Source organism: Ruditapes philippinarum, unplaced genomic scaffold (genome assembly GCF_026571515.1).
Source record: "Ruditapes philippinarum isolate M1 unplaced genomic scaffold, ASM2657151v2 ctg1067_1_1_1_1, whole genome shotgun sequence".
Lineage (NCBI taxonomy): Eukaryota > Metazoa > Mollusca > Bivalvia > Venerida > Veneridae > Ruditapes > Ruditapes philippinarum.
Window position 1 is genome coordinate 61803 of NW_026867088.1, and position 72089 is coordinate 133891.

General features: G+C 32.0%; 4 protein-coding genes across 9 annotated transcripts in view; 1 reads left to right on the top strand and 3 right to left on the bottom strand.

Annotated features, from left to right (window-relative positions):
- Nucleotides 1-3660: 3660 nt before the first annotated feature.
- Nucleotides 3661-15659, bottom strand: LOC132734796 (nose resistant to fluoxetine protein 6-like). The gene is made up of 15 exons (XM_060721650.1): nucleotides 15530-15659; nucleotides 14647-14840; nucleotides 14079-14166; nucleotides 13649-13740; nucleotides 11505-11586; nucleotides 11010-11177; nucleotides 9982-10078; nucleotides 8827-8925; nucleotides 8015-8180; nucleotides 7141-7220; nucleotides 6545-6652; nucleotides 5355-5478; nucleotides 4920-5109; nucleotides 4398-4540; nucleotides 3661-3896 (listed from the first exon to the last, which is right to left on the bottom strand). Exons 1-15 carry the CDS (start codon nucleotides 15657-15659, stop codon nucleotides 3774-3776), a joined length of 1884 nt encoding a protein of 627 aa, XP_060577633.1. The 3' UTR covers nucleotides 3661-3773.
- Nucleotides 15660-18498: 2839 nt separating this feature from the next.
- Nucleotides 18499-28374, bottom strand: LOC132734802 (uncharacterized). The gene is made up of 10 exons (XM_060721655.1): nucleotides 28276-28374; nucleotides 25438-26048; nucleotides 24933-25112; nucleotides 24183-24300; nucleotides 23430-23591; nucleotides 22430-22621; nucleotides 21753-21905; nucleotides 21256-21355; nucleotides 20520-20641; nucleotides 18499-20008 (listed from the first exon to the last, which is right to left on the bottom strand). Exons 2-10 carry the CDS (start codon nucleotides 26025-26027, stop codon nucleotides 19712-19714), a joined length of 1914 nt encoding a protein of 637 aa, XP_060577638.1. The 5' UTR covers nucleotides 26028-26048; nucleotides 28276-28374; the 3' UTR covers nucleotides 18499-19711.
- Nucleotides 28375-32805: 4431 nt separating this feature from the next.
- On the top strand, nucleotides 32806-53752 carry LOC132734797 (forkhead box protein J3-like). Its single transcript, XM_060721651.1, has 10 exons — nucleotides 32806-33027; nucleotides 34804-34878; nucleotides 35660-35737; nucleotides 36453-36557; nucleotides 38389-38503; nucleotides 40961-40999; nucleotides 43552-43674; nucleotides 45359-45517; nucleotides 47785-47879; nucleotides 48377-53752. Exons 1-10 carry the CDS (start codon nucleotides 32806-32808, stop codon nucleotides 48500-48502), a joined length of 1137 nt encoding a protein of 378 aa, XP_060577634.1. The 3' UTR covers nucleotides 48503-53752.
- Nucleotides 53753-62249: 8497 nt separating this feature from the next.
- Nucleotides 62250-72089, bottom strand: part of LOC132734792 (arginine-glutamic acid dipeptide repeats protein-like) — a 158638-nt gene continuing 148798 nt past the window's right edge. For 4 of the 6 annotated variants that reach the window (XM_060721645.1, XM_060721642.1, XM_060721647.1 and 1 more), the window contains 7 exons: nucleotides 71956-72089; nucleotides 70697-70790; nucleotides 68211-68338; nucleotides 67752-67937; nucleotides 66390-66755; nucleotides 64377-64546; nucleotides 62250-63001 (listed from right to left, as the gene is read on the bottom strand). The exon at nucleotides 71956-72089 is cut by the window's right edge and continues 59 nt beyond it. In XM_060721645.1, coding sequence (XP_060577628.1) covers nucleotides 62921-63001; nucleotides 64377-64546; nucleotides 66390-66755; nucleotides 67752-67937; nucleotides 68211-68338; nucleotides 70697-70790; nucleotides 71956-72089 — 1159 coding nt within the window. In that variant the 3' untranslated portion in view covers nucleotides 62250-62920. Of the gene's footprint in view, nucleotides 63002-64376; nucleotides 64547-66085; nucleotides 66320-66389; nucleotides 66756-67751; nucleotides 67938-68210; nucleotides 68339-70696; nucleotides 70791-71955 lie in introns of all 6 variants that reach the window. The other 2 variants (XM_060721643.1, XM_060721644.1) reach the window with 2 other exon arrangements.

A 72089-nucleotide genomic window follows, 5' to 3' on the forward strand; every position in this document is an offset into this window, starting at 1 on the left:
AATCAATTCAAAACTTTTGAAACTGTTATGTGTCATAAAGATATACAGTTCTCAATAAATTATTAAGTTTGTTCCCTGAAATTATACAAAGAGTGCCACCAGTAAAGCTGAAAAGTTGCCATATGAGCTAATTTAATGTGTTTATTTGTGTGAAAAAACAAAGAATCAAGTCTCTCTTCATGGCAAGTTAAAATTTTGGTGTACAAAGAAATAAGATTTAATGAGAGAAAAGATTTTTTTCCTCATTAAAAAGATTTATTTCTCTAGGTTTTAAACTTGTTAAAAGTTGATAGTTTTCTTTCTTGGTTGTTCGAATACTAAGAAGTATTGACATGATATTCTACCATTTCCGTGGTGTTCTTTGAATTATTTACATCACAGATTTATATTACATACTATTTGTAATTAAGATCCATGTTTACATTTAAGACACAAGTGATTATGAAATATTGTGTATATAGACATATTTTATTCACATAATCTAATTCATAATCTCATATGTTTGTTTATAACATATTTAACCCATTACTTCATGAGCATTTTGTGAAAAATGGCTGTTTTCATTGAAAAGTCTCCCGTTACAAGTTCAAATTGCTATAATACTATAAAAACTGCTTCAACACTAATCAAACTTGGCACAAATGATGACTGGACCATTGCCCTTGCAACAACATGCTCAGGCTTAAATTTTCTGTTATCATGGCAACGAGGGGACATCTCAAAATTGCCAAAAACCACTATTTTGCGATGATTTTCCCCATCAAAACTGAGTTCTCAATGGATTGAGATAGAGTCAAAGGCTTTTCAGCGTTGGTTACACGTTACCTTATGATCAATCTGGGGTCATTTACAGCCTCTCACAAGTCCAAAATTTTCTTGGCGATGAGGGGGACTCCGCCCCCTTCAAACCCCCCCCCCCAAACAGAAGGGGGCACATCCCCCTTCTGGCAACCCCCTGATGTATCTTTTGGTTGGGGGGCCGCGCCGAAAAAGAGGTCACTTTTTTTAACAACATTTCTTAAACAAAAACAAGTGTTTGGGGCCTAAAAAAGGCATTTTTTCATCATTTGAGACAACAAAAAGGGGGGGGGGCTGAAAAAGCCGTTAAAAGGCGTGTATATGAAGTAATGGGTTAAATCAGAATAGGAGGGCTCTGTCAAGTAACTATAGACTTAAAGTTTCATAATATGTACTGTACATGGTATTTTATACTTGAATATTTGAACTAGAGACATGCATATTTCAGTAATTTTTGATGCCATTGGTTGTACGTCAGTCAATCAAAACCAGTATGTTTAGTGTTACATTTAGTTATTCAAATCATTTTGCAGTTCATTGATTAATTTATAGTTGTATTTTAAGCAAGAAAAGTGCTATGCTGACAATATCCAGTTCTCGAAGACAACTAGAAGCCTCATAAAAATCTGGATTAAGTGTGATCCCTCAGAAGCATTCAAAATTACATGAAAATTGCAGACTCTGTTTGATTGGGTCTGCACATAAGGGATAATAAAAGTGCAACATCCCTTTGAATGCTGGGAAAATTGTCGTCTGCTGAAATATCGTCTGCTTAACTTTTGAATATTTACTCAATTTTACTCAAGTCACCCATAAAAAGGATGACTGTCAAAAAAGTTTGTTACCTGGCTAGACTCTGAGGTGCAGCGTAAGATCCAGTACCAAGGATTCTATAAAGGCCACTGTGGTCTCTTTAAGCAGGTGATGGGTTAAAATCCCAAGTTATGCCAGATTGCACTGCTAAGAATGTCAATATCGTATAAAATTATTATGCTAAATGCATAACCGCATCCTTTTTTTTCGCATTTCAATCATTAGAACTCAGTTATACTAACATAATATACATTATTCATTATATAATATACATTATTTATTAATTGACAAGACTAAATTTTAGTTCCTATGAGTATGTAAAATTAATTAATTAATTATGTTGTTAGTTGATATATGTTTCATGCCATTTTGTATGTTGTTGTTTGTTTTTTTTTGGATTTTCCCACAAATCCGGGTAATGAAATACTGGTTATAATGCTATATATTACTGGCTCTGCCTTAAAGCCTGAGAGCAATATTTTTACAACACAATACACATGTATATAAGTTGACATGGTTATGCTGTTATGCTAACATTTTGCATGTTTTACACAATGTTTGTGTGATGCAAATAATGTCACGTCAAAAACTGGCTGTGCAATTTCATATTTACTAATGCACAAAAGCCACACGGGTATGTTATAAATTTAGATGTTAAACAAGAGGATGTCAAAACTCAATAAACTGTATTTCACTCTGTTAAATCTCTCTCTAAAATATCTTAAAATCCATTAATGGAACACTGTCAAGAACTGGTTACAATAACATGAAATAAACTCTCAGTCTGTCAAAACTCAATATCTTGAAATTATTTATTTGAACAAAGCACTGCCAAAGTCCAATATATTTAAATATATTTATAATGAATTGTTTTTTAAATAGAAATCTGTCAATATATGTAACTTTAACACTGTGAAAACTTATTATATAGAAACCTTGATACAATGATATGTTTTCTTGGGTTGAAAAAAAAAGACTTACATTAGTCTATGTGTTCAACAACTATCTGTAAATTTACTTGTATATACGTAGATGTTTTATTGTTGCATTTAACTCTTAACCTGCTGGAGCCGGAAGTGTTTAGTCTTTGCTACCAGTATAGAGCCAGGCCAGCCTGCACGCCCGCTGGTGGTGGTTGTGGTGGTGGTAGTTTACCCTCCGGACCAAGGCAGTAAGCCGCTTTGATTTTACAAGAGCACAGTTCAGCCACCGTACCGTTTACTTGGCAAGCTGTCAAGGACTTTTACCAGTACTAGTTACCAGTACTAGTTGCCTTCAAAGTCTTTCACATGGAACTGATAATTATAACTTCTGTACATACCAGAGCAGAGGTGCAGTGCAATGATTGTAGACAGGAATTTTTACGGCCTTGCAGTCTGGCCAGGCTTTATACTGTTGGTAGCTTAATTCTATCATTTTGATATCAAAATCCTTTAAACTTAGAATGGACTGTTCCAAAATCAAAGATGGGCAAATCCATTATACAAATTTAGCAGGTTAAGGGTTCGTTCATTTTTTTTGGCATTTAGTGCTCGACTTTTTGTGTCATAAGTTTATGATATTACTTTATTTTTCTTTCCTTTTTATTACTGTTATTTTTTTTCATTTACCTCTTTATTTTTTGTGAAATACTGGTAGCTTATAAGTCACATATTTATTATTGGTAGTTAAAAAAAACTTTTTTCTGTATATAAATTGTTGCAAAGTTATAGACAAATAAAAAAACGTTTCTTTTGTTTTAAGAGGTGTGTTGTTTTTGTTTTTCCATTTAATTAATTGCGTTTATTAGCATGACAATATTGTCACGATTATTCTACATAATGGGTATAACATGTACTACTTTCAATATGAAATTATGCCTGTTTCAAGATCTGAATAAAATCTTTAAATCACATTACATCCAGTGTAGTTAGTTCAAGTACAAGATTATCAGCCTCCGTGTTCAAATAGAAAGTCCATGGTGAACTGACAGGGACTTTAAGATTCTTTGGGGGCATCCGTGTACGATAGACACAATTATCCAGACAAAACACAACAGTCATTTCCTCTTATACTTTTATTGCAGAATACAGAGTAGTTCCATTTGTTTGGACAATGTTGTAAACGATCCATTTCATAGATGCATTATGTGTAAATATTATTATAATAAAGTGCGTGAGGATCTAATTGTTTTTCTTCCGACCAAGCAAACATTTCTCGAGTCCAATCATCGGAGACTCAAATGCCAGAGATATCACAAATGCGGATACATACGTAATACACATGTGACCAATGAATCTATAAATCTGCAAATAAAACAATTCAAAATTTTCACCTCGTTTTACATTTAACATGAATTAAAACTGGAATCAAAAATAGACTTGTGTTCGAACTGTATATGAACAGTTGAGATTTATGAGATTGTTGTTTTTCTTCAACCATATATTACCTACATTGGCGTTACAAGTATTCAACCGTTAGAGCCGATTTGTTGGAATGATACATGTATAGGATGGAAATTGACACACGATTCAGGAAAAAATGAGACTATTTTATAAAACAACGAAATAGTTGGTAAAGATATCAATTAAGATAAATACCCAAAGCATTTCTTGACCAATAATTAAAATGATAGATAATTAATAAGTCTCCATTCTATCCGATAAGAGAATGGTTTATCAGAGACCCACATTTCACAGCCATACTCTAAAATACCACTCATATCCTATCTACGAGTATTTACCTTAATTTAAACTGACAACTGCATGGGAACTAGATTAAAAGTCACAAAAATCAAAGGTACGTACCAGTTCTATGTCAGACCAGTGCTCTAAGGTTCGTCTGCTATACACTTGTAATGAGATGACGATCGGATGTAACAAATAAGCGCAGTATGTCAGACGACTGAGAGGGACAAAACCTTTCCATGAGAGGAAAGCATCTACAGGTCCTGTGAAATGAGAATTGACTGAGATTTAATACATGTATTCTTTTTTACGACTGCTGGGAAAATATAAGTGTATCGCAAATGAAAGCTGAATGATAATGGTAAAGATGTAATATTTTTATAATATTTGTTTATTCAAGCGCTAAAACACATTCGAGAGCCATTGAATGGCTCTATAGGTGCCAAAGATCAATATTTTATCTAGCTTGTTTACGGAAGGTCGTTATCAATGGTTTTACTCCGGTGCATGCTCGTGCCAAAATTTATTCAGAGCCAAAACTATGACCTTTATAGTGCAACCAATATAAAAGAAAATAACATATTCCGAGTCACGTGTGTGAAAGTCCACAGGCAGGAAAATGCAAAATATATATAACTTTACCACCATATCCAGTCGCACACGAGAGTATCACCCAAGCAACGGAAAATGACCATGCTATTCTTGCAGTGGCATTGTACAGGGCGGACATGTCAACATTTAATTTATCCGTTGAACCGTCCGGTGTGTACAGTCCATATACCACGGCTATAGCGACACATGTAGCCAACATCCATCCAACACAGTTTATCAACTGCAATCAGTGAAAAAAAATGTTTTTTAGTTATAAATTGAAAAATAAACTTGTTACGAGGGTATTTGTTCAAACCACATTTATTTTTTTATTCGCCATTTATTTGCATTAACTGAGTCACTCTATGGAATAATAATTATAAACGGCAATCTGTGGACTAAACATTTTGAAATGGAAAAGGCGTGACCACATTCCTTGATCAAATTTACTTTTTAAAGACGTTCAAATATTATAAGTGCACCGACCTTTGAGAATTTTATTTTACACTCTGTTTTGTACAATAAATATCCTGCATATATTCCTACAACATAAGGTCCTATCCTTGACCAAGGTTTGAAGTATATTTCAAATATATCATCCATATCTGTGCTGAAATATAAGTTATAATTTAACTATCATTTAATTCACACTTAAACAAATGCTGGCAGTAACTGCTCCATCAGCAAGCGCCATCACATCATGATGAAAATAAACTGTCCAAACCCATATAAACTATGAAAGTGGTAACGTGTTACAATTCGAATAAAATATAGGTTTGAATTAATTCTAACCCTTATGAAAATAGACCAAAAAATGTATGTGTAACTCGTATGAATTTGTCAAAATTCTTCGTTTTCGTATTGAAGTCTAGCATTTAGTTAACCAGATGTTTCTTTGCTGCTTCTTAATTGATCTTTGAGACGACAACTTGACATTAACCAACATTTCACCTTTTCAATTTTAATCTGGAAGAGTTATTTTGAAGAGAAGCCAAGTTTCAAAGTCTAAAAATTAAATGAGCCGCGTCATGACAAAACCAACATAATGGGTTTGCGACCAGCATGGATCCAGACCAGCCTGCGCATCCGCGCAGTCTGATCAGGATCCATGCTGTTCGCTATCAGTTTCTCTACTTGTTATACTCTGGGTTTGTAAGCGAACAGCATGGGTCCTGATCAGACTGCGAGGATGCGCTGGCTTGTCTGGTCTGGATCCATGCTGGTCGCAAACGCATTATGTTGGTTTTGTCATGACACGGCTCAAATAATGCTGACGAGTACGATCAAATTGCTGAAAAATTGTATGTTATATACATAATTATATATTCAATATTTCATCGCATTTAAGAGACTCCGCTGAGTATATTTTTCCTAGATTTTTGTGACATTTCATTTAGATCTGGACCAAGAACTTGTCAACTTATCACTAAAATTTCAGTTAATACGCTAATTCCGTTTCTCTTATTGTGCAAGAAAACCCAAAAAGAAAAGCATTTTTTTTATTAAACAAATCATGATAAAATCGTAAAAAAAATAACCGATCTTAAATTTAAATACAAGTATATTTCCTTATTATTTCTATTAATATTTTTCCGTTTTATGTGCTTTCGTTTATCTGTAAGAATTCTAATTTTCTTAGACCTCACTGAATCTCCTTTAAGATATATATTATGTACCTGAACAGCAGGTTGGCATTAAACTCATAATGTTTAGATATCAGACCACGTGACACAACACTGACCATGATGAACGCAAGGCACGACAAGCTTCCAAGAATTGGTGAACTGAAAAAACATTTGATACATGATTTAAAGTCTGAAAAATTCAAAATTGAGCTTTTTTGTATACACTAAGAATAAGTAGATAAAAAGATGATCTTAAAGATACAAACAGGTTCGCTTTGTAGGGTATTGTATCTTAATGTCGAATACGATACTATACATGTAGTTTATTTATCGAATGTGATACTGTAGTTTTTGATATATCTAATATAATATTGTAGTTAAATATCTAATATCGTGCTGTAGTTTAATAATGAATATAAAACAGTGTATGTAGTTCAATATCGAATATGATATTGTAGTTGAAAATCTAATACTGTATATTGTTATAGTTCAATATCAAATAAGCGCTATTTTAGATATATTTCCTAAATCTGTAGGTTCTAGAATTCTAGACAACTACTTTCGGTAATAAGTCTCTATTTTCTAAGTGCTTTACCCAAAAAGTTAAGATTTTTAAAGTATGCTTATAAAAATAAAAATGGTTTTACTAGAAGAGGGGAACCAGCATACATGGGCTAATAACATAAAATTGCATATCATTGGCCAGGTACCAGCTCCATCCCATACACTGAAAATATAGATTGTTCTTGGTATAATTTTAGAATACATGTATAAGGCAAATTCTTTTAAAAAAATGTAAGGCATTTGACGTTTTCCCAACTAAAATAATACATAGAAATCTGGGGAGACGAATAAGCAATACTGAATCAGAAATGTACATACATCTTGAAAATCAAACTTATAGGAAATCAGCTTTGAATTACCTGGGATTACTTTTATAGAATATCACCGTATCTTACTCAAGCACGGACATGTATTGAGGAGTTTAAAATTGTGTTGGGAGTCATACTAATGCAGCCAGCGATTCGCTTTTAAGGATAAATGTAAAACCTTCTTAGTACATGTATATTCATGTTAGTTTAGTTTGTTTAAAAATAGTTATTTTAGATCGATTGCAAAACAAGTTCTTGTAATTAATTTCGACTACGTCCAAATCGCCTTGCTGTAAACTAACCAGTACTGATGTCATATGAGGAAATATGATCATGACCCAAGACAGACATCTGAACCACTAGGCCATCGCTTCCCTCATTATATCATATTCATGTATAATACATGCGTACACGTATTTATATGTATAATAGACTAAGATAGGTTCGTGAGGCTCTGGGTGGTAACTTTTGATACATGATAGAATATCGAGCGTTAGTGAACAAGAATTGCTCTGGCTGAAACACAGGAAACATACATTATTATTGTTATTGTTATTATTTCTATTATTATTTATTATTTATTATTAATATTATTATTATTATCATTATTATTGCAGTATAAATGGGCCAAACTTAATATACAACGCACCGCTTCGTTCTCATGAACAATGTTGTTAATGTATAGCAGATTGGTCCACCATGTTGACTTGCAATCGTTTTTGTCCAAACCCTGCTGAAGCCATATCGGTCCGTCACCCCAATATTTAAACGTCGTTACATACAGCATGAAGATTAGCATGTACGGGGGAGTAAGTCTACAACACAAAATAACTACATGTATTTCAGACAAAATACATACATGTACGTGTATAAGAACTCTTTATTACTTTAAAAATGCGTTCCCGAATTGTATTGGGTATCTCTGTATTTAAAACGTTTTGTTAACTCTTAGGAAATGTTGGGAACAGTTTATGGCCTGCATGCTTCAAAACCTCTGATTTTCTTTCAAAATACCATTTTATTAAAATTCATCCATTGTGTTCCAGTTAAAGACATACACATTCATTTACTCCGGGAAAATTCGAAGCACAAAAGTGTCAGATAAAGAGTTTCGAAACTTTCCTGTGGAAGTTACTGAATTTAAAATAAACAATGTTCATTTTATTTTTAAATGCCGAGTTCTGCTGAAGACGGTGCTAGTGAGCGTGGAGTAAGATTACATTTACCCGCCGCCGTCAATGAAAGGGCACAATTTATTTCAGACAAAATATGAATGAAATATATATGCCAACTCTGCAATATTTTCAGTTCAGACTTGCTGCACGACCCCCAAACAATTTCTCGTATTACAAAACAGTCTTTTAAAAGATACTGACTAAAACTGTAAAGTGTTTGGTCTTTTGAAGCAATTTTCTTTATTCTATATACCTTAGAAGTAATTGTAGAATAAACACACATTACCTCCAGAATCTATGGAAGTAGAACAAGAACCAGTTAAACTTCTTTGGTCCTCCAACTTTCTTCATTTCACGAAGAGAGAGATAGGCTACGAGCATACCGCTATACAATAATGTCAAAAATAAAACTAAATGGCAGTTTAACGCCCAGTCATATATACATGTATATGTACATGTATATTTTTCAACACTGTTTGTATTATGCTTAAATATTGAATATATTCATATTGTACAATTTGAAATAAATTTTGTTTAAACTAACAAGGGCAAACATATGTAACTACATATGCGGGTTGGTGTCGCTTTTTTTTGTTCAAAACAAGAGAAAATGAACATTATCATAGAATGCAGACAGTACTAATGTGCGCACGCGATAGATGTTGCGTGTGGACGCCATAGTATAACGTGGTCACGCCATAGCTGTTTCATGCGCACACGATAGCTATTACGTGGTAATCAATTGGTATTATGTGGCCACGCGTTATGTACTACGTGTACAAGCAGAAGTATGGTGTAGCCACGCGATAGGTATAACGTACGCGTGTGGACGTAAATCATCACGTGGCAACTCAATGGCTTTCGCGTGCGTTATAGCTAGTGATAGCTTTCGCATGACCAAATAATACTGTCGTGTGCACACGTTATGCATAAGCTATAGGAAATGATATTATGCTTAGCTCAATAATTGTTGAAAATTTAAAGAGTTCCCGTTTTACATTCTGACTCATTTTATTAATACATTTGTAATTTAAAAAATGTTTTAATAACAAAATATTTAAACCTTTATCATTAAAATACAATTATTGTTTTTACTTTTGATTGGTGCAAATTTTAATGCAATTGAATTAAAATACCAGTAGACATTTTAGTAACACTAGTTTCTGTCTAAGTACAAGACCTTGGACTATACCCCAACCCTATTATCTTATCCAATTAGTCCAATTAGCTGAATTTAGTAAATAGTAAAGTCCAGTTTCTATTTTTTTTGGAAGTGTTCATTATCAATTTTAGGGATATCAAGATTAAATTTAAAGATGACCATCCATGAGTATAGAGCCTGGACGGTGTGCGGGCTGGCTTGGCTCTATACTTCTGTCAAAGGCTGATTAACATCGGGTCCCAGTATGGTATGGTCAAGAAAAGAAAAATATTTTTCTACCTGAGAATAAAGAATGTATCCACAGAAACGAATGCATTCATAACAGCTTGGAATGTAAATCTTTTCAACATTTTTGGTAAAAATGTGGCTGCATTTCCTGTAAAAATTGGGGACATCAATTAAGTTTATTTTCACGAAACCATCATGTGCTCCATCGTCGTCCACAGTTTATTTTGATATTATCATAAATATTGTAGTATGTACGAATATATACCGTGGGTAACCGACGATGTGATAAGTGAAACATATATGATTTAATCTGTTATGTTTTTAAAGCTACGACTATGACAGTCTTTTGTTAATGTTATAGTTGGCATGCAACATGAACCTCTATCATATAATATTAAACACTTAATGATTCAGTTTGTAAATTGCTCAAATACTAACAAAAGCAATAACTGCCTATGAAACTCAGAAACTCATGTATGCATGTGTACGACATAACCAGCGTACGACATAACCGATTAAATAAAAAGATAATAACTATTTTATCAACCCAATTGAATTAGAATAAATATTCCACTACAATAAACACATTGTAAACTGTAGCACTCTGATCCCGATATTATGGATTTAAGTTCTACTGGACCAGGCCCATTTAGCATTATACATGTACTGCATGTTGGATAAAAAAATCGTTATTTCAAAACATTACCCAGAACCTGGGACATAATATGATTATTTTATTATTTCCGAACAGGATCTGGTGAACCAAATAAGATTTGAAATGAAAATTATTGAAATAACATAAGTTTAAGCATATTTATTTTAGCTCGATAACTTATATTATATATATCACTTTCGAGTCCGCTTCCTGGAACTCACTAATACTGGTGTCATATGAAGAAGCATGATCGTGATCCGAGTAGGACTTGAACTAATGATCAATGGGTTAAGAGACTAACACTTTTACCACTAGGTATAGGGCACCGTACCTTGCACCATCACTTCACGACATAATGTAAACCGACATAGTAAGTACAATCTATTAAACTACGATTTGATTAATAAATTTAGGCTCATCTTACCTAGAACAGGTAGCCCCATCATGTATGTGTGACACAGTAACACCCATGATGTACTTATGAAGCGTATACCGTTCACGCACGTGAGCGTTCCTGTCGTCTGCTTCGTGTTCAGAAGTTTTGGTACGTTTCTATGTAAGGAAAATGACAGAAGAAGTCTGCCGAATATTCCTAAAAAGCATTAAAATAGCAATTTTAAATAAGGTGTAAACAAGAAATAAACGTCAAAACTACATGTGTAAAAGGCAAATACTTGTAAAATTATTAATTAAACTATCAAATTATAGCTGTTTACTTTATAATTATCAAAAATTTAGATTGGTCATTTAATATGTACACAACAAGTTGAATTTTGAAGCAGTACGTGATGAAAATATTTAAAAAAAATTGTTATTAAATTTTAGATCCTGTGAATTACCAAGATAACGAACTTGTTATTAGTATTATTTTAGTAGGAGGAACTACTATATCAAATTGAATACTTATCATGAAGAGTACCTGTTCTCTTCAAATTTTTGTTTTCAACATGTGAACTTGTGCCGTCTTTTACTTCTTTTCTTTTCACATTTTCAGATGATATCTGTTATAGATATGAAGGTTACGTTGTTTCATTTACAAAGTGAAAAATATAATTCATAAAAGACGCTAACTGATTCATGCAGCATGGCTCCAGATTAATGCTAATTTTCATGAACATTTTTGAAAGTGTATTTAAAAGTAAAATCATTTATTGTAAGAAAAAATGAAAGTTATTGACATATTCCACAACGGCACTCACAATACCTTAAATTACCAAAAAGTGGTCAAAATATGTAAAAAAAAAAAATAGCCATTACTGCGTTAGGAACACATTAGAAATAAGAGGATAAATACTGAAAATTCAGTCATTAATCGAATCTTGAATCTTAAATATCATTACTTTTCTCAAAATTTTAGTACATTTTCCCAAGTTTGATTTTCTTGAAATTTTTGGTCTCATCTGGAGGTAAGCAGCTTTAAATTGTACAAATTTTTTAGTAAAAATTTAATAAAAATATCAATTTAAGAGGCAATTGTCGCTACAGTAGGCTTTCTTTACATATTTTCATATTGTATACAATTGAATAGGTGCGGTGTACCTTTTACAAAGTATTTGTCTTGTGACGCTTTTCAAGTACAAAAATAAAAATACATGTACTATAAAAAAGTCCATTTGACCTGAAGATTCCCTGCAAGTTCGTCTGTTGATGCCACATTCTGAATAATGACGTCATATAACGTCGCGGCGAAAATCACGGCAGAAAATATTGAGCACACAACTCTGTATTGTAATAAAACAAAGCTCTCATATTTATATTTAAATGTATTATAAATTAAATTATAAAGTATAAGACTATTAGATTGTAAGAATAATGTAATTATCTAAGGCCTCGGAGTTATGATGATCGCCTAATTTCCCAACTTGTTCTATAAGACGGTAAAATATTCCAATGACTAAAAGAACGCCAAATGGATTTGTCATATAATTTATCTAAGATCAGGTGACTGAAATTTTTATTTCATGCTTTCCAGTGTTTTATTGTAATATATCAGATGATTATATTCTGATAAACCACTAGTGAAATTTATAAAATATAATTTTCACTGTAGCCGGACTATATCTGAATGCGGATGAGCAGATAATCATAACTAGATGGAATAACAGGCAGAAATAAATGCCGTCATACGTAAATTTTGCTTCTTTAGGAAAAGAAAGTCCATGTCATCATACATCATGTTAGAAATTTAACAAAATTAGAGAAATTTAACGGAACTAGATTTCAAAACTGATGATGTGACGTCATGATATTATGACGTCACAAAGGAGATGCGAGACGTTACGCGGCAAAATCAGTAAAAAATAGCTTAAAATCACTTAAAAAGCATAAAATAAAAAGAAAATTTATTTGTTTTACATATAAGATTGAAATATATTTCATTCGTGAACACCAGCTATTATATTTTCACTCGTGGCTACGCCACTCGTGAAAATATTGCATCTGGTGTTCACTCAGTGAAATTATATTTCAATCTTACATGCAAAACAAACAAATATCCTCTATTTATTTCACATTTTATAAAGACCAAAAACCATATCAAACGATATCGTACCCCAATAAACATGATATAGCCTCGTTTACATTTTCGGAGTTTCAAAAAAGCTATATAATTAAATTAAATGCATATCACTTTCAAACAACCTCGTTTTCATTTTCAGAGTTTAAATTTCCATATCTAATACTTGTATCAAAATGTCAAAATTGGTGGTGTGGAATACGGAGGTCATTATACATTGTTAAGAATAATTCTGATTCTACAGGACCCGTGCACAGCAGCAAAATCTATGCCAGGCTCGTTTAGCGCCTCGGGGAGCCAACAGAATGCAGTTTTACTCAACAATATAAAAAAAACATCATTATAATACTCTCATTATTTGAATATCCAAAACATATGCATGAAAAGATAAAAACGAAAACATACAACAGAAACGTGCATTTTTCATATAAAAGGTTAAGACACACAAGATATACCGGTAGGTTTAAATAAAAGAACCTTCATATGACCTTACTGATATTAATTTTCAGAAAAGACACAACATAAATTTGAAATAAAGCTCACATTACAGCAATGGCAGCATCCGTTAACAGCATGGTATTTTCCTGACACACAACACTTGCAGGTGGTACTGTCATATTTGTTGGTAGTATACTAGAAACTGAAAATCAAACATTTAGTTTCTATCTCAACCTTCGGAAATGATGAAAAATTATCTCAATGGTAATCAAGTTTAAATTTTGACATGTTTAGAAACAATAATGAGAGTAGATCTAGTTTTAAAATGAAAAAAAAACATAGCAGAATTGTTCCGAAGCTTGCATCAAAATTCTCCGCTTGGTTCAAAATCACTTGCCCCTCACCGCGGCTGACGATCGAACATGCATGCAATTAATGCCCGCAGAATAGTTTCAATTTGTTTATACTATATAGTATAAATTATAAAGAAGGTCAAAATGCTGGTTAATATGATATTTACAATATCAGTTAATAACTTACAACTGGTAACAAGACCTTTGACGTCATCGGCGCTGCAAGTATTGGGTAAGCACGTCCCCAACGAAAACATCAACTGCCCGGTCAAGCTCTGTAAACACACGTTTTTATGTTAACTTTCTGGCTTTAAGCATTAGATATCTTAGTTTAATTATAAGAAGAAAGACGTGCAGCTTATTCGACCCCTGAAGCCTCTTTCACGTCTTGAGCTACCGAGTAATGGTGCCCATTTGAGGAAACATGGTCATGACTCTGGTAGGGTTCAAACTCACGGCCCATGGGTTGAAAGGTAGTCATATTGATCCTTTTCATAAAATGTATGCTATACATAACAAATCAAACTATTGAACTACATGTATTTAAAAGATTCACAATGTTTAACTTGTTTTACAATAACTTTGTCTATGCAATCAGGTCAGCCAGCATTTCCGTGTAGTTTGACCAGATTATATAATATTGTCAGCTGCTCAATGCTGATACATCTTAACAAAAAAACTATCTTATAGCTACATGTCAATAGATGAGCCAAATATTCCAAGAAAATTAAACTTGAATAAAAGGAGTAGCTTACATTGATTTCATCACTGATAGGCACTGATAACAAACAGTACTTTCCTATAAACGAAGAGTTCTGTCTGACGCCATCTTTTAAATTCATTTTATCTGGGGATTCCATGTTTATAGAGACACACTCATCAAAATTTCCCAGCCATGTGATATGTCCTTCTAATATGCCGCTTGCTGGTTTACCATAGGCATCCAACACTTCATGAAATAGTAAACATTGTTCCTTTTAATATACATGTAATTACACAAAATGACAAGTGTAAAACGAAGAGACAACATTGTAACAACTTATAAAAAGAGAAAGACATGTAAGTTGACATTATGCTCATTTTTTTAATGTCAATTTGAACCAAAATACTTCTTGACTATTCTAATGGTCATTGACCAAATATTTGATAATGACGAACATTTATGATAAATATTAAGACTATTTTTATATTGTCTCTGGTGATTCTCTTGTTATATTATTTCCATTTACGTTTTTGTAAACAATAAGATAAGTAAAAATAACGCCGGCCTATGGAAATGTATAAAATAAAAAATGAGCAATAATTCACATTTTCAATGGAATTGAAAGGAGCGAAGTCTTCATTTTATTTATGCATGTTACCATGACGAAGCCATCTTTCTTCGCTTACGATTGTAGAAGAGGAGACAAGCTATCAAGTTATGTTCTATCGAAAATGACCCTTGTTGTTGCCACGCTTCCCGCAATAGTCACATAAGGTCAAAGCCAAATCATTTCTGGTACTTCGGAATCCTGACTTGACCTTGACCTGCCATGCGCATTGCTCGCGATGAGCACAACTCTGACAGGAATTGAAGTGAAAGTTAGGACATGTCCAAATACCTATTACATGTATGATTATTAAAACAGCAAAACTTACTTCGCAACGCCCAATCGTCCCGGCGTAAAACAGCTTGCAAGAACGCCTCTAAATCGTCCAGACAGCTGCTGCTAATGTTCCGACCCATTGAGTCAAGTATTGATGGCAAAATCTCACTTGCTTCAGTCATTATAATATTCTGAACATTTCCAAAATTTAAATTTTCTACCTGCACACCTGAGCTACTTTGAAATTGTAAAGCAACTTCTAAGGCTTGTTGAATAACATTTCCGTAATTGTTATCGATTTGGCACGAGTTAATTTGCAAAATTCCAAAAATTAACAATGTCCGAAAAATATTCATTTCCCAAAGTAGGTACAAAAGCTAAAAGTATGTTGACAGAGTTAACAAGACTAAGAGATGCTCATATAAATTTATCAGCTTCAGTTTTTAAAGTACATGCATGGCAGATACGGGTATATTTTGAAATCATGTTCCTATTTTTCATCAACAGTTATAAACTTCTTTCTTTACCTTTAAGCGTAAAAATAATTTACTTAAAATGTTGATCAGATATTAGTTGACCTTTTATTAAAGTACTTATCAAAGTTGATAACAACAAAGAAAATTCTTTTTACTCCTAGGGATGGAAAAATTTCATTTAACTAAAACGCGTTTAATGCGTAACTATTTAACATAAGACATACTTACAATACATTATAGGAGCTTTCAACTTTGTTACATGTAACATGTACTATCGAAACAACAATTACAAATAAAAAAACCCCCAAAAAAAACAAACAAACAAGCAAATACATTCTGCCTCAGTCTCCATCAGGACAAAACACTTTAAGGCCAATTAAGCCCCCAAAATGTTATTACTTTTATTTCACAAAATCATTTCATTTTAGGTATCCTAATACAGTACCCGAAGTTAGTTTGTGATCATAAAGTTGAACCGTCGTTCGCTTTTTTTTTGCTTTAGGAATTAGGTATACTTATAGTGATTTAGTATTTTGTATGGAAGTCAAATACCACTTTGTTTACGTTTGGCTGCTTTTTTGACACATACTGTCATATTCAGCCGTGCTTCCTTCAAGTGATAATCGCCATTTATTCTCTTAATCCATTGTTTGCCTTTTCTAAAAAAAGAAAGTTTGTGCTCATTTCTAAGAGCTAATATGCCGTTATATCTTTGCCGAAATGCAGTATGCATTGCTACCGTAGCATAGATATAATATAGACGTTGTTCCAGTATTCGTACATAACTCTAACCAGATAGAAATCCCACGACTTTCCTGTAAATATTTGTAATAGAACCGTGGTTTACATATTATTTGTGCGCTCATTCATTCAATTTGATTTACTATGAAATATAAATATGGTGTGAAGTTTATTCATGAGCAAGGTAACGAGTGTTATCACAATGGAGTATTTCATTTTATACCTATTGCTGGATCATTTCAGAGATGTAGATAACATGTTATCTATGTCTCTCATTATTTATGTCCCTTCTGTCGTGGGAATACCTTATTAGGCAAATGGATTAACATAAAATACATTTTTCTGAAATACATGTACATATTTTCATTTCAAACATGAAATTTGTTCATAAAAGTTATTGCAGCATAATATACTACAGGTATACAAGTATATAACATAGACTTTTTTTATTGATTCATATTATTATTTTATTTCACCTATTAAACATTGAAATTCAACACTTCTTAACATCTTTTAAACATAACATACATGTAAAAATATAAATAATGTTAAATAATACATATTTTGATTTCATAATTCATAAAACATAATTTAAGAAGTTTATTTAGCAAAACATACTGGTAAACAAGTATATATTATAGACTTTTTTTATTGATTCAAAGTTTATTTTTATTTCACCTGTTAGAGCTGCATGCCTCCAGATGAGTCAAAATATTTCAAGGAAATTAAACTTGGAAAAATGTACTAAGAGTTTAAGAAAAGTAAAAATATCAAAGATTCAAGTGATAATTTATATCTTGTGTGCAATTAATGACTGATTTTTGCAGTATTTATCACCATATTTCTACTGCCTTACTAACCCTGAAGGGGCTATTTTTGCCATATTTTGACCTCTTTTTGGTAATTAACATGGATTATATAAGCCGATTGCAATGTGTCAAGTACTTTCTTTGTTCACTTTACAATATTTTACTTAGTGACATTTTGCCTATCCAAGGATAGATAGCAATTAACAGGTGAAGGTCAAAATATGTTTTTTATTTTGTCATAATTTAATAATTCACTTAGCATAAAACAATAAATAATGCAAGGGTCCAAGCAAAATTTCTGTAAATATCAATTAAAATTAACTGTCACATTCAGATTATAAAAAGAGTGGGGCAGTCTTTTTTATTCTTTTGGCAGATTTAAATTTGATCCTGAACATTTTTCAATATCAACTGTTGATCAAACAACCATTTTTACATCAACTGTTGATCAAACAGTCAAACTTTTAAAATATAAAGACAATTCAGCTGAACAAGACAATAAAAATATGAACATAATGTCACTTTAAAATTTTCATGAAAATTAGTATGCATGTGGAGGGGTGCTGCTTTAAGCCTTCTTAACATCTGTTAAACACAACAAACATGTAAAAATATAAATTATTTTAAATAGACACAAAACATTTATAGTAATGCTGAAACAAAAATCACAGAAAATTATTTTATATTGTGGTCAAATACTTAAAATTGTTTAAAAAAATATAACATTATGCATATAACATCAACAAAAAATAATACACTTTTACCAAAAATATTTAGTTAAAGTTTAAATAATTGTGTAAAAATACAGTGGAATGGTATATAGAAAAGTAAAGTAAAAACAGTGAACACAGTTTTCAAGTTGTACTCTCGCTGAATAGCACAATCTTTCCTGATTAACTCATAGATAATGTAATATATATATATATAAATATATATATATATATATATATATATATATATATATATATATATATATATATATATATATATAAAATAGATTTTTGAAGAATAAAATTATTTAGACATGCTCTTAATCTAATGTACAATGCCTTTTCCAATCTCCTACGCAGTTATCTCCCCTTATCAGTACAGAGATACCTGCCATCACAAACATTTTTATAAATATTTTGATATTTTATATTTTTATAGCTTTTTAATTTATTTTTCATTATTTTGTATACTTTTACGTAGGTATGAAAAGTTAAAAATAAAACAGAAAGAGGAAAATGATGTTACAATTTTTATGTAATGGTATATACTTTACATTTGAATTTCAACCTTACGTCATGTGACTTTCATCATCATGCGATGTCTGTGAAGGCAGTGATACAATTCTGCCAAGGGAGGCCCAAGGGAGGTTATCACAGTGAGGAGTTTGTGCCTATTCATCCTCATTCAACTCCCATCTTCATATTTGAGCCGCGTCATGACAAGACCAACATAGTGGATTTGCAACCGGCATGGTTCCAGACCAGCCTGCGCATCTGCACAGTCTGATCAGGATCCATGCTGTTCGCTATCAGTTTCTCTACTTGTTATATGGTTTGTAAGCGAACAGCATGGATCCTGATCAAACTGCACGGATGCGCAGGCTGGTCTGGATCCATGCTGGTCGCAAACACATTATGTTGGTTTTGTCATGACATGACTCATATTGAATTTGCTTCATTTTTAACAATAAAACTGATACAGATTTTCTTTTTTTGGAAATGATGCAAAATATCATAAAAAGTAAACTTTGAAGTCATAGTGTATAAAGCTATATTATATATATCTGATGCCTGAGGTTTAAAAAATGTTTGATTAAATTTTCAAAAGAATAATTCTAAAATATTTGAATGAGAAACATATATTATTTACATACTAAAGAATGAATGACAAATGCATGAAATCAATGCTAATTGGTTAAAACTCTATTTCAAACAGCAATATTTCATTCAGGAACATCTTATTCTGTTTACATACACTTATCATGTATATGAAATAAAAAGAGACATTATGTGTTACAAGTATTTCAAGAATCGACCATTATATGGACAAAATTTGGATTAAATGGTCCTCAGCTCTTAGGCTAGTAAGGTTATGTAAAGAACAATAAATTACAAAATTTTATCATTAATAAATAATTTTAAATTTCACTAAAATATTTCATAAGATAAAGCTATATACCCTTTAAGACTTGATAACAATAATATTACTTAAAAAACTTTAATATTTAATACTAATATTATCATACTGGGTCAAGGCAAGCAGCGACACTCCATATGTGTACGAGTCACATGACCAAAATGGGAAATACCCTCCAGCCTCGCTGTTATATCCATCAAAGGTCATTGGGGTCATTCTCCCAAAATGAGGCTGCTTCAACATGGTGTCGTATTCAGCTTTAGTAACAACTCCTTTCATTCCAAGGATGTTTTTTGGGGTTGCCGGAAATTTTGTGTCGGGGAATGTGGTCCCATTAAAATATTCCCTCCTATTAGCTGGATAGAAGAATGGCATACTCTGAAATGGATAAGAAAGAAAGAATATTCAGATGCCATATTTGCAAAGGAAGTAATGAAATGTAAGGTCTATTTAGAATTTAACAGAAGAAACTAGGAACCATTATAGTTGCTTAACTTAGATAATTATATTATGAGACAATGACGGCACCAAGAGGCAGACTAGCGTAGCTGGCTCTCTGGTGGTGGCATTTGTCTACTATCGTTTAACCATATTATATGCATTAAAGATTTGTGCAAGGAAAAGGAATGATGTGTGGCAGCATGGCCGAGTGGTTAATGTGTCGGACTAGTAAACTAAGGATTGCTGTAAACATTTCAAATCACGTCAGGGGTAAGCTGTTGTTTCCATGAGCAAAAAAACTTTACACTCATTGCTTATTACTGGTTGGTTCCAGGAACAGATTGAAGAGTGTTTAAATAAGCTTATAGCTCCCAACACATGAATACTAATACCTTAAGTCCATGAAATATAAGATTATTTACATTGTGTCGAAGGACAGAAAAAATACCTCAAGACTTTTGCCAGAACCAGAGAAGAAACTGTTCCATGGTTTGTAATTGCCAGATAATACATTCTTTTCCAACCACATTACCAACTTCTTTACTGTGTCTTTAACATAGCTGGGAGTATCTATAAATGATATACAAATATGATCCTTGGTTTGCACAACTTGCAAATTAGTTAAAATGACATACTATTGTTGTTGTTTTTCAATGTGTATCATTATTTGTTACAAATCAAAGATATATAACAAGTAAAGTATCTCTTTCTCTTCTCATGCTTAAAGGGACTCCACTAAGGTTGTTTGACATGGTGGGCCTTAAAATATTTTCTAAAGATTTTGTACTAATTGGTGGAGGTGTGAACCAATAACTTATGTGAAAATTATCAGGTCATTCACTTACCCCTTTTTTTCACGAATATTCATTTTATTGTGCAAAATGGCCCCAAAATAAAATGCATTGCAACTCTTTTTACTCAGTTCGTCTAGGAATCGTACAAAATATCCATTTACAATATATCTCTGAGTATATTTCTTTGTTTGCCATAGCAGAGTTTGCCATTTTTCAGTGCTTCACTTGATGTTTGTATGATTTTCAAATTTAATGCTTTTAGGCCTAATACCTAAGTGGAGTTCCTTTAATCTCTAATTGAGTATTTATATGACCTCAAATGCTGCAGACAAATGAACAATGGTTAACTGAAGTTAAAGAACTCTTTAAGATAATGAAAAACTGTCTCACCATTTTCCCAAACAAGTTGTTTATTTTGAGTCAATGTCCATGTATTAATTAAAGCATTCAAGGAAACAGCAGTTGAAAATATACGATCTTCAGCTCGGTTCTGAAACATATGTTATAATCTACCATTCAGTCTTACAATAAAATATAAAAAAACAACAAACATGGCAATGCCATAAAAAAAGATTTTTTTCCAAACTGGAAACCATTTTTCTATTTCTAGTAACTGTGACCTTGACCCTAGGGAGCCAAAAATCAATCTCAAGCAAGGTACAATGTATCTATGTAAGCTTTCAATATACAAAGTTTAACTGGAATATCTTGTTCCTAAATCTAGTTATCAACTGGAAACCACCTGTTGACACCTGCCTGAATGCCAGGATTGAAATGAAACGATTCCACATTGGTTTATGCTTTATACAGCTTAAATATATGTGTAAAAGAGGCTGTTTCTTACAGAACATATCATTAAATGTTAGGGAAAAAATTCATTTATTTACCACAGATTTATTAAAAAGATTAATGTCATCATCTCCAAGGAAATCATCGATGTACATTGAACCGTCTACGTCAGTTTTAGTTGATCGAGCTATATCTTCTGACATCTCCGTCCATAACACAGGTCCTAGAACTTTCAATGCATATTTCAACATCTGGAATGATGATTAAATCATAAATGATAATTTTATATTTACACATTTTTCTTTATCATAATAACAATCTACAATAGTCAACACATGTATTTCCACATCTGAAATGTAGACTAAATCTTATTGTTTTTTTATTGAATGTTTTCAATTATTTTTTTACTGAAATAACAATAATAACTATTTATTACTACTTGATTTCCTTTTATTAAATATAGAATCCCCATTAAATAAACATTCTCACTTAATAAATTATGTAATTTAAAAAAATTGAACAAAAACATTTCTTCATTTACCAAAACAAGATACACATATGAGCCGCACAACAACAAAACCATCACAGTGCGTTTGCAACAAGCATGAATCCAGACCAGCTTGCACATCAGTGCAGTCTGATCAGGGTCCATGATGTTCGCTATCGTTTTCTCTACTTGTAATAGGGTTTGTAAGCTATGTTGGTTTTGTCATGGTGCGGCTCATATCATGTTTATGTGGTCATAAGAATTTAGGTCTAACAAATCTGAATGTACCTGATCAAGACTTGGTGATGTAACAAATCTCCTATCAGTAGACAGCCTTCTGTTCAGCAGAGAGTATGACCTTGACACGAACCAGTAGAACTCAAACTTAGACGGGTAGTATGTTAACGCCAGATCTGGACGAGACGACAGATTTGTGGACATCTCATGTGCTATCAGGGACGTTGTGTTCATAAATATTTGCTTTTAAAAAAAACAAAGATAAGAAATTTACAGAAATAAAGTAAACTTATCTGCTCAGAAATGTGGCATAATTTTATGAACAATTTCCATGACTTACAAATATCAGAAATAGTTATTGACTTAAATCAAAGCAACGGTATATCTTATTAAATTGGGGCTTGCAAAGGTAATACATTTTTACTAGATTAGGAATGAGACAAATAGATCCATATTGTTTTTAATTTATAATTTAGTAACATCTAGAGTCTAGCATTGTATCAGAAATCATGTGGGATTTGTTATCAGTCATTTGCAAAGAAAATGGAAATAACTGATAAGTTGCGTTCTGTAGTCGTATCCTAAGTGTATCCTAAATCCTGGGACTTCTGATAAACTATAGGACTAACTCAAGACCATTTTAATAAATATTTTCATTTTTAGTCAAACTTTTAGATTTTTCTCAGAAAAGTTAGAAATACAATGAACACACTTCAATCCACAATGTGTAAATGTTCATCTTCCATGGCTATTCAGAAATTGAAGAATCTTAACATAAGAGTCATAAGTAAGGACATATTTTAGACCAAGGACTTTCCCTGAAACGCAACCAAGGGAATACATGTTTGATTGACCAACCAAGGGCAAAAAAAGTGTTGAAATCAGTGTAAAAATACAAGACAGACAAACAGACTATTAAACAATATTTTTTTAAAGTGAGCTGAAAACTTCAAGAAGTTCAGTCTGACACTTTCACACATGAGAAAATGTACATGATATGTGCATGTGTCTCAAGGTCAAAGACTGCAAATGATTTAGTAATACCCAGTACCTGTATACCATCATCTATATGTTCTAAACACAGCCCTGTGATTGTACATGTGACTACCCCAAATATAAAGTTGGCAGACACGGTCACGTCCACGTTGTTCACGTTAAACGGCATTACAACACCTTTATCAAACAATGATTTCACTTCTTCTGTGTCCTGCAGCTATAACACAAAATAAATCTGTATTAAATTAGTACAGTCATGCCCTTGAAAGGTTAATTTTGAAGCACAAAGTGCTGATAATTTACCTCCATGCAAACTCCACTGAGTATTAGCCAAAGTTATGAATTTTGAGCCAAAAGTTGGTCACTGTATAGCGGCCAATGTGAACATAAATGTCAATAACCTGAGACGATATGAAAAGGACGCGGTAGCCTTTAAAAAGGGCTGTTATGCCAGAAAAGTAATTGCAGACAGGCCTAATTGCTCTTTTATGTTGGTAAATTCTGATTAAAATCAGCACCTAAATAATGCCATGCATTAGGATCTGACAATCACCAATGGGTTGTAAGAAATAAGTAGATCTGAACTTTAGTCAGACTGATATTGGTAGTAATTCATTAACAAAACTGACATTGTCTTTTTGCTTTTTTCTTTAATTGTGGACATACCAGTACATGTAACAAGCTTCCATATTGATCGAAAATAAGAGAAATTTTCAATTAAAACAATAGATCAAAATAGCTTTGTAAACAAATGGCTCTGAATAGAATTCCATATTAAATGTTTGCAATGAAAACATGATTAATTTACCCATGTAGTCACTAGAGCAACATCTTCGTTGTTGGAATCAGCTTTCTCTAGAAATGATCTCAAATACATGTATGTCCTTGGATCTATTGTGGTCTGTATGGCTGTTTTAGAAAATGGTCTGTGAAAAATAGAAACAACATAAATGGTCTGTGAAAAATAGAAACAACAGAAATGGTCTGTGAAAAATAGAAACAACAGAAATGGTCTGTGAAAAATAGAAACAACATAAATGGTCTGTGAAATAAAAACAACAGAAATGGTCTGTGAAATAAAAACAACAGAAATCAATGACCATATACACCGAGTTTAAAATAATGCAACATTATATAGGAATAAAGCATAGGAACATATAAAAATATTATATATTTTTACCAATTATTACTATGTTATTTTACTGAAATCATAGTGAACAAAAAGTGCGGCGTCTGTGGCCAAGTGGTTAAGGTTGTTGACATCAAACTGCTGTAGGTTCAATCCACATCAGCATCACCGAATTCTACATGTAAGAAAAGCTATCCAGCTAGCTTACAGAACATCAGTGGTTCTACTCAAGTGCCCGTTTGTGCCTGACAAAATGTACAGACTGGCACCTGAGGTCTTAATCCACCAGCAAAGCTGCAAAGTCGCCATATGACGTATACTGTGTTGATGCAATGTAAAACCCAATTAAAAAAAGAAAAGAATAAACGGTATTTTATAGGCATTTTTTATTACAGTAATTTTATTTCTTGGAAATTTAACAACCATTACCTGTAAGCGTATTTTTTCACTTTTTCAAAGACTGATGATAAATTACTATTTTGCTTTGCCCAGGTCTGAAATCCATCCGGAAAATCTTCTCTAAACAGTGATAAAAGACTGCCGAGTCCTATATTAACAAATGTATCGTCAAAGTCCGGAGGTATGCGAAACGCTAGAGTAAACATATCCCTGGAATATATGTAATTAAAAATATAATTATCATATTCAGTACAACCTCTGCAAAGTGGTCATCTATACAGCAATCACCTCTTTACAACAACAGTATCATTATTCCAAAAAAAGACTATATTTAACCTCTGTTGAGCAACCACTTCCTCACAATATTTTATGTCTGGCCTAGAGAGATATTTTTTTTCAAGGAATAAGTTTTTAATTATTAAAATATTCTAAATTGTAATTCCGATGAAAGTCAAATTGATATATTGATATTGCGAAATTTCAGTGACAGCAGTGCTATGTTAATACAATACATGTATATGGAAAATAAACTTACTTTGAACGAAACAACTCCTCGAGTACTTTTTCAAGATCTTTAAGCCCCAATGCTCCAAGTATTTCTTCTATCAGTTTCTGAGGTAGGTAATCTGGAAGTGCTAAAACTTCAAACAAATTATGAGGCGAGCTTTGATAAGTCAACACGGTTTTATTAAACTCTTGCTGCCAAAATGTCATTTCTGAGTTTTGATATGGTGCATTTTGATTCCTAAACAGATTAACAGCATTTAAAGCAAGGTCGACTTGGCTGTCCGTCGGTTTAGGGCCATTTCCATAAATGTACGCCTCTATTAAACATGATGTTACCCAGGCAGGTGTAAACATGTTATTATCTGGCACTTTAAAGTTGTCTCTAAAAAGGTAATACTGTTCGTTTCCATGGAAATTTAGTTTCACTTCATTTGGATACATTCCTTTCTTCATTTCCCATGATGGCGGAAATATACTAAAGTCTGTGTCTTTTAATACTTGAGCATTCTTGATTTTGTTGAACAGTTTCTCAATGATTGTTTCGGTGTTTGCTAAAGATAACATGCCACATAAAATCAAGCAGGCAGTACATGCCATATTTCTTGTGAGGGTCAGCATGATTTATATAGCTTAGTTGATCTGAAATAAAAGATAAATTTTAGCTACCATTAATCCTACTCACATTACAGTCAAAACTGTCTTAGGTGACCTTCCATAGGACTTTTTTTTAGAAGGTCACATAAGACAGGGAGTCTCTTAATACAGGTTTACTGTCAAACATCCAAACATTTGTGCTATTTTGTGGTTGGGCAATGTCTCCACTCTTGAAGTGAGATTCTGACCCAGAAAAAAAAACATCTCAGAATTTAAGCTTTGGCATGTCAAAATATTTTGACTTTTCTAAGTTCATCACATAATCTAAACCAAGAGGCCCATAATGATCCTTTAATCCCTCACCTGAGTGAAGACCATAATTTATACATGTAACTACCTTTGACCTCATGTAAAGAAAATTGTGAGCATTTATTACATGCTTTTCAGATATACATGTAGATTCTAATTCAAATATAATTTCACAGTGAAAGTATCAAATATAATTTTCACCATTGCCAGAGTACAACAAGTATTTCGGAATGCGGATTAAATAAATATAATTATCTTAAATATAAAATGAAAATATCTTTAGAAATACACCCCGTCATGAGTAAAATGTGCTTGATTATGAGAAGCACAAGATATCTGCACATTTCATTTAAAATTGTAACATTATTTATAAAATTTTACAGACTTATTTTTCAACACAAAGAATGTGACATCATGTTTTGGTGATGTCATTCATGAGAGCTCATGTTATGACTCATTACACAGCAAAATCAGTAAAAACGTACAACAATTTTGAAAATACATGTATTAATTACATCTGTGTTCACTCTGTGAAATATACATGTTTTCCAATCATACATCTGGACCCATAACTATATACGTGTTATTTTTTGTCAAACAAAACAATTATTAGTATCCTCTACTCATTCTGTGATGAAAAGAAATTAAGATGTCCCCATGATTTATGCCACTGACAACCCTGTATATTCTGATTATTTCATATTTGAGTGGTCTCCAAAGTGTTAAATAAATTTGTTTGATCTGGTGAGTGACGAGTACTTCACAGGCCAAATTTCAAACATTTGACATACAACATATTTTGATGTTCCAAGATCCAAATTGAATGTAAACTGTGACATTCAAAAAGTTATAAAAGATTTCCTGTGATCTAGTTCAACTATAATTTCGTTGTCATGGTGACGACTAAAAACGGAAAATTACTGATTGGAATGTTGTACATAATGTAGCTCAACCATGACAACTCCATGCAAGAAATTTTGAAGAAGTGCTCATGACAATTTTGCTAATTTGAGTGTTTTCAACCCACCCCCTTGTCTCAATATTTCGACTGCAAGACCAACCGATTCTACAATCTGATATTACAAAGATGTCTGTCTTTACGATGTTTGTGAAGGGCAACCATTGTATATATAATAAAAAGCCCTAAAGTGCACAATTTGTTGGGCTACCCACGTACCCACCATCTTATTTCTTTAATCTCGCTCCTCAGAGCTAATTTTAATTTTAACTTCCTTTTTCTCGACTTTTGCTTGACGGGATCGCAGGGTGAATACACACTTATTAGCCGGGTCACAGGGTGGAGTTTTATTTCATAAACTTTGCCCCGCTTTCCTGCTAATTTGCGTGTTTCTACTCCGCATCCCCGCCATTTATCTTGTTAATTCTTGACTTTCGCTTGGTTGGGCTGGTGGCAAAGACACGCTTTTTAGCAGGGTCGCAGGGCGAAGTTTTCGTCTCGCACTCCAGCTATATTATAAGTGTGTTTTCGTCCCGCCCCCTGCCGTTTTATTTCTTAAATTTCTCCCTGCATTTCTGCTTCTTAGTGTGTTTTCGCTCCGCGCCACAGCCATTTAACATTTTAATTCTCGACTTTTCCCTTGATGGTGTCACAGGGCGAAATTATGAATGACACAAATCTGCCACCATATTGATCTCATCATGACCCTTGATTGGAAATAAAAGTTATTCTATTCTTTTCTACAGTATTCTATTCTATTAGATATTCTATTCTATTCCATTACATTTATTACATCTATTTAAAGATAAGCTTTTTGCACATTAGTCCAGCTGGAAATAAAACATCTTGTTACTCAAGCTTGAAATCGACTTGAAAATCAAAAAATGTTACCTGTAATATTTTGCTTTAATTTCCTACTTTCATTTTGTCAATGTTTATAAAAGCAGCAAGTTGATTGGTTAAAAAAAATGCCTAAATACATGACTAAAAGCCGTGTCAACGTACCAAAATAAAATTTTGAGTCACTCGTCCCATAGTCGGCTCGGTACCATTTTGATCAACTCGTCCCGTAGTAAATTCGAAGCCTGTTTCGTTTATATATAAAAAATAATATATTATCATAAATTTTTGTTTTAGTATAAGTAAAGATGTAGGTTACGAAGAAATTCCCAAACTTGACACCCAATCGGGTTATTTAAAGTTTCTTAATTTTGTCTATCATTATTGCAAGGTTAGTTGTCCTACAATATTAAAACCCGCACAAGAGATATTCATAAAAAAGAAATAATATACGGTCCGTTTTTGGTCAGACTTTTTTATGCTTATCCAATAAAACATTGTGGCTGATTAAATTGTCACATGCTTCATAAAAATTAAAGTAAAGAAGTATTTAGACTTTTTTTTATTATGTTACTAAACAGAATGGACAAAACTATCTTTGGGCAATCTGCCGTTACTTTTATTTGGAAAAAGTCACTTTGTTCTTGATTGAATGTAAGCAAACTAAATATAAGTATTTGCAATATTGATACAGTATTTATCAAAGCTATGCATGTGCGTTTAATGGTCAACAGTTACAAAGCATGTCACCTAAATATGTAAAATTAATAAGAAATGCAAAGTCTTTACTATACAATTTAATATTACAAACATTTAAATTTTCATTATATTTAACCAATGTCAATATAATAATGCATATTTTATTTTTCAGTTGCCAATAACATTTTAACATAAAACATCTACTTACATAAAACTCAATTTTAAATCATTTCATTCCGACTAATTTAAATATTTGATAGTGCCACAAAGAGGACGAGTTGGCCAAAAAGGGCAACGAGTTCATTCGTCCAGGACGAGTTCACCATAAGAAGGGGACGATTAACAAAAAAAAAAAACAAACAAAAAAACGACGAGTTGACCTGTTATCCCTGTTATCCCAAAATAAAAAGACAAATAATTCAAGTCGCATTCAAGGAGATGGACTGTTTTCGATTACAGTCACGAATTATGCCAATGTTTGAATAAAAATGGAAACCTGAATTTCAAATGGGATCAGTAATAAATTCACTGAATGATCAATCTTGTTATATGCCTTGTATCTTAAAGGTAGTCATGCATCTTCCAACTTTACAGATGATTTTAACAACATCGTAGTTATATTGTCACAAAGGAAACATGTATGTTTAAAAATACATTTTTCCTTGTTTCCCCTGATACGGTTACAAGATATTTCAAGCTACAATTAAAAATCTGTGTCTAAAAAGTCTGCAAAATTAAGAGTCATGCCATTAGTACGTACAGTTAGACTACATATAATATGCACTCATACTGATTTTTTCTCTACAAAAGAAAGGACGAAACAGATAAATATAGCTAGACAAATAAAAAAAATATACATGTAATAAGAAAATTTAATAGAGACCCATCATAACCATATAGTGCGGTACACGTACGTTAGTTCAATTTCATAGAAATGCGCCTCCTATTGAAAAAGACTATATACAGGGCACCAGACTAGGGATGGAAGTTTAAAATAGAATAGTTCACAGTTTCATCTATGATAAGTTATGTGGTGTCCAGTAAGTTTGATTATTCCAAACAAAATAAAGTACTTACATCTCTGAGTTATTTCCTCTATGAATCAGTTTGTAAAAAGGGAAAGAATTAACACAATTACTTGACGACCTTTAAACTAATTTGAAGATAAGGATAACTTATATAATCTTATATAGAAAGACTTATATAAATTTCTGTAAGTATTGGTATGTCAGAATTATATCTGTAACATAAATTGTGCCACAGAAAGCCCAAAAGTTCAAATAATAAAACATTGAAGTTTTAAAACATTGAAGTTTAAATAACTGAAAGGATGGTTCGTTTTCTGCATATGGGTTAGACATATTTCGCCCAAAACTCTTTTTAAATCAATTGCCCCTACTTTATTATTTTTTAAAAGGCCTTCAGTTTTTATTTTCTGTTAAAAAAAACCCTTTTCTGTGTTGTTTCATTCTAGTTTTTCAGAAATTTTTTATTTAAAAAACGTGCTTTATATTCACGTTCTTTTCTTCAGAGCTTTTGTACCCCGCAGTGTACATATGATTTATCCCCTTTTTCGTTTTAAAAAAAAAAGATCGGCACAAATTTAAATATAGAGAGCAAACCGGTAGATTAGAGATATCGAGGGTTTACTTATTGTTTATAGCTTATATGTGCCTTTCCACTATTGTCTTTTTGCGTTCAACGATGCGAAGAATCTGGTTCTGGGGAGAAGATCTCTGTTGTGGCTCTACGATCTGCGATGTATAGAGAGACCTTGAGCCTGGGACATAATTTATATAGCATAGCCGGCGCACAGAATAAATAAACTAAAAAATCATCAATGCTTACATTAGAGGCCTCGTGCTAGTTATAGAAATATGATCGTGAGAAGTCATGTTAATTCCACATAGGTTGACCTGTGTTAGGTTATAAAAAATGTTTGTGCTCGAAAAAAATATGAACATTGACATATGCAATCTTGAAAAATACAGAAAATTTAAATGTTACTGTTAAAGCTGTGAAATTAATTGTTGTTAACGTGCAATATGAAAGACTTTTAAAAAATTGACAGAAAATAAATAGTCCTGAATTAGCTATTTTTACCAATTTCTCGCCTATTTTGTGACAGAAATTCTATTCTCAATAAGCAAAGGAAAAAAAGAATAAAAAAAGCCACCCTCTCCTTCCCCGGTGAATAGCGGCAACTTTGATCCAAACCTGCTACCAGCCAGCGGTAACAGATGATAAAAGCCATGAAAGTGCGAGTCCATCTGGCGCCAAAATAAATCCGTAGTGCGGGGACAGACGTAAGATAAAACCCTAAAATCTCGGATACATAACCTGATATTCCCCGCCTTCTTATATGATTTTGACCGGTCTTTCAATAGACTTTTGATTTTAATAGCTGAAAGATTAATTAACAAGAGATACTCTCCTTTCTTTAGTGTGTATAGAAACGGTTGTGCATAAAAATTTACCTAAGCTGCTAAGGAAAGTAAACAAGTGAATGTCATTTGTAACCAAGGTCCCCCACCATCAGGACTTTGACTTTTGAATGTGAAGGTGTCTGTCCGGCGGAGACAATAAAGTCCACGCTAATGGCCTCGGCAATTGACATATCTCTGAAAATAACGGTGCAACTGCAGTGAGGGACAGACGAAAGTAAAACCTCAGCCAAATTCCCGCCTATCCCTCGTGTTGTTCCCGGGTGGGGGTGGGTGGCTGGGGAGTGAGTCGTGGTTACAAATGAGTTGTGCATTAATAATTACGGCTTCTCATGATTAATTGAGATAACATGTGGGATGTAAAATCGGTAAATGAGTTTTTAAATCAAACTTGATTGACTTTATAACTTATATAATATACAATGTACATGAAACAGGGATCTTGTTTTTGCTTATAGCCGATTATTAGGTCCATATCTTAATTTGAAAAATAGTATATTATTTTTCCCAATCATCAGGAAAAAAATCCAAATTGAAAGTTACCAAAATAAAAAAAAAATTGAATAACAAATTCTAAAATCCTTATAAGAATAAGGGCTTCTTTACTGTTATGGTGATTTAAATGTTTGAAGATGCCATCAAAGGCAGTGATTCTTGCTTCATTTAATCCACTTTAATTGCAAATTTTTAAAGCCATGCATTTTTTCCAATTTTTAACAAAACATCGCATAAATTCCAAAGGGGGTCAGCACGTATGGGTCATATTCCCAAAATCTGGAAAAAAAACTGTGAAAAATACCCGTATTTCCTTTTGTATATATGAGTACATTTTTTGTATATCAGCGTAAATACAAATAAATTGACAATTGTCAACATGTGAAAATTCCTTTTAAATTGCAAAAAATGCCTATCCTTCTGTTATATATGAATGAGATGAAAGATCGATTTGAAGAGAAAAATTAAATATTTAAAATGTTTGTGTTGAAATTCCGATTTTTTGTCGATGAAACCCCGAGGATAACTTGGGTATGTAACAGGGTGAATGCCTACATACGCTCCCTACTTTCGATTTACACCTTAGTAAAAACGCGAATGTATATTGTAGGACAATTTTCGTTGCTAGCTACTCCTGCTAATGAATGCCTAAAAGAGTGATTTGGTTTTTTTAACGCCTACGTTAAAAAAATAATCCCAAATCACAGGTGATAATTTAAATTAAAATGAAAGCCGTGTTTATGGGTATAAACGAACCATTAAAAATCATTAATAGAACGGAAATACTAAATTAAATGTAAATTATCAATTGAATTCCCATTTTTTATTTTCAATTAATTTTAATGCAATTGGGCAATTTTTCAGCGCACCTGAGTCACCATCCATGGCGGGAATTTGTAAACGAAACAAAGGCTGACTTTGGAGAGTTTCGGCTTACTGCTATGGGATTGGGCTCCCCCCGCTTAACCTCCCGGGGGAAAGCAATGGTCGGGACATTATTGGAAAGGAAGGTTTGGAAATTTTAATGCAAAGACTTCAGGGTTTGGAAATCTCGCTTATGAGAAAAAGGCCCCTTTCACTCCCTTTGGGATCTAACGGCCCCACGGACGATTCGGACACAACTAGTCAAAGAAGAAGGAAAACCCACCATTATTCTTACGCCAATCTAATTACTTTTGCCATCAACAGTTCTAATAAAAAGAAAATGACTTTGAGTGAAATTTATCAGTGGATATGTGATAATTTTCCGTATTATAAAGACGCTGGTAACGGCTGGAAGGTATGTGTCGAGTGATAACCAAGTGTGATAAGTGCACACCTGAGCTCTAAACTGGGTCAATTCATCTGACATGTTCATTTTGTAAACAAATCTAAGAAGTGCTTTATTCTGGGAAGATATATACAATCTATGAAAGAATCTACGATTTTTATGTTTCATTATAACCGAAGATGATATAATTATGTGTTTCTCAGTTTTTATTCTATTCTCCATATTGATTTCATATAATATTGATAATTATACATCATTTTAGAAAAGATACTGCATTTAAAATGAATTTTTTTAAGTGACATGTCACACAAAGAGCAGAGATTGTTTATATTGTCAAAGATATTTTGACGAATGGTCATCATCAGTATGTCAAATGTATAAACGTTCGGCCCCCATAGCAGTGTCATTTACCTACAGGTGGGAAATTAGCTCCTCCCAAACTGTATGGTCAATGTTGTGTTTGGCAGGGATATTTCCAACTTGCCTTTGGGACCAATATTATTCTATCTTTACACTGTTACAAGGTATAATGAAGGTGGGGCTTTAAGTTAAACTGAAAGTCTGTGGACGGTGCCATTTGTGGGGGAAGGGAGAGTGAGGTACAGGGGAAAGAGAGGGGGAGAGACAAAGTTGGGTAACAATTGGCAGTTGCAGTTACTATTAAAATGAAAAGTAAAATCTCACAGTTATTCTAAACAATTTATAAATGTGACTTTTTATGTGTACTGATTAATGAACCGTAGTTTTGAAGATTTTTTTGTAAAATATACTAAAATGATAATTTATGCTACTGAGTCAAGAAAATAGCACCTTTGCTGCTCAGGTAATGATTTTTTTCTCGCATTTCGTGAAGGGAATATTTCGGACCCAGGAGTGGACTCTATTTCAAGAATGTCACAAGGTTTTAATTGAATAAAGAGTGATTCATTGAACATAATACCTAATGTCTTTATAATAAAATAGGAGATGGGTAGTTTAGAGGACAGTTGTGCCCAAAATTTTCCATTAATTTATTTGATGCTAAAATGTCAGTAATTGCAATGAAAAATAACAAATAAGCTTAAATGCTAGCATTTTCACAATCCTGAACTGTCAGAAGGAAGTGGTAGTTGGTACTCGTCATGCTGTCAACATTTACAAACATATACATGTGTGTTATAATACTTCTCAAAGGTTTTGCTTGTTAGTTCATTTCTCTTTTAACTGTTAAAGTCATTCTCTGGAAATTTCCAGCATGCCTTAACGATTGTTACTTTCCAATATACATAATTCTAGCATGGAATTCCAGTACACCTCTTTTTATATTTGAGAATATACCCTGTAAGTTCTATACTCCAATCAATGAAAGGTGTACTGCTAATTATATATTCAATTGTCTTTGATTTCTGTTGATATGACATTTGTAAATCCTGAAATCAATGGAGAAGTTTGAAACAATATATGAAATAATTCTATATCTTATTTAATACATGCTGACATGTTAGTTTCATGATAAACTGTATACACACATATTAATGTCCACCCAGCCCTTACCTTAGTCTGCATATGAATACCCCATCTCAGGGAGTATTATTGTTCAATAATGTGAGAGAAAATGTGTAAGCTCTAAGACTCCAGGTAGCCAAGTCAGTTGAAATGCAGAAAGGTATTCCAAGGGTTCTGGGTTCAAGTCCTTGTCAGGCTACAAATTTTTCTCACTGTGTGACTCATCCTAACAGTTTTTTCATCAATGTTTCATATTGACTTGTTCAAATATTTTCCATGTTTTTCTTTTATGTTTTTCAGAATTCAATTCGACATAATTTATCATTGAATAAATGCTTTTTAAAAGTTCCCCGATCAAAAGAGGACCCTGGGAAGGTAAGTGGCTAAAAAGAATTGCTTAAGATATACAATGTATTAAAAGAACTCCACTGAGGTCCAAAAGCCTTAAAACTTAAAATTTGTATTTCTTACATATCGGTAGATCAGCTGGGGCACCTGAACAGAAAGATATGCAAAAGATAATTATGAAAAATACTCAGAGATAAATTGAAAATTGTATTTTTATGCTATTTTTAGCATGATTTGAGAGACGAGTTTTGCAGAGCTTTTCAATTTTGTGTCTTTTTTTTTGCAATTAGAATATTTATTCTGAAAAACCTGAGTGAATGCATAAAAAACTTTGCACCCAGACCTACATCAAATAAAACATTAATAGTGAAAATTTGTTTCCAGTCATGTAAAAAACCCTCAGAGAGTCCCTTTATGATTAATGTGGAAATGTTGTTCAGAACACAAGTAAATGTTAGAGTAGAATATTTTTATGAAAAAAAAAAACTGATGCAAATATTTTTTTCGAATTAAAGCAATTCATTGACCATTTGATTATTCCCCCTGTCATCTTAAAGTAGGAGGAATAAATAGATAATAACAGAGTCACGGTAGATTAGCGGTTCAGCATGGAGGGAAAATGTGCCAAGATTGAGATTTAGAACCTTAATTCATTACTTGATGAACAGACACTAAATTTCTTAGGATTTTGTAGTTGCAAAATTGATTCATTAGAATTTAAAATATGTGAAAGATATATTTTATAAAGCCTATGATATACTAGTATATGTCATTATGTGATTTATTTATATAACATGATCAATTTCAGGGTTCATATTGGGCAATAGACAGCAATCCACAAGAAGAACCCCTTCCAATCAGAACAGTGAGAAAAAGAAAATTTGAGGTAAACATTCCAAAATGTTAAAAATAAGATTTAATATTGTTCAGTATCAGAATTGATCAGTTTGATGCTCATTTGTTTGTTTGTTTGGGTTTTACGTCACACCGACACAGTGTAGGTCATTTGGCGACATTCCAGCTTTACTGGTGGAGGAAGACCTCGGGGGGGGGGGGGGGGTACCCTTTCGTGCATTATTTCAGGCACGACGTGCGCCTGAGTAGAACCACCGACATTCCAGAAGCTAGCTGGATAGCCTCCTCACATGAAAGAATCCAAAGTCCTTGATTCGAACCCACAGCGGTGAGGGGCAAGCGGTTTGAAGTCAACGACTGTAGCTTTTTGATAATGAAAAACTGTAGCTTTATTCAAGAGTATAAAATTTGTATCTCATGTATATTAAATTTATATATAATAAAATTCTGTTGCTTTCATGATATTATGGTAGATTCTCAAAAGTGTTGTCTCTATTATTTATTACACACATATATTATATATAATTATACAGAATAGTCAATATTGCAGACCATAATCAGACTACATGGACGTGTACTGGTCACATGGGTAAAATCTGTTTAAGGGAATTATTATGATGTGAAACTGAAAATAAAGAAATTAAATAAAATGGAATAAACATTCAGCATTCAGGTTGGTTACAATTAGATAAGAGTTCACTTTTGAATTAAAATAAAGTGCAATATTTATTTTATTTCTTTTGTAGGAGACCCCTTACAGTCCCGAGTCTGGTCATAGTAATTCAAGTATGGGGTCACCAGTATCAGCGAATAACCTTAGTGTACAAGTTACAACAGTTCCGATCTCACAGGTAAGATATGTTGACTGACTGACCAATCAAAAGTTGCCAGTAAAACTTCAGTATGGTTCTATGTTTTATAATTCTTGTTTACATTTAGGGTAGCAACAATTAAATTGACATTATTTGCTCAGTTTTTACACAGTCAATTTGAGATAAAATAGTTGCATATTTCTAAACATTGATTACTAGTATTACAATAGCGATTGCACAATAAGTTGATCATATCAAATGTTTAGGACAGCCTACAATAAAAAAAAGACTGATTTTCTGTTTTTATAAATTGAACATTACCAATATTTTCAAAAGAAAATTCATAGATATTTACTAGTAACTAGGTCACAGGGTTATTGTTTATCTTGGTGACTTTAAAGCAGCACACCTCCAGATTCATGCTGATTTTCATGAAAATTTTGAAAATTAATTAAAAAGCATAAAGTTGTAAAGTAACCAAAAGGAAGCAATTTGCACATTATCGATGGCACTTAAATTCCATGTTAATTACCCAAAAGAGGTGAAAAAACGCAAAAAGAGCCCTTACTGCGTTAGCAACGCAAAAAAATTTAGATCTAATTACTGAAAAATCGGCAATTTATCACACATTACATGTCAATTATTACTTGATACTTGAATCTTTTACTTTTCCTTAAATCTTATTTACATTTTTTTCAAGCTTGATTTTACTGAAATATTTTGATTCATCTGGAGGCATGCTGCTTTAAGTATATAATTGAAATCAAATCAAATATGGCTTTAAATCTAGTCAAGAACTTAGGATTCTTTTATTTTTTTGAGGAAGTTATTTAGCTAGCTAAGGGGAGAATGTTGATGGTTCTACCTACTTGAAATACAGTGTAATGCACAGAGGGGCAATACCCGAGGTTTTCCTCCACCAGTAAAGCTGAAAAGTCACCATATTGCATTTATGGTTTATGGTCTTGGTATGACTGGACCCCCCCCCCCCCCCCCCCCCAACAAGTAGCATGTTTTATAAAAAGATTTTTTTTATGATAAAAGCTATACATATTTAACAGGTTTCTGTTGGAATTTAGCCATACACTACTCTAATCAGATGTATTTTAAAAACTAATTGGCTGACAGTCAATGTATGTGTTCCCATACATGGTACAGTAAGTGTAACTTGTTTTGAATAATATATAATAATATATATAAAAAAGAACACAAAAAAGGAAGTAAATTTTGTTAAGTACTTTAAGGTGTTGTGAATGCTAACAATGTTTTTTGTCGGTGATTGTATTTCATCAAACAAGACAGTTGTATTGTCAGTTTTCACAAGGCCATCTTGATGATTATGTTATTTATAAGCACAGCTGTTGCAAATGTCTGACTGAGTTTTCATTTTAATTAAAGAAAGCAATCATGCATATTTGTAAAAGGTGATTATAAACAGCTGTGTATTAATGAGTTTTCATTAATAAAGAAAGCAATTATGCAATGACAGTGGTTTGTGACAGTGGATATAGCTGTGTATTAATGTGTGCTTACTGTAAAACCCGTTTCATAATGCCCCGGGTTATATAAACTTACAACCATTTTTACTGGGCCATATAACTTGGTAAAAATTTTCAAACTAGTTATTGAATAGAAAAATATATGGCAACATTTAAACTAAAATAATTTAATTTGTTTTTAGTGAAGAAACATAAGTGTTGATTGTGAAAGTCAAAAATGAATCTCGCCACTGTTGGGGTGGGATTCCAACCCACAACCTCCAGTTTAGAAGCCTGATGAGCTACTTCAATGTATATAACTCTACTTCCATGATTTGTTTTACAAAATGTATTTATTTTTTTCAAGTTAATTATTATTTATGTATTTTCAGTCACAGACCCAACCGTCAAATCAAGGTTCATTTATCGAGAACAACTCCCATATCGAACAAGACTTGAGTGCGTCTTTTAGAAGTTTATATAAATCCATATTCGAAAATCCACCAGGTAAGGTCTAAATACGGATCATTCTGTGTGCCTGTCATCATCATCTTTTCCATCCATCCATCTATCCAACCATCAAAATCCATTCATCAACATTTTTAACTAACTATGAATAACCTTTTTTAAACATTTCTGTCAACAAAGGGAAATACTCATGTTTTATTTTTTCTCTGTCTTATTTTAGTTATTTTAATTATTACTTTCAATAATTTTCATACATTTTTGAAGAAGATTTGTTCTGAATAAACCAGCAAGTTGTGCCTAAAATTGTCATTTGAAAACAAGTTGCTTGTTTCCTAAATTTTCTTGAAATTGACATTTTAGATTTAGCAAGATTTAGACTGATGAAAAAAATGTGTAAAATGTGTAAATTTAGAGACAAAGGTTGAGGGAAAGTTAGTGGAAAAAGGAAAGAAAATTTTGATATATCTTCTGTACAAGTCAGATGGCATAAGAAAACATAGAATAATTTGTGTTTGGCCTTACAAGCATGCATGAATGTGTAGTCAAATTAGTCTTGTAGTTGATTAGTCTGTCCTTTATATATTTGTATATTGTATCTGCTGCATGTGTTCCTCTTGTATGAAACATCTTGTAAATTTATGTTTTCCCGCCTCTTGTATGGAACATCTTGTATATTTATGTTTTCCCGCCTCTTGTATGAAACATCTTGTATATTTATGTTTTCCCGCCTCTTGTATGAAACATCTTGTATATTTATGTTTTCCCGCCTCTTGTATGAAACATCTTGTATATTTATGTTTTCCCGCCTTTTTTTTTCAAACAGTTTTGGGAAAATAAACCATCACAATTGAAATCAGGGGGATAAAAGTGTTGTAAAAGTCAAAATTGGGAATTTTAGAACAACCAATCGAAACTAAAGAGCTTACAATGAATTAAAGAATATTGTTTATTGATGGCATTTGAATTCATATTTACTTGCATACATGTAATTTCAAGGGCTTTCCTTATATAAATGCATACATGTAATTTCAAGGGTTTTCCTTACAAGTGGGCACCTCAGGTCTTCCTCCACAAGCTGTATGACCTCTACTGTGTTGAGGTGAAGTAAAACCCAACAAAAAAAAGAAAAAAAGAGATGTTTTTAGAGTTATGTTTGACAGTTATGAAATGCCATTGAATGCTCACACAATTGAAATTATTGTTGTAGAAGATTTAAATTAGATACCATGGAATTGATAATACAAAAAATTTTTAAGACAGATTTTGAGAATTTATTAAAGTAGATATCAAAAAACTAGGGTTGTAAGTACATAGAAATTGGAATAATTGTTTATCAGGACATTAGAAACTCGCATATTTTCTCATTTCCCCTAAATCCTGTTATTTGTTGTTTTGTAACTTTATTGTTTAGTTCTAGTATAATTGTAAAGTTAATTAGACCTGAAGGGTTGACCAAAATTTATAATGTGTAAAGAAGGTAGGACATTACATTTGTTGGAAGATGGTTGTTTAGTTTTTGTTTAAACATTATTAAAAAATTGTCCTGTGAATATTAAAGTGAATTGGTCAATAATGTAAGGTTTGTGATATAATAAAAATTAAGTTGGTAGTATAAAGTATTAGACATTACATTACCCTACCAAAGAATTATATATTGATGCTGTTGGCAAGTGTGAGATACATGATCCGATATTACAATTATTTATATAGGCTAAGCAGATAATAAAATGTTTTAGAACAAAATATTATTATTCAAAATATTATTTGACTTAGAACTTTATTTACATTTTTTTCAAGCAATATTTATTAGAATATCCAAATGATACATTTCTATTGTTTTTATCGCCTTGACAAAGGAGCGAAAAGTAATGTTTTTTTATTACATGCTTTTCGGTGTTTTATAGAAATATATCAGTGAAATATAAAACTGATATTTCACTGTTTGAAACAGTGAAATTATCAATTTGATATTTTTCACTGTTTTGAATTTAAGCCAGTTACGTTGTTTCAGTGAAATACCAGCGTGCACAGTACTGGGAACCAACTTAATGAGTAACGTCGTGAATGACGTCACGTTGTATTTTTATTTGGCGCGATTTTCATTTAGTATTAGGTTAAAATGTCTTTTTAAACGTTTCTTTGCATATAATAAAAAGAAAATTTGTTTAGTTTAGTGTAAGATCGAAATATATTTCACATCATGAACACCAAAAGTTCATATTTCACTCGTGGTTGTGCCACTCCTGAAATATACCTTTTGTTGCCTGGGTGAAATATATTCCGATCTTTTCACTGAAATAAACAAATATCCTCTATATCACCTGTGACATAGTAGTGACATCTTTGGCTTTCCTCTGCCATTTACTGCTGGAAAGTCGTCATATGAACTTGGACTTGACAAAAACAAATAAAATAAATGTTATAAAGTAGCTAGTTTACTACATGTCAAGTCAAGAACGGAAATTATCCTAACAGATACAAACATTGATGTTGTAGGCTCGAGCACCACATATCTGAATGGTTCAAGTCATACAGGTGAGCTCCGGTTCTTAACCATACTCAGTCTACATACCCGCATTGTGCAGTGCTGTTTTTTATTTCCTATGCTTTTTACTGACATTATCATACAAATTTCTTATAAGTGAGTATTAAATAAATTCTAACACAGCGTGCTTTTTTAAAATTAAAAATTGGTGCTCAAACATGCGTTACTGTTGAGTAATGTGTTTGTGGTCCCAGCTTCATACAGCACTGTTTTTCAATGTTAAAAAGTTTTGTTTTGTGCTATCAGCTGCTTTAGTTTTAGATGTATAACAAACTTGTAATCTAAAATCTTTGATACAGGCATTGTACCTTGACTAAGGGGAAAGATTATGCTCTCTAACGGCAAAGGGCAACAATTCACTTGACTGTAGATACAATATGAACCTGTGATATAAGGTGTTGCAAAAAAAATTAAATATTTATTATGTAAATGAATGTGAATTTGACCTTGCAGTGGCAATATAAGGTCATGTCACGTTTGAAGGTCAAAGAACAAAAAGTAAGGTCAAAGTTCAATTTCAAGTAAAGACCACATCATGGTAGATCACATTTATTTTTCCTGAAAACTTTCTTGTTTTGTATAAGTTTGCAAATAAAATACGATTAAAGCCAAATCAAAGAAAAATAAATAGAGAAACACTTTCACATGATCCATTAATAACTATCATATTAAATAACATGACACTTTTAGGCCATTTTATTTTTGCTAATTGAGAATATGTACATAGCACCTTGTTACTAAACAAACCCTCTAGAGAATTTATTGTGTACCCATTTTGACCTAATCAACTTGATTCTTTTCTAACATTTCAGAATTATATGACACATTATTTATATTATATAGACAGTACCCATATAGAGTTGCACTAACAAATATTGTTATGTAAACATTGTCACTTTTTCTGTTAATGATTTGTGTAAGACAGACTGCAATCTACTATAAGAATAATTTTTGTTTCCAAAACGTTTCTTTTTCAAGATATTTATTTGTCTTAGACAGAACTGCTAGCTTCTGTAAAAATAATTTTTGTCTCCAAAACCAGAATTAGGTATTTTTTTCAAGATTTTATATACTGTATTTCAAAGCATATTTTAGCTCGCCTATTCAAAAAATAGGGAGAGCTTAATGATTGTACTCTACCAAACATTGGTGTCCGCATCTGCGTTGCTGTCACACTTTGGTTAATTTTTGCTTGCAAGTTGGTATATCCGAAACTACCGAAGGAAACAGGTTGAAACTTTACACATAATGTTAACAGTGATTATCTTACATGATGGGTGCAGGTTATATAACTTATTTACCTATTTACAGAGTTATGACCCTTTGCTTACTGTCAAACACTGAGAATAGTCAAGCGCTCTGTCTTATGGACAATTCTTGTTTTAAATCTGTTCAATTTAGTTAATATAGTAACAGAGCTACATGTATGACCATTCGACATAGTTTAGTTGCTCAATTTATGTATTTTGATAATAGACTGTTCCAGATTCAAAGAGAAACAAGTTTCATATACAATTCTGCAGCCTTAATGCTACATCTAAGATATAAGTACAAATTTTAATGGGAAGGTATGTGGGCTTGCTATAGTTGGAATAAGACCTGATGGTTTGATGGGGAGTTAATAAGAGCTTAATGGGACCCAGGTTTAATGAATGGGGGTCAGATGGGATGGGTAATGTGTAAATATTAGTATTTCTTGGTAAGGAGTGGTAATAAATTGAGGGCGGGGGGGAGGATGTGGTATGGACAGGGTGGGTAATGTGTTGATTATTATATGGAATGAGTAATGCTTTGGTTGGGGGTAAGGATTGTGATTTATTTTACTGGTTGGGAATGGCAAGGGTAACTGAGGAGGGACATTTTATCAGAATATTTTCATATTACATTAAAATACAACATACTAGTACAGAAAGTGTACTAACATATTGTATCAAATACACACTAGAATAAGTTTTTACTTTGCAAGATTAGAGAGAAAGGTGCGGCAAAAATTATTCAATCGAATTTATATTTGTATTTAATTTGTTCTTATAATTCGATTCGGTCATTAAAGGTTTAATTTATTATCAAATTCTATTGAAATCTTAGTTTTTATGTCGATTTTATTCTAGATTATATCTTTCAAATTTAAATTACAGACAAGTTTTCAATTTTCATCTTGAAAATAATTAGTCAGTTAAGAGTTTTATACCTTTATTACGCATCATGAAGTTTTTGTTTTTATTTAACAATTTGAAGTATAATTTCTAACACTGATTCATTTAATGATAACACAGTTTCATGTTTATTGCATTCTAAAAATTTATATTTTCATCAACATGCAAATAGAAAATAGTGTTATTTATTGATTTGAAATGTTTTACTTATTCGTTTTTTTTTTTCAAAACTGTTTTTTGTGGTCAGAATTTTTGTTAAAACATGTAGATAAAAGTTTGAAAAAGGTTTCAGTCCAATAAATTTCAAAACCATTTTTGTGTGTCAAAATTTTTGTTCATACTTAAAATTTTTAACAAGGTATCAAGTCAGTTGTTTATATTTATAGGAAATCACCTGGCATCATCGGGCACAGATTTCTTGCAGAATTTGGACACACTGAAGGAAAGTTTGAGACTGGCTGGAACCGGAACTTATAACTGGCAGGACATTGATATTTCACAATTCCAAGGTATATACATGTATATATCTACATGTTAACTTAGTGCAGTAACTGGTTAACTCTTTATATAATATAATAGGAGTTAACTGGTTACTGCAATAGGGTGATGATGTCACTTTTAAATAATGCAGTAACCAGTTAAGTCCTTATATAACTAATTAGGAGTTAATTTGTTACTGCACTGAGGTGATGACATAACTGGTCAACTCCTTATATAACTAAATAGGATTTAGTCCGTTACTGCAATAAGGTGGCAATACAGGCAGACGTCCTGATGCCTTACAAAGGCATTCAACAGTACACAATCATGTAAAAACCACCTTACTGGAAAAGGTGATTTATTAAGAATTTACTCAGAATACAAAGATGTGCATTCTTGTCTGACTCTTATAATACTGGTGGCCACTGGTGGGATAATGTACCAATAGGTCAAATGTCTGTTACTATAGCCTCAAGCTCTCATTTATTAAATACTGTACCAGGAAGCAAATCTAATTATATGAAACAAGGAAACTTGTATGTGAAGGTATTTATTGATTGTATAGAAGCAGGTAGTGTAATTACTGAATTGTATTAATATTTTATTGGACCAGGCGTTTACCTGGAATAAAAGATTTCCTGATTGTTCAGTGGTTTTACATGTGTACCACTGATTGCCTTTATAAGACATTAGGTCAATGACAGGTTTAAATGAAGAGTAATAGTAGGGAAAGGTCACATGACTTATGTACTGTTAATTATATTTTCACAGAAGCTAGGGTCTACTCTTAATTAAGCCTGTTTCTTTCCCAGAGTTTTTGTTTGTCTTCAATTTTCAAAACAACCTGTGGCTTTCAGAGTGGGAAAAGACGCATTTGTAGGGGGAAATATACCTATTTTTTGACTAGGGGGAAACAACCTTTATTTGGCTGTAAAATGTTGGGAAAAAAATCACAGTTTCCAAAGATCTTTTTTTTTGCAAATGAACCAATTAACATGCATATTGTCACCTTAATTTGTTATAACTGGTTAACTCCTATTTAATTTAGAAGGACTTTACCCATTACTGCACTAAGGTGACAATATATATATTATTTCCATCCTCCAACAAGTAAATCGACATTTTAATGGTATTCTATAAACCCTCACCACCCTGTATTAAATTTTCTTAAATGGACTGACCTAGCTTCCATATTTGGTGCTGTGGGTCTGTCCATTATCAGGTTTGGTACATTAATATGAAGACTAAAAATTACTCAGCGTACAGTTTAGAGCCTGGTCAGTCTATATATGTGGGTTGGGGAAAGCTGGTGACTTAAAGATGTGAAATGTTGACGTTTTAGATTAATAGAGCCCTATTATCAATTTTCGAACATGCAACCTTAAAAAAAAAAGGATAATATAGTTACAATGTAATAACAAATTTTGCATGTGGCGACTAAATGTTGTGAAATTTTGGACGATTTAAGTTTGTTTACCAAAATTATCGAGCCTAAATTATCAATTTTCGGACGTGAAACCTGGAGAAAAGGATACTCAAGTGATGTTTAGATGTAATTTATCAACCCCTAACCTGCAGAATCAATTTGTATAATGGATGGATTTTACCAGCTTTGCATTGTAAAAGTTCTTACAGGGCAAATCAAATACATAAACATTCATCAGGGTATGAGTTAACATAGACAACCCTTGACAAATCTTTTTATCTTTTCAGGTTTGGTTGACACTATGAAGCAAGGTGAAAGTGCTAACTGGTCTTTTAATCCGGAACAATTTGCTGACCTTGCCTCCTCTCTCAGCAATTTTTTCCACCAGACAGGAGGAAATACACCAACACGTAACCTACCTGGCTCACATTATGATCTTAATACAGGTAAATATTGTCAGACTATCTTAATACAGGTAAATATTGTCATGACTATCTTAATACAGGTTAATATTGTCATGACTATCTTAATACAGGTAAATATTGTCATGACTATCTTAATACAGGTAAATATTGTCATGACTATCTTAATACAGGTAAATATTGTCAGACTATCTTAATACAGGTAAATATTGTCATGACTATCTTAATACAGGTAAATATTGTCATGACTATCTTAATACAGGTTAATATTGTCATGACTATCTTAATACATGTAAATATTGTCATGACTATCTTAATACAGGTAAATATTGTCATGACTATCTTAATACAGGTAAATATTGTCATGACTATCTTAATACAGGTAAATATTGTCATGACTATCTTAATACAGGTAAATATTGTCATGACTATCTTAATACAGGTAAATATTGTCATGACTATCTTAATACAGGTTAATATTGTCATGACTATCTTAATACAGGTAAATATTGTCATGACTATCTTAATACAGGTAAATATTGTCATGACTATCTTAATACAGGTAAATATTGTCAGACTATCTTAATACAGGTAAATATTGTCATGACTATCTTAATACAGGTAAATATTGTCATGACTATCTTAATACAGGTAAATATTGTCATGACTATCTTAATACAGGTAAATATTGTCAGACTATCTTAATACAGGTAAATATTGTCATGACTATCTTAATACAGGTAAATATTGTCATGACTATCTTAATACAGGTAAATATTGTCATGACTATCTTAATACAGGTAAATATTGTCATGACTATCTTAATATAGGTAAATATTGTCAGACTATCTTAATACAGGTAAATATTGTCATGACTATCTTAATACAGGTAAATATTGTCATGACTATCTTAATACAGGTAAATATTGTCAGACTATCTTAATACAGGTAAATATTGTCATGACTATCTTAATACAGGTAAATATTGTCATGACTATCTTAATACAGGTAAATATTGTCATGACTATCTTAATACAGGTAAATATTGTCATGACTATCTTAATATAGGTAAATATTGTCAGACTATCTTAATACAGGTAAATATTGTCATGACTATCTTAATACAGGTAAATATTGTCAGACTATCCAAATACAGCTGTACAAATGAATGTTGTATATGGGCTGGAGGCTTTGGTACAAAATAAACTTTTGAATCTTTTAAACTACAGCTAATTATTGTCAGACTATCATATTGGTATCATACTTAAAGCCTCCGGGCTTAGAGATTAACCCTGAATCTGCTGAATTTGTGTTAATTGACTTGTCCTGCTTTTAATTAGGAACATTCTATTCAAAGTTAAAGGGATTTCAGTTTCAAAATACAAACATGAAGCTAGCAGCTGTATAGAGTTTGGTCAGACTGAAAGAGTGTGCAGGCTGGCCTGGCTCCATACTGGTAACAAAAGCTAAGCAATATCGGTGTAAGCAGATTTAGGATATAAAGAAAGTTAAAACATTCAATTGGTTGCTAATTGCATTAAAGCATTTTGAATTTCGCTTTTGCCTTTGAATATTTTATATGAGAAAGCTATTTAAAGGGATAATCAGGCAAATTAATGACAAAAATATTAAAATGATCTTATGTACTCAAATCATGCTAAAATGACATTTTGTAAAGACCCAGCATGAATTTCTGTATAAATTCTATATAATTTGGGTTTGAAGCATAAATATGTTTATATATGTTGAACGAAATTTACATGCTGACAGAATCACCTAATAATTTTAAAACAAGTCATGTGACTTGAATAAACCCTGGAAGTTACAATAACAGATAATGTGGATATTGTATGATTGAAACAAGCCTAAGTCATTCATTTGACATGATCTTAAACCTTTCCAGAGTTCACTGTGACAACTATTGTGAAATCTTAACACTTTAATCTGACTCTCGTGGGTGAAGTTAGGAAACCACCATTTTATTCTTTATAAGGTGTTACTGCCTAGTGTATTTGTTTTGAGGACATTTACAGAATAATGAATGAAAAAATTCAAAACGAAGAAATGAAAATTTTGCTTGTTTATTCCTTTAAATATTCTTGGCATATACATTTAGTGCTATGCATATGTTTTTGATCCAGTCTTATTTACAGTTATGCTCTTATAGTGAAGCTTGTTAATTGCTGCATGACTTGCATTGTCTGTAAAATTTAAATCTCAACTTCTTATATTTCTGTTCAAAATTTTTTGGTGTAAATTTTTGATACATCATTACTTTTACCTTCTTGCAGGTCAAGGTCCGATGTTTAATGGTACAAGTAATTTGACATTAAAAGTTCCGTTAGATATACAGGGAATCAGCCCGCAGGTGTCTCCGGCCTCAACTGTAAGTATTAAAATATGAGTTGTGTTTTTAGTGAGTATATGATTTATTTTATTTCAAGAATTAGTCCTCAGAAGCAACTGGAACTTACCAGCAAATATGAATAAAACTGATCAATTGGTAGTAGTAGCATGTTGTCAAAGTGGAAATGAAAGAAATGTTCATCTTATTTTTATCATTAGATATATTCTAGATAACACTGTCTGATTGCACTGCCTTTGCAGTCATGGCTGTGTGGTAAAGATTGTGGGCAATTAAAAAAGCTCAATCTTCCGTTCTTGGAACTTACCAGTTCTGAGAAATGAGTGTAAAGTTTCTTGCTGACAGAAACAATGACTTGCCCCTGACAGGATTTGAACTCAATCAATCATTAGAACACTAGTCCTATGTGTTAACCATTCGTCCATGCTGTCACTTAAATAATGAATTTACAATGTCATTAACCTGTTATATGCTGCAACTTCTGTTCAATAATTGTTGTTTCTCTTTTATAAAATTAGACTGACAGTTTTGTATCAAGTCGGCCTCGTGTAGAAGTACAGCCTGTAAATTATACAGTCCCAAATAACCACATCTCTGTTGATGACATAGAAGAAGATTTCACAGACTGGGACAAACTTTTATGAGGTGATATACCAGACTGAAGTGAGGAATTCCGTGACACAGTCAACACAATAAATATGGCACTACAGACTGTGACCAAACTTTTAAAAGACTAGAGAACCAGACTTGAATAAAAGTTTGTGACGCAGTCTACTTCAAAATGGCAGACAAGTGTGCAAAATTTGAGTTCTGTGTAAGTTTTGAAAATGTGACGGGCGGTCAAATGAGTTGTTGAGTTTGTTAATATATTGTTAGCTGTAAAACATTTAATATGGTGGTTTTGATTGTGAGATATATTTAATATGAAAAGAAGAGTGGCTACTTTGATCCAAGATTCCTTGTTAAGTGCTCATTATTTGAAATGAGGTTATCATATATGTATGTTATGCCAAATGCTGTATTCATGAAACTTCATTGTCAACTCTCATTGTATTCATTGCACATAGTTTTTAGTTTTCTAGAACATTTTGAAAATTAGGTTAAACAAATGTAGATATATTTTATTGTAATGGTTTTATCATGTTGATCTGTTGTTAAATTTATAATATAGATCATGTAAGAATCACTCTGCTGAATTGTGTACTGTAGTTTGATGAACAGTGACTAGGGTTCACTGTGAATCCTATTTTCTAGATATATATATTTTGTATATAAGCTGGTCTTTTTAAAATCATACCATATCAAATGTATGTATTCAAAAAATGGTAGAAATATTTTCTTTTTCATTGATTCTCTGTCAGATGTGTCTTGTTATGTGTATTAAGAATGTTTGTTAAATCTTAGTTTTATGTCTTCATATTTATTTTTGTAAGGTGTTGAATGTGCTACAAAGCAACGGTTTTACTGCTGGGTAAAAATAATGTAGTTAAAAAAAATTTGAACCTGATATTTTCTCAGGGGAGTGCAATCTGATGATATGAGAATTTTCTATGAGGAAAATTAGAGTTATGCCCCCTCTTTAAGAGCTCTTCATAAGGGGAGGTGTGCAATAGAAAGATGTTAAGATTTTGTTTGTGTTGTTTTCTTTTTCTCTGTGTTAAAATTCCTTTTGTTATGATTGTTTTGTTGATTTTCAGTGTACTTCACATTCCATAAACATCAAATATTTTTTGTTTTTTTTTGTTTCCTGCCAAGTAAGGCATTATGAAATAGAGCTAGCAAAGTTATAACAATATTCTGGTCCAGAACTGGGTTAGCCGATATTATTTTGCTAGTTCAGTACTGGTCTTTTTAAAAACCTAATAATTGTTTCATGAATATTATTACAATTGTCAGAAATAAAATATTGCAATGCCATATCAAGCAGAAATGATAGCTCTTTCTACAATAAAAAATGAAATTAAAAAGAAGATATTTTAAAATGTTGCAAGTGTGTTTTATATTTCTTATGTTAAAACATCTTTAATCTGATCTCATTGTTAAATTAACTTCTGTTCAAATTCAGTAAGACATTGTTTGTGATTAATCCCACAGAAAATATGCAAATAGATTATGCAGATTCCAGTTGGTCACATGATTTTCTATGTCTAAATTCTGTCATGGTTTTGCTATGTCTAAATTCTGTCATAATTTTCTATGTCTAAATTCTGTCATGGTTGCTATGTCTAAATTCTGTCATGGTTTTGCTATGTCTAAATTCTGACATGATTTTCTATGTCTAAATTCTGGCATGGTTTTGCTATGTCAAATTCTGTCATTGTTTTGCTATGTCTAAATTCTGACATGATTTTCTATGTCTAAATTTTGTCATGGTTTTCTTTGTCTTAATTCTGAGATGATTTTCTATGTCTATATTCTGACATGATTTTCTATGTCTACATTCTGACATGATTTTCTATGTCTACATTCTGACATGATTTTCTATGTCTACATTCTGACTTGATTTTCTATGTCTATAATTTGTCATGATTTGCTATGTCTAAATTCTGTCTCATATTTGTTTTATTACTGACAAAATAAACTTGTGTCTTTCATAATTAAAACAATTGAAAGAATTCCAAAACAATTTTTATCATTTTTTTTGACAGAAATCAAAGATTTCCTGTATCAGTGAAATCCTGTTATAATATTTTTGAGTGTTTTTGAATATTTTGTAAATTGCAACATTTTATGTAAATATTTGACATACTGGTCAACATGCTACTTAACTTGGCAATCATTGATGATAAGTTTGGTTTTGATTTGAAAAATATTTAATTTTGTCTCAGTATTTACTTTAAAGGGACTCCACTGAGGTTTTGTGACATGACAGTACTGGATAATATTTTATGAGATTTATGTACCATTTTATGTTTAAGGTCATTAATTTTGCTCATTCTATTCTTCCAGAAAAATTATTTTCACTGTACAAAATGGTCCCAAAAAATAAAAACCATTTCAACAACTTAACTTGTATCAAGCTATAAAAATGTTTTTGGGTTTAATTCTAAGTATATTTCTTTATCATCCTTATCATATCTTTCCATTTTAAATGCCCCAGTTGCTTTAAAGAGAAGAGAAATTCAAATTTTATGTTTTAAGATTTTTGACCTCAGTGGAGTTCCTTTAAGAAATGATATCAGATTTTGTATTATTGGTTCTCATTGGGTTTTAACAAGGCTTCAGAATTTTGATGTGAAGGAATTGACCACAAAGGTCATAGCTTTATTCATATACAGTTATGTACAGCTATACACCTTCTTTATGCATAAGAGAATTATTGCAAGTTATGTTTTCATTGATTTCATTTTCAGGGTTCAGTTTGTATGAGCTTGTCATAAATGTAAAACACGTTTCCAAAAAATGATCATTCATTTAATTTAGATAGTCACATTAAGACATTATGTAATTTTACAACAAGGACACTTTAGTGATGCAGTATATGTAGCACTTAGTTCAATGATGCGAGTGACCCATATTTATGTCCTTTTTGTTTGCTAGCCTGTGTTAAAGTGTTATATGCCTGTCATCAGTATAGTGCCAGACTCTCCTGTACACTAATGCCAGTCTTACCACTGTGGACAATTAAATTCTTTACTGTGGACAATTAAATTCTTTACTGTGGACAATTAAATTTTACTACTTTGACCTTTAAAATAACCCTTAACTTGCTGGAACCGATAGTTATATGCCTTGCCACAGTATAGAGCCAGGCCAGCCTGTACATTTGTGCAGTATGACCAGGCTCTATTTTAGTATTTTTATATTGAAATCCATTAAAGTTTTAATGGACTGTCCCAAATTCAAATCTTGGCAAGTCCATTATAGAAATATAGCAAAATTAAGAGTTTTAAAAAGCAGCATGCCTATAGGTTCATACTAGTTTTCATGAAAATTTTGAAAATTTATTTAAAAGTAAAATATCCTGAACTGAACAAAGATATTAATTTACACATTGCAAATGGCACTTACAATCTATGTGAATTACCAAAATGAGGTCAAAAATAGCCCTTACTGCGTTAGTAACGCAGTAGAAATATCCGATAAATACCGCAAAATTGGTCATTGATTGTACATAGCATGTAAATTATTACTTGAAACTTAAATCTTGTTACTTTTCTTAAAATTTTTGTACAGTTTTCTCAAGTTTGAGTTTCTTGAAATATTTTGACTTATTCTGGAGGCATGCAACTTTAAATCCCAGAAATGAACATGGGACAGATATAAATTCAAATTATGTCGAGACTGTACACAAAAATATTTACACTGACTGCTAAGAGACTTTTATATCTGGCTCGACAGTAACTATTTAGGTCAGTAACAAGACTCTGCTGAATTCTGGTAAACATTTACAAGAGAGTTGGATACTCAAGTCTGACATAACTTTAAGCACTAGACTCGTTCTACTGGACTTGTTCCTGAAGGCTGAGATACGATGTCATTCATAGCACATGACTTGTCTTGCACCTAGGCTGTGTAAGATATCATTTTCCAGCATCGGTGCTGACGTTAAAAAGTCCCAGTCTGATAAGCAGATATAACACATGTTAAGGCGGAAAAGGGTTCAAATCTATTCGGAGAACTTGCTGAGATAGTCCTTTCTTGTACTGTAACATTTTTGTTTTTACTCGCCCTCGGATATGGATACTGAATGCATGATTTAATTTTTTCTTTTTAGCCATGAACACAATATTATTGAATATGTTATTTTATTACGTTATTTATTATGAAAGATATATTACTTTGATATATACATGTATTTTTTTACAGTGAAGTTATTTATTTGTTTGTTTGATTTTAAAAGAGTGCTCAACCTTGAAATGATTGCTTATTGTGTATTTACTTTTTGTCTCTTTCTTTATAGAGAAATAAGGTGTATATTAAATTAAATCACGAACAATGTAGTTTCTGTGAAGCAAAGGAAGTGTTTGTCAGTAAATAATTTTTGAAATTTCAAAAGATTTTCTTTTTCATGAGCAATGAAAACCCTTTAAGGCAAAAATGTATCTTTGACATAACTGTATCTCATAAGGATTTAGGCTTTAAAAAGGAAATCAATTTCCTGTTTAGCTTATTTTAATGAGGATATATAAAAAAGCCAAGTTGAATTGGTAAATTTTTTATTTTGGAGTTGTCCCCCTTTATCTATTTATAATCTTCTATTGCTGACATGTTTAACATTACTTTAATTTATAACCCTAGCAGTGCTTGAACTACAACTGTTAAACCTTTTAACCTGGTAAGTCCAATTTCTAGGAAATCAGTACAGTATACTGTAAGGATTATGTGATAGAAAAAACAACAACATACATTTAAAGTTTAAGTACATGAAGCTATATGTTAATTATAGTAAAATTTTGTTGTTTTCATAACCTTAAGATTTTTAACAATGAAAGTCTATGTAATATAATATAAAGAAATATTGTATGTAATAAAATATTCCGTAACAAAAATTTCTGCTACTATTCTTAATAGTTTGGTGATGATTTCACTCATGCACCCTTCACTTTCAATAAAACTTTCAATAAATATAGTTACTGACAAATTTCTTTCTATTTTCATCACAATATAAAAAGTTATTATATTTTTTCAATCCACAGCAAATATAAAGGTTTATACATTTAAATTCAAGTGAATTATGAATGAAGGGGCATTAAATATTATATTTGTGAATAAAAATTGATGGGAATAAAACATTTTCTATAAAATTGGAAATATTGTTTTCCAAGAGATGCAAACTACAATATTTATATATTTTAGCAAAGTTTGAATTTTATTATTAAAGGAACTGCACTGAGGTCCAAAAACCTATAAATAGAATTTAAATTTCTTACATAGGGCAGTTAAAACAAAAATATCTGCAAAAGATGATTAGGAAATATACTCAGAAATAAATTAAAAATCATATATTTTTATGCTATTCTTAGCCCGATTTTGGTCATGTTTCACAAATAGAATAATTGTTTTTGGAAAAATGAGTGAGCAAATTATCTGAAAATTTGCATACAATTTATTGGTGTAGAATAACATGAAATTGAACATTTACTTCGAAAAATTATTTCCAGTCCCCTTATGGCTAGAAACTGCAGTGGAGTCCCTTTAATTCATTTCGATATACTTGTCAAAATACACTTTTAAATTATAATTAGTTGATTTATATCTGAACCTATTTTTGTAAACCAAGGCTGGCCTTAGTGATTTTTATTTTATATGTGATTTGCTCATTTTTATGTTTCCTTTATTTCTTTTCTTTCATATATATTTGTATAGGTATACTGTGTTTGAGAATGATATTTGCTTTACATCTATATATGTATTTATACTACATAAGTTTGTTTTTTGGTATATTTATTTCTCTCTTACTGCAAAAAGCTGGGCTGTTGATTTGATTATAAACTTTATAAACTGTGTAATCATAAATTTGAAATTTTGCTGTGTGTATATATCAGTGAATCTTTTGAAAGTTATTATAAATTACATAAATAAGTTTTCACTTAAGATGATAAATTATTTTAATAAGGTTGTTTATTTTTTATCATGATAAATTATAAGTTTTAGATAATAATGACAATTTGTTATGATGTATTACTATCGGTATTGGCATGCTTAAATAACTTCAAAAAACACCTTTATTTATTGATATTTAAAAGCTGTGAGTATATTTAGCTATAATCACCTAATGTTAAAAATGGACTGTTTCAAATTCAAAGCAGGATAAGCTGATTAAATAAAGTCAGGGAGGGAAAATGGTTGACTAAAAAAAGAAAGAAGCAGGCATTTTCATAGCGGTCTAATTTCATGTTGCGATATAAAAACACCACTAATAAACCTTTAAATTAAAATTCTTGCCATGTCATCATTGCATTTTAATAGCAGAAAAAAAATCTTCATCAAAAACTGGTTGAACTATTTATCAAGTTGGCAACAACGTCTCTTTTTCTTATCACCATGTCACAAAACAACGTTTTTAAAACAATCCCCTCATTGTAAGTCCTATACAATTAATTTCATGAAAAGGGGAAACAATTTCAATTCTTTCAATTAGATTTAAATTCAACGATTTCTTTATGAAACTTTGGACATACCTTTGGTTTTGAAAACTTTTTAATATGCCCCTTGCTACATTCTGTCAGACCAACGTAAGCTGAAGCACTGGCCTAGTGGCACCTGCCTCTCAGCATAGGGGTCATGGGTTCGAATCTTACAGGTGTCTATATCAATGCCCTGATCACAACACCAGCACTGGTAATTTTAAGGATTGGGGGGGGGGGGGGGGGTATGGTTTAAATAAGTTGGAAGCTTAAGCTTGTGTTCATAATTGAGTTAATATAATGTTGAAAAGGAAGCAAATTATGACTAAATATAAGAGTTATACCAATATCAGATTAGCCAGTACATCATTCTGTGCCGTCTGATCATGGTCTGCACTGTCCGCTATTCAGTCAATGGTTTTGTCCAAATGGAAAGATGGGCAGGTTCATTTAAGATATTTAACTTGATATGGGTTAAGTTATAATGATTTCTTTTATTTTCTTAAGTGCAGACAACTTGGACCGATATTTTTAAGTGTGTACAAGATGCAAAACATTTTATTTATTTAAACACTTTAGTCGTGCTCTTCAAATTACCCATAAAATACTTGTCTACCTTTTGATCAACTTCTTTCTGTTTAAAGTGGGAAAGAGAGATAATATTTATTTCTGTGGAAAATTAATTATTTTCAGTGAATAAAGAATTAGTTAGATTTTAATGTATAATTTATGTTTTCTATCTTTTCCATCAGCACATTTTAATACCTGTAAATTGCATTACATCAAGGAGAGATGCTTGCATTTTTGTTTATTTCAAAATTCAAAGAGTGTAATTGGTAGTTATGTTGCAGACATTAAAATTATGCTTTTATGTATGTGGTGTAATGACAAAATATTTGCTATACTCTGTTTCAATTTATAATGATTGATTTTGAAAATTGTATTATAAAGTCTGTTTCAAAAATGATGGGAAAGTTTCAAAATTTTTAAAGACACATATTTCAAGATTTATTTATGTTATTGTATGTAGCTTTGCAAATTTATTTTACACATGGTTTTCCACAATATATTTGGTTTTACTCTTTGTTAAACAACATTACTTCTACAAAGATGGCAATATGTACATGTTTTTTGCTTGTACTGCATGCTTTAGAGAAGATATTTTGTTGTTCATATGTCATTTAAAATTTGTCCATATTAGGTTATATGAACTGAATATTCCTATAAATGATTATTTCATGGTCTACAGTGTTTTCCTTGAAGCATCTTGAATGTTCCATGGTTTACAAGGTGTCCATGAAAAATCTTGAATATTCCATGGTCTACAATGTGTCAATTAAGTATCTTGAATATTCCATGGTCTACAGTTTCTTAATGAAGCATTTTGAAAATTCCATGGTCTGCAATTTTCTCAATGAATCAACTTGAATATTCCATGGGCTATTATGTTTCAATAAAGCATCTTGAATATTCCATGACTTACAATGTGTCAATTAAGTATCTTGAATATTCCATGGTCTACAATGTGTCAGTTAAGCATCTTGAATATTCCATGGTCTACAATTTCTTAATGAAACATTTTGCAATTTTTTCAATGAAGCCATGGTCTACTATGGTTCATTAAGCATCTTGAAATTTCCATGGTCAACAATGGTCAACAATATTTTAATGAAGCATCTTGAATATTCTATGGGCTATAATGTTTCTATTAAGCACTTATCTCATTTTTACCATTGCTAGGAAATCCCATAATGCATGTCTTTGTACATAATTATATCTCACTATCTGTCCGTCCATTATGAACAAATGATCTATATATATATAATTTATATATATATATTATGTATATATTGAGGCACCATTACGTTTGTTGTATACATGTCTGATTATATATATACAACATTGGATTTGAAATAAAGAAAATCTTTTTTTATTTTAGTTTGTTATTTATTTTCATGTGAATCATTTTCCCTTCGTTGCTGTGGGTTCATCTTTGGATTATCTGATGTAAGGAAGGTATATATGAGTCATGTCATGACAAAACCAACATAGTGGGTTTGCTCCCAGCATAGATCCAGACCAGCATGCGCATCCGCCCAGTCTGATCAGGATCCATGCTGTTTGCTTACCAACCCTATTACAGGTAGAGATACTGATAGTGAACAGCATGGATGCACAGGCTGGTCTTGATCCATGCTGGTCGCAAACGCACTATGTTGGTTTTGTCATGACGCGGGTTGTATTTATGTTGGTGGTTTCCCTGAGCAAAATATTCCATTTGCTATCCAGTTGCGGGCTTGTGCCAGCAATAAGCACTGAGCGGCACCTGAGGTCTTCCTCCACCAGTAAAGCCAGAAAGTAATCATAATTTATGATCTTTACTAAAGTGTTGGTAACAATAAATTAATTATTCTCCCAATTACGGACACCCTGAAATAGCTATATACCCTTTTATCTGTATTATTTTTGATCTATTTCTGCCACTTAGTTACTGGTCATCACAATATACATGTAGATAGTTCCCAGTTTTTGCAATATTTGTTCCGCTTGACAGTAGTGGCAGCCATTTTGGGGTAAATATTCTATCGGATGTGAATGATTTTTTTTCAGTTTTCATGAAGATGATAGAATTATAAGAGATATTTTATCATATCTTTAGCACATGATATATTGGGAAGGACCTCCAAAAAGTGGTAGCCAGGGGAGGTAATAATTGCTATGTGAAAAGCATGTTTAACTTGTCCCATTTTCTGGTTGTCACACAGTTACTGGTAAGGGGTCGTAACACACAACATGGTTCAAGCCTTACCTTGGTGCTTAACACTGCATGCCAACAAATTACAGGTGGGAAGTTCAGCAGCACAATCTAAGTTTCCATTGTACAGGGAGGAAAACGATACAAAATAAGAAAATTAAAGGGACATCATTGAACCAACATATGCTGCTAGTTTAGAGAGCTCCTTACAGGAAGCTTACAATGAAGATACACTATTACACAATACAGCAGCTCACTAAAGACTGACATTTCATATATACACGTTCAAGTACATGAAGCAGTTAAATGACAGTAGATAGCTGACACAGCCTAGGCTAAACAAGTTGCCTTGTTCTTTATGTTTGTAGGACTTAAGTCACAGCGACAATGTAAGGACATAACGCAATTTTCCAGCTTCATTGGGTGATAAAAAACCCGCAGGTACCCGTCTCTTTGTGCATTGTTTCAGGCACAGGTAAGCTAGCTGGATAAGCTCCCACACATTTAAAATAGGTTTGAATTTTCATCAACTCTCGGAGTCAAATAAAAGAACTTCACTCGGGATATTTATGTTCAAGAAAAAAAAACCCACAAAACATTTCACTGGAATTATTTTAATTAGCCTTCATTTTGAAGACTGATAAATTTTTTTTCATGACAACAGTCTTATACATAATTGAAAATACAAAATATTTACACGAAATATGGAATAATTATAATAGTAACAAGAAAAAAAAGAAAATCTGGACTAATGTTTCTCTACGCACACTGATTAGCAATAATGTATTTATAGTATATATAATAAGAAAAATCACAAAATAATAAAAATGTACAAGAAAATGCCATATATGTATTTTATCAACTACAATAATCAAAATCAGCTTCATGCATAATTATGATTTTATTATGAAGAGATTTTATGCCATTGCTGACAAGCCTAGTCTTACAATTTGTGTTAAGTCTAGACTAACAATTGCTAACAAGCCTAGTCTTACAATTGGTGTTAAGTCTAGACTTACAATTGCTAACAAGCCTAGACTTACCAGTGCTGACAAGCATAAATCATGAGACAGAAAAAGTGAGAAATATTTTCTGTAGCAGCCTTATTCTTGTCTTCTTTTGGGGGAAAACAATACTCTTGGAATTTGGGAATATTTCAGTCATATAAACAGCAAAATAAGAAAAACCCAACCTGGTATAATGTATTCAATTTGCTGCTTTTTTTTTTAAATGATTCAAGATGTTATTTTCTTCAAATAACCTTATCAAAAAAAATTGATTAACAAAAATATTTTTTAGAATATTCCCTAATGAATCGCCTTTTCTATAATTCATACAACAATAAACAAAGTAGATAAAAAATCCAACACTCAAAATATTATTCTTTTACATGTAGATCAACAGTAAAAGAAATAAATCAGTTTAACAAATAATGAAAGTTACACCATTAACAAAGAAGACCAGGAAATAAGAGAAAAAAAAGAAGACATTTATAAGATATTATTGAGATCAAAATGAAAAGAAAATACTGCTGATAATTGTGTCTTAAAGTTTTATATACATTATATGTAAACATATCATAATAACCAGTTATCTTGTAAAGGTATAAAGACTTTGTATATACTTTGTATACACAAAACATTCTGGAAAGCGGAAATCTCTCTGGAGCAATGAAAAACGAGAACAAATGAGCCGCGTCACGACAAAACCAACATAGCGCGTTTGCGACCAGCATGGATCCAGACCAGCCTGCGCTTATGCGCAGTCTGATCAGGATCCATGCTGTTCGCTTACCAACTCTATTACAAGTAGAGAAACTGATAGCGAACAGCATGGATCCTGATCAGACTGCGCCAATCGCAAAACTCATAATGTTGGTTTTGTTGTGACGTGGCTCAAATAGTTGAAAATGTCTATTTTGGTTATATCAAGTCTGTTCATGGAAGATAATGTATAGTGGAATATTTTTCAGATGCTCAATTGGTTCTCAAAGCTCAAAGCAAAGAAAGTAATGGTTATCATTTATCCTAAAGGACCTAAAATATGACAACAATGAAATGACATATGGGGCAACCATTTTTAGAATTAACTCCCATTGAAATTTAAAGTGTTTATATCTATTTGTAACCTCTACTTTACTTCAGATTAATTTCATTGCATTAAAATCAGTGGAAAATAAGTGACTACAAATTTTATTAATCAAAGCTCATAAATAAAAGGGAAATAAATTCTATTTATCAAATTTCATCACATAAACAAATTTCATCGCATAAATAATTGAACTCAATCACATTGATTTTATCATAAAATAGATGGGTAGAGAACATACATGTAGAATGAAAAATTATACTTTATAATCTTTCAAACTGTTTCAAATTATACTAAAATGTTGAAACTGATTAATATCTAAAGCAAAGCATCAGAACAAAATTTACTTATGTTGTCAGTTCTAATATTCAGAATTCAGGAAACCTATCTTATCTGCTTACACTCATTTTTATTTATTTGTCTGAAAATTGTCATAAACTGCCTCAAAGAAATAAAATAATGCCAAAGGAAAATAAATAAAATAAAAGATTGTCACAAACTGCCCTAAAGAGCATGAAATAAACTTGCCTTACAGAACAAGAAATAAATCCAAAGGGGAACAAATTAATCTTAAACTGCCCTAAAGAGCACGAAATAAAGTCAAAGGAGATTAAATAAACTGACTGCAAATTTGACACCTGAAGCTTTTTTTGAAAATTATACATCTTTTTTCTCCTTTTTTGTGTGACAGATGCGACATCAATTTCTACCGCCAGACAATTTATGAAGTATTAAACAAGTAGTTGTCTTATAACACAGGCAAACTTAGCATATATGACCATCTCTGAACAAAATCTCGTATCAGAAAGTCATACTTTTTCAATAGATGTAAAAAATTATAGTTTTGCATGTGAGTAAAACATATAATTACTCAGATTAACCAAGTTTATCTATAATAAAATTGTGAATATATTATTAACTGAATTGAAAATGAAATTACTGATGACAGATCTGTCACATGTAAAAAATAATGAAATTTTTGTTGAAAAGTGTTATATGGCCACAAAAAGGTGAGGAGTGGTGAGTGATCTTAACCAGTCAACCCGCGAGTGTTTAATGCAACAAATTCAAACCAGTCAACCATAACGACATAATATGAACACTCGTAGAGCTACAGTGATGTCAGACTGCCATGACAAACTTGTTTTTTATTATGTGATCATGAAAGTACTAGAAATATTCTGTACAAATTTTTATTATGCTCTTTCATTTCTGTATTAATGAAAAATGTCTTAAAAAATGCAACGGTCACTATAAAGCAAATACCTTACAAAATTCCAAAACTAATGACACAACATTATGATGCATTATGGTCTTGAATCACAAAACTGCATATATATTTATCTATACAGAAAAATGACTAAAATTTAGCACTTTATATACCAGTAGACACACAAAACTTGCAACACATACAACAATAATGAGCTGCGTCATGACAAAACCAACATAATGGATTTGTGACCAGCATGGATCCAGACCAGCCTGCGCATCCATGCAGTCTGATCAGGATCCATGCTGTTCGCTATCAGTTTCTCTACTTGTTATAGATTTTGTAAGCGAACAGCATGGATCCTGATCAGACTGCGCGGATGCGCAGGCTGGTCTGGATCCATGCCGGTCGCAAACCCATTATGTTGGTTTTGTTATGGCGTGGCTCAATTTAACATTACATCATATCCTTGTATAAAATAAATTAAGCACATCTATATTGTACAACTGATGTTCCATCATTCATTATTAACAATAGTTAATCTGTCAAAACAAATTTTATATAGTCAATTCATGCAATTTTTCTCCCTTTTTTTTAATCTGAATTTCAGAAAATTTACCTGAAATTGTCAAAAGATTAAATCATGTTTGAAGTTTTTCAAATTAAACTTTCAAGCATGACACTCATATCAGTGTTCACAATATAATAATATTAATAAAACTCACAAAAAAAAAAATGTTTGAAAAATGTAATATTTTTTTCAATATAAGAAAAAAATTTTGTCCTAAATTTTGAATCTGTATTTTATACTTTTTAGTAAACCTTTAATTAGCAGCTTTATATTATTAGATTTGATGTTTAACATCCGCAACAAAATCTTCGATATTCAATTAACCAATTTGTTAACATTTTCACTGTTGAATTACATCTTTTACATAAACAAACCTTGTCTTTAACCTTATCTTTTCTATAAAATAATTAAATAAACTGGTCTGCCAACATTTACCTTTAAAATTGCAACTTTTACATCATATAAACCCATTATATTAACAGATAGCTTTCATATAACATATTTAAACCATTCTGTGAATTATTTTACATTTTTTCAAATGTATCAACAAATCTGTGGACATATAACTTTCTTATTACATCTTTTACAAAAAAAACCCAAAAAACCCCCCAACTTTTAGCTATATTTATCCGATACATTCAGTAACCATCCCTCACATTCTGTAACAAAGTTGTTCCATTTTTCACTTGTTTATATATCTACCTCCTGGGTTTGTTTGTTTTGTTCTAATAATCTAGCACATAATCTAAGAATAATGTTAAGAGCTGCCTTTCAAATAGTTTGCTGACATTCCGAACACATCAGTCTTTTTGTTCACACCCTTTACACCAAATGACAGTATGTGTTCAAAAATTACGACCTTCACTTTTACATATTACTACAAACGACACAAATCTTGCATTTTAGTTCTAATACATCACTTTGTAGAACAAATACTTTGCATTTTCCCCCCTGCACAGCAGTTCCAGAAACAAACCTATCCATGAACACTCGAACATCAACCTGGTGTTCATATATTTTGAACACCAGTCTTTTTAATATTCCTTGGATACCAGTTCGGTATTTTCGTATTTCAAACACCTGTTCAGTGTTTTAATATTTAGAACACATGCCCAGTTTTTACATTTTCTGAACACCACTGTTAAATTTCTTGTTCCGAACACCAATCTTGGTTGTTTATGTTTTTATTTGAACACCTGTCTTGGTTTAACACATCAGGAACCAGTCTGGGATTTAGTTTGTTTTTGTGGACCCCAGTCTGTATTTCCAGTACGTAAAAAAAACAACAATTGTGTAAATTTGTCACATATTGCACCAAAAAGATTTTGTATATAAATACAGTGTTAGCACACACCCAGGTTATCGCCCTCAGTGCGGTGGAGGAAGGCCAGATCCGAATCTCTCCCTGTCCATTGCCATGCGTTGGAGGGCCTCATGATGGGCTTGTAACTGGAAATATAAACAACAAAACTAGTCAGCTATTATTTCATTCATAAACATTTTAGATTGCTACAAAAACTAAGCATTATTTAAACAGTATTTTAGACACACAGGTTCAGATTCTTTTGTCAGATTGCAATTGTTAACTAAAAAGGTACAGTGGCTGAAGTGGTTATAGTCGCATCTGTTTAACTGTGAAAACTTTGGTTTCAAGCCCTATACGTGTCATCAGGTGCCCTTCCACACATTATTTCAGGCATGAACGGGCACTTTAATAGAACCACCGATGTTCTGTAAGCTAGCTGGATAGCTTCCTCACATGAAAGAATCCTAGTCCCTGTTTGGATTCAAACCCACATTGGTTAAGGGCAAGTGGTTTGAAGTCAACAAACTTAACCACTCGTCCATGGATGCCCCCATTTACACAGGTAAATTTGCATAAAACATCATTAATTTAGAAAGAACAGCTTTGCAATACATTGTACATTGTGTATATATTTTTACAATAGAGAAACTTCAATAATTTTTTTTTTTTTTCGTTTATCAGGGACTGCTTCAAATTCTCTAGGAACCTCTAAATTCTCTTGCCACATTATTTTCTATGTACCTGTCTTGATATATGCAAACACATCTCAATTACAGAAAAGCAATTTCTTTGATGAATACTTTGACAAATCTTCCATGGTAACAATTCATGGAATCTCGAAATAACTCGGATTTATATAAATTCTTTCTCTTTATGTTTCATACTTGTAAAGAAATTCCTATTAACAGTAATGATGATAATGGGGGAAAAATCCAGGATGCCTGAACATTTGAATAATTATGATATACAGTTCTGAATAGGTTTGATTAATAATATTACGTTAATTTTGTATGTTTACCTATCTAAATATCTCTGTCGTCCCAGTACAAGACTGTTTACACCTGGGTCTTTATTAACATGTCATTTACAATTATATTGCACCAAATGCAATAATTAGCTTATGATATACCAGCATATGTGTATTGTACCTTTTTACTATACGTAAAAAGATCTCTATTGAAAAAGTGTATGAAAAAAATATCATATGTACATGCCTTTAATACCATTTCATTGACTGAACTTCTTTTTCTATCCAATTTTGTATAGTTGCCTTACTTTGCTATCATTACCAAAACTGTCTATATCAAATTCAAGTCATTTACATGGTAAAAATACAAAACCTAGGCCGTTATTACTTGTCTGGTAATAATTGTCTGGGCCGCTGATGACACACAATGCATTGTTATAGGGACAGTCACATGCGTCTAATTCTATTTATAGAATTTGATATTCCTGGTAAAAAGTGACTATTTCAATCAGTGTTTATTGAGGTGTCACTATACACAGGTTTTACGTTACCTGTTGAGCGAGTGCTGGGTCCGAGTAAGCCCGTCTGTACAGATCACTCTGTAACAACTCCTGCTCCCTGCCGGCAGCCAGTAAATGGGGTGGTACACCTACAGGAAGTGATGCAAGTGAGCCTGGCGGCGTCTGGTTGCTACCATTAACACCAGACATTGGATCAGCACCTGTCATGTAAATTAAAAATATTTCTTAAAAATACAGAAAACTTTCTTTTAACATTATTATTTAACTTCTAAACAATCTTTTACAACCAAACAGTTATATCTCACACTCACAAAACTTCTTTTCTTTAAACAAACATACACTTTATCATATCAGAATTTAAAACTACTTTCTTTTTTCAAGCAAACAGTTTAATATTTCAGCATTCAAACATTCTTTTACAAATAAACAGTTTCATATTTCCCAATTAAAACTTTCTTTTACAACCAAACAGTCTTATATCTCAGACTTTAAACATTCTCACAAACCAACACTTTTATATCTCAGTATTAAAATGTTCTTTTACAAACATTTCCATAACTCAGATTTAAAATTTTCATTCACAAATTATAACACTTTCATCTAATTATTAAAACTTTTTTCTTTCATTTCTCAGAATTAAAAACTTCGTACAAAGTTTTAGTTTCATATCTCAGTATTACACAGTATTTGAGCCACGTCACGACAAAACCAACATAGTGCGTTTGCGACCAGCATGGATCCAGACCAGCCTGCCATCCGCGCAGTCTGATCAGGATCCATGCTATTTGCTATCAGTTTCTTTACTTAAAATAGAGTTGGTAAGCGAACAGCATGGATCCTGATCAGACTGCGTGGATGCGCAGGCTGGTCTGGATCCTGCTGGTCGCAAACGCACTATGTTGGTTTTGTCATGACGCGGCTCATCTAAACTTGCTTTTACAATTTAACACTTTCATATATCAGAATTAAAAATTTCTTTGTCAACTAAACAGCTTCATATGTCAAAATTGAAACCTTTCTTTATAAACATATGTTATTTATAGCATTATTTCTTCAACTATAGATTAAATAGAATGGCCTCACATTTATAACAGTCAATTATCAATCATGTAAATATGACATACTTTTTTCATTTTTTTTTTAAGTTCCAACATTTATCCATGTATTCCTAACATGTGCATGTGTTTGGGGGTTGGGGTGGGAGGTGGTGGTGGGGTAAAGATGCTTAATAGACAAATTTCTTCAATATGCCAGAAACTGAGTGTGATTTTAAGTGAAAATGTTTTTAAACCTAAATAGTTCTGTCTCAACATAAAACAAGAAGTAAACAATTACAACATACAGATCATGAAGTTGATGTAATTTTCCTTCAATTATTTAACAGGGGCGAGTAATTTGTTTTAATTTAAAACTAATTTGGCACATTATCATTCCACATTGGAATACTTAAAATATTTACAAGCTTGGAGAAGGTACACGACAGAATATCTATTTCCTTGTTGTTTAGTGCTAACTTGCATTTCATTACCACAACTATGTCTACCATTTGCAATAAGACACCAAATATAGGCTTTAACTTGTTCCAATTCAATTTAAAAGCAATTCATAATAATAAACAAAAGTGTACTGTTGTATGTACAAAGACATCTCTACCAAAAAACAGATTAGGTGCAAAGTTATGTTGTAAGCCAAAGGTGCATGGAATCACACTAACACAGTGCATCAAACCGCACACTTACGAGAAAACTGGTAAACTAAATGCGACGGTGAGGATTCAACACCACCGGGCCGTTCATGTTTGTTACAAAACGGACTGGCAGCGCTGGGGGGTCCGCTACCGCCTGCCATTGATCCGGCCCGCATTATCAACTCGTTCGAGACCCGCTGCATGTAGACATGTTGTTCATGAGTTAGTCTCTGAGTATAGATTTGGTAAATCATTCTACTCGTCATTTGTTCCGATTGAAGCATATCTGCAATTATAATTTTACAAAGTGCACTTGTTGTGAATTTAAATTTCTAATAAATTTTTAAAGTTCTTACCTGGTCCGAGCGGATGTAAAAGATGGGGCTGAAGCAGTGGATGGTGTAAAGGTGACGAAGGTGGAAGTCCCGGCTGTCCTCCATGTGGTCCTGGTAGTCCGTCAGGTTGGTGTAAATGTAGATGGGTATGGGAATGTGCGTGTGTGTGGGTATGAGCGTGAGCTGCTGCCGCCGCAGCTGCAGCAGCCGCCGCCGATGCATTACCGGACATTTGAAGCCTTATCATAGGATCGTGCATGGCCAGACGCTCGGCTTGTAACCTCTCTGCAGACAACCGTTCTGCCGACATCCTCTCCGCGGCCAGTCTTTCCAACATGGCTGCCGTATATGAAGATTCTCCGAGCATTGGGTGACCAGGTGGTATTCCTGAGAAAATACCATGAAAATAAAATCTCTCCTCTCCCAATATTAATCATACCTTCCATTCTAAGGCATAAAGCTATAGTCATTCAAGGTCATGCACTCTGTTTTTTTATTCAAGGTTATACATATCTTGTCTAGACAATTTTCCAGTCCCCTATGATCAAATTCATGAAAATGCCAATCAAAACATCTTTCTTTTGCGAAAATTACTTCTGCTTCATAAGAATCACTCTGATAAACTCATAAATAAGGCCGATTTTATAACCAGTATGTGCATGTCCTTCTAAAATGGAGAACTAAAGCCTTTTCACAGTCGGTGAAATAAAACCCAAAGAATTACTAATTAACCCAACTTTATGAACAAAGAAACCCAAATTTATTTAAATGTCACAAGTTAGCAAAATAAACCTAAAGAAAACAATATTACAGTTACTCAATTTTCAAAAAAAAAGTTTTCATGGTATTTCCTCTGGAACACAAGTTACTTTTACAACATAAAAAAAACACTGTGAAAAGACTTTTGTTCAAACAATTTCCATAGAAACTAAATTCAAAAAGAAGAATTTTCAAACAGAAAAAGGAGAGAAAAACTGAAATCAAAAATTGCGTCTATTCTACATAGGTAAATCAAAGAAACAGAAAATTTGGTATAAAAATAAAGAATGTCAACCTTGGTAAAACCTACCTTATTTCACATGTATTTCTTCTTTGCTGTTTATTTTTTGAACTGACATTTTTATTATCTTTGCTACTTTAAAAATTATTTTCAGCATGCTTAATAAAGTAATTATGGTAGGAGTTATACAAAGACTAATTTCCATAAATTTATTTATTAAATCAAACAAATCATTAATTTTACAAAAGCATATCTATTTTTTTCATTATATTTATATGGTTCTCAGTATTTCTAAACATCATTTGTATAGTAATAATCTTGCTTTTTTATATCACATTTTAAACCAGATATTAAAATTATCATTAAATAAAAGCCGTTCTTACCAAGCCTCTCTAGACGCTCCCTCTCTCTGGCCATGAGATCTGAGGCAATACTGGTGGGCGGGTAGATGCCTGGAAGATGGGAGGAGCCTGATCCGCCTGAAAACATGTGTGGGCCGTACCTACGCTGTATCTCTAACCAATGAGGATCTAGAGGGTTGGCCCCAGGAGGAAGTAATCTTTCTAAACCTATAAAACATCAATTATTATGTGATTAGTTTTAATACAAAAGGATTTATACATATGCAATACTTTGATGTCAATTTTATATATCTATTTTTTCACATCATTAAAAAATGGATTTCATTAAATTTTGACTTTCTAAAAACTAGGTTCAACCTTGAATATAATAGGCAAAAATTGAATTATTTAGGTCAACATAGAACAGACTAGGTCAACATTGAATTAACTAGGTAAACATTGAATTAACTAGGTCAACACTGAATAAACTAGGTCAAGTACCTGGAGGCTTCATTTCCATCTCTGCCTTTAATTTCTCCCTCATTTCCAAGGACCGTAACTCATGCTCTCGTAATTCCCGTTCACGAGCGTCTCTTTCTCGTTTGTCTCTTTCCAGTTCCAATTCCAATCTATAAATAGAATTACCACAATTTCTTACCATATACATATAAATGTTTCTGTAATCAAATTCCAAGATCACGCAAGGTTCAAATAAATCGTATGAGACAGTTTTCATTTTCTCTACAATATAAGAAAACTAAAGGAAACATCCTTAAAACAGTGTTGCTTTAAGTAAATATATACGTGTACCATCACATGTATATACATGTATGTACTGTTGATGAATGCCCCAATTACATATCCAACTATCATAAATTCCTACCAAAGAGTACAGGAGGTACCAAAACAAAAAATACCACAGAAATCAGTCAATAAATAAAGGTGGTTTTGAGGTAAGGTAAGTGTGATGGAAGTAAAGACAGAAGAACAAATAGGTTCGGGGTCCGTACTCTCAGTGCCTGCAAGAGCAGATTGACCCTCATTTAACTTTAGAACAAAGAACAAACAGATATAGATATGATCCACAGAATAAAAATCGGGGAATACGATTTTTTTGTTTTTTTTTTGTTTGTTTAATTTTTATGCTATTTTTCCAACATTATTAACATTTACAAACAAATGACACACACCTGTGGGCGACATCAATTATATCTCACAGTTCATAGCAAGAATTTAATTGATAAACATAAAGTAAATGGGAATAACTTTCCTACTTGCATATCATCAAGTTTTAATTGGTATATACATAATATCAATCAATCATTTTAAGTGATGCAATAAATTTAAAATTTGGAAAGAAAATGAATCCAATTCTGATTTCATGCCTACTTTGAATCAAAATCCTTTTATATCATATTAATGACGTACAATTAAAACAATCATTATTCTCAAAGAAAACTAATCGAAGTATAAATCTTATAGCTTTAAAAGATATTACAAATTAATTTTGAATTTTAAAGAGTTAAGTTTAATAGCTCCTAATTTTGAAACATTAAAATTTCTTATCATTACCCATGTTCAATACCGTAAAATTGTCACATTTTGAGATTAAATTTGTTTTTTTCATTCCTTTTCTTTTTGATATGATCTTTAAAGTGTATAAAGCTACATATATACATGTATATCTGATAAAATATTTTATGAATATTTCAATACTGTAAAAATTATTATTATTTTATTTGAAAAATTTGAACATAGAATGTTTACAAGTATGTAATTAAATATACATGAATATTGTATGTAAATAGAATAAAATGTTCTGAAACAAATTATGCCTCTGCTAGTTATAATATAATCGGTTCGGAGATGATTTAATACATGGCTTTTAAACAAAATATACTGACAAATTTCTTTCATTCTATAAAATTAATTCTAATACCATTTTATATCACAAGATAACCAATACCTTTACAATCAACAGACAGCAAATTCATGTATATAGCTTTATACACTTTATACATAAAGACCAGTCAAAATTATACTGTAATGGTGAACAAAAACCTTAAATGCATTTCCAAGCATTAGGAATCTGTATATTACTACCATAAAATATACAAAAATCATATGCCAATACAAATATTTGTGATTTTACAGTAACTTCATAAAAAATCATATGCCAATACAAATATTTGTGATTTTACAGTAACTTCATAAAAAATCATATGCCAATACGAATAATTGTGATTTTACAGTAACTTCATAAAACTGATCATGTGAACTATTGACTAATTTTTTCTTCTTTTTGGCAACCTTATCAATTCGGCATTTATCATCCATTTTTTTCCAAGCAAAATGTGAAATAAATTCCCTAAAAGACCTTTAATCAAGGCCATAAATTTTATCTTAAAGAGATTCATACAAAGTCCTGAGGGCTTTTAATTAAATTCTCTGATTTAAAACAGAATTTCTGATTTAACACGAGGCTTCATTTTATTTCAAGCATTAATCTGTAATGACTTTGATGTAGTGACTAACGGTGTATATTTATATTTGCATTTCATTTACTGGCTTGCTTTTGTATGGCATTAATACTTGTATCGCAAGATTACACATATGCCAGGAATACACATATTACATAAATAAAACAGTTACACAAATGCCATGAATACACATATGTATGACTAAATGTATAATATCAATAAACACATTTGCTATGAAAACACATATAACATCAATAAACAGTTACACAAATGCAATGAATACATATATGTATGAATAAATGTGTAACATCAATAAACAATTTATATGCCATGAATACACATATAACATCAATAAACAGTTACACATATGCCATGAATTGACCCATAACTTGAAACAAATATTTCATCACTACACACTTGTCGCATCAATAAATTTGTTCTTATAAAAATCAAACCAGCAACATAATATAAACACACAGAAAGAATATATTATGATAAAGAACATACCTTTCTCTAGAGTTTGGTGGATACATCGCTGCCATACGTATAGGGTCCATGAACGGGTAACCTAGGTAACCTGGCATAGATCTAGGATCTTGACCTTCAAAAACAACATTATATGTTGATGATTGAGCCGATATAATATTTTAGACCTAAGTAACATACATATGCAATGAAAAATTTTAAATTCATCAATTTCGACAAATTTTTGTCACTCCTTATACCAGAATGATGTTTTCTTTTTTTTGCCAAGCATTCAATGACATGATTATTATTGTCAATGGACACACTGAAAATTATTCACACTCATGAAATATTTTTAAGAGTTTTTAGAGGAATATAATTCTTAACAATTTCTTTCTAATTAAACTAAAATGATCAGAAAATAACATTTTCAAGAACATATTAACATCTACAAATGTGACGGACAGTGTGACTGCATGCCATAACAGCTGGACAAAGGCAAATCTGTATGTAACCCTAAGTTTTGGCATGCAAAAACTGAACAAGCAGCTTATGTCCATGATAAATTTTTTGAATCATGTATTATATGTGCATAAACACTACTTTTTTTTTCTCAATCTAATAACACTATTAAATAACATGTTAAGAGTTGAATATGCTTTACAATAACGAATTGAATCTTGAAGTATACTATTGTGATAATGTGTTTCTGGAACATAATATAACAAGAAAAGCAACTAGAGATCAGCTCCGCATTATGTCCCTGTATAGATGGTCTCACGCGTCAACCATTTTGTCTTAGCCATCATTGTTAAACAATATCTTTTTGTCCTTTCAACAGTGTGCATGACAAAATATAAGCAAACTGGCAAACGATTGCAAATTTATTTGTATTAAAATCGCCTTAAATTGATTTTATGAAAATTAACCTATGTAGTTTTTCATAATAACTGCATTTAAACACTTTAATTCTTCAGCGGACCATTGGAGGGCAAAATTAGACCACTTGTTTATTTGGTAGCTGATGATCCTGTTATATTATGTCCCAGGTATAAGACACTGATACTTTAGGTACTTCAATGAACAAACAACATGTAAATGATCTCAAAGACATTTAATGACAACAAAAGGATCTAACTACCACAAACACATCTAACTAGCACAAAGACATACAACTACAGGCAATCTACATTGATTTTTACCCCTGCTCATAAACCATTGTATGTCCATACGAAATTCATATGTGTTTACAATAGTTTGAGTCCTATAAGCAAAGGAATGGTATATAAATGTTCACTTACGACACTGAGCGAATGTATCTTGGTACATACCCAACGTATGCGGTTTAGCATATTCTGACAATTGACGCAGCGCTGGCGTGTCAGGATATGACCGCGGTGTGACTCGGTCGGCATGGATGTGGTGTGGCGTTGGA

Coding starts and splice junctions, on each gene's coding strand:
- LOC132734797 (XM_060721651.1), top strand. CDS start 32,806: ATGAGAAAAAGGCCCCTTTCACTCCCTTTGGGATCTAACGGCCCCACG. Junction 38,504..40,960: donor CATATTCGAAAATCCACCAG/GTAAGGTCTAAA, acceptor TTGATGTTGTAG/GCTCGAGCACCACATATCTG. Junction 45,518..47,784: donor ACATTATGATCTTAATACAG/GTAAATATTGTC, acceptor ACCTTCTTGCAG/GTCAAGGTCCGATGTTTAAT.
- LOC132734796 (XM_060721650.1), bottom strand. CDS start 15,659: ATGACTGAAGCAAGTGAGATTTTGCCATCAATACTTGACTCAATGGGT. Junction 13,741..14,078: donor CAAAGGTCTTGTTACCAGTT/GTAAGTTATTAA, acceptor TTTGATTTTCAG/TTTCTAGTATACTACCAACA. Junction 8,181..8,826: donor TACTTCCATAGATTCTGGAG/GTAATGTGTGTT, acceptor TTTGTGTTGTAG/ACTTACTCCCCCGTACATGC.
- LOC132734802 (XM_060721655.1), bottom strand. CDS start 26,027: ATGCTGACCCTCACAAGAAATATGGCATGTACTGCCTGCTTGATTTTA. Junction 25,113..25,437: donor GAGGAGTTGTTTCGTTCAAA/GTAAGTTTATTT, acceptor CATATATTCCAG/GGATATGTTTACTCTAGCGT. Junction 21,356..21,752: donor ATCTTTTTAATAAATCTGTG/GTAAATAAATGA, acceptor CATATGTTTCAG/AACCGAGCTGAAGATCGTAT.